The sequence below is a fragment of the Mauremys mutica genome, chromosome 15 (genome assembly GCF_020497125.1).
Source record: "Mauremys mutica isolate MM-2020 ecotype Southern chromosome 15, ASM2049712v1, whole genome shotgun sequence".
Classification (NCBI taxonomy): domain Eukaryota; kingdom Metazoa; phylum Chordata; order Testudines; family Geoemydidae; genus Mauremys; species Mauremys mutica.
This window is the reverse complement of record NC_059086.1, coordinates 27,654,630-27,715,802: the sequence shown is the minus strand read 5'-3', so window position 1 is coordinate 27,715,802 and position 61,173 is coordinate 27,654,630. Positions and strand designations below refer to the sequence as shown.

Below are 61,173 nucleotides of genomic sequence, written 5' to 3'. Positions count from 1 at the left end.
TGCTGGCCCCCTTGAAGGAAGCATGTTCTTGGTGGCAGTAGATGCCCATTCTAAATGGCCAGAAGTCTCTATAATGCAGTCCACTACTGCAGAGAGTACTATCCAAAAACTACGAGGACTCTTTAGTCGTTTTGGTCTGCCAGAACAACTTGTGAGCGACAACGGACCGCAGTTCGTCTCTCAGGAGTTTCAAAATTTTATGAAGGCAAATGGGATACACCACATCACGTCAGCACCATATCATCCGTCCACCAACGGATTAGCTGAAAGATTTGTGCAGACAATGAAAAACGCTTTGAAATCAGCAAAGGGACAACACTCCATTCAAAAGCGTCTGGATACCTTCTTACTTTCCTATAGAAACACACCTCATGCTACGACCCAGGCTTCCCCAGCCTTTCTAATGATGGGACGACAGCTGCGCACTTGCTTTGATCTGCTGAAACCTTCTGAACCCAGACAAACTGTGCAACATCAGCAGCAATATCAAGTCATCAGATGGGCACCCAGAGCAAAAGACCGAACCTTTAGCCCGGGACAGCCAGTTTTGGCTCGGAATTATACTTCCAGAGCTAAATGGGTCCCGGCCACAGTCATCACTCAAACAGGACCTGTTTCCTACACAGTCTGGACTGCAGAGAATCTTACCTGGCAGCGACATGTAGATCAGCTGTTGCCAGGTCATGCCAGTCCTCAGGACACATCTGCCGTTGAGGGGTCTGACTTCACCTCTTCTGGTGAGACACCGAATCACAAATCACCTATTTCTGACTGTTCTCCTCCATTACTGCCGGCGGCTGAGATGCCCCTTTGCCCAGCACGAGCTGATACCACCTCCTCACCTGTTCGTGCTGCGGATCCTGAGCCCATGGTACCTTCTGGTGCAACAACACCAGAAGTTCGCCGTAATCCACCTAGAGACAGAAGGCCTCCTCATCGGCTGGATCTTTAGCTAGGGCGAACCCACAGTTATGGGGCAAAATAATCCCCAGGGCTTAGCCGGGAATGGAGGCAGTCTACCCTCCTTCTCTAGTCTAGTGTGTGTTTTATTTAGGGGATGTTCTTATTGGGGGGGAGGAATATGTTGTGTATTTGGTTGTCATGGTTTTTGTTCCTATGGCAACTGAGTTAGATTATTAGGGGATAGCTCGGCCAGCTTCAGCTGGCTGAGTGAGCTCTCTGTGTCTGTAAATAAAATGGTAGTTTTGTTAGCTTTCTGCTCTCTGGCCTCAAGTGATTTCTTCCTAAACCGGCTGCCCCCAAGGATATAACAAGTTCTCCTTTTATGCTTAGTCATGCTGAGGGCGTATGCACCAAGGATACCTGTTGCGTGGAGTGAGGGTCGCTAAGCCCACCTTCTATTGCCTGGCACTCCTATGACCTGATGCCTTTGCTGATGGGGCCTGCAAGGAGCCCTCCTTGTAGGGTGGATCAAGCCTGGAAGGAGCTGGAGTGAGATGGGGGCAAAGTGGAAATGGTCCTGCAACTCATCCTACCTCCCACCAAATACAGCTAACTCCTACTGGTTTCACTGTATCCCTCTGATTGCACTGGAAAACGCTGGGGTTTGGGCTGCTGTTCCTGGGAGCACAGAACAGCCCAGCTTGGGTGAGCTTTCTCCAGCGCCTGGTGAAATGCCTGCAGGGCTGGGAGTAGTCTGAGCAGAGCATGTCAGACTGGACAGGGAGACGGGGCATATTTCCTGCCCTGCCAGCTCCCCGCACACAGGCAGCAGCTGGGGACATTTCTCCATAACTGCTCTCCCTGTTTCAGCTTCTGCTCGGGTCTAGTGAAAGAGGCAGCAGGGAACCAATCCCAGCTTATCAGAAATGGGGACTGGGCCAAGCAGCAGCTGGGGGCAGGAGCAGCTGCCCGAGGGGTGCCGTTGTGGAGGAATGGGAGGGGTGATGGTCAGTGACGTTGGGGAGAGGGCCATAGACATTCTCTCTCTTTAGCTGTGGAAAGATGCTCAGACACCAGAGTTAGTGGCTGGAGTTAGAACCTGGTGGACAATTGTCCCAGCAGAAAATCAGGTTTCTCTGAAATCAGGATTTGCCAATGGCAGCTGGGATTGATCCTGCAGATGAATTCCTGAGCGTGTGAATGGCAGAGGGACACAAAACGCTGCCACTGCTTCTTCCTGAGACAGCTAGAAACCAGTAACCAAAGTGTGGGAAAGTCTGTATGCCCCCACCCCCTGGAGTAATATGGAGGGTCCAATGGGAACATCTCACATGATAATTGTTCCTGAGAAAATTCTCCCAGGAAAATCCCCCTTTCCTGGCAGCCCTAACCGGGCTATTATACAAACCTTGTGTTACATTTATGGGACTGATTGCTACTCTGTTCCCTCTCTGGGTGACCCCTCAGGCCTTCCTCTTTCTCAGACAAGTCCTGGGTTACAGTTCCCCATGCACTGGCCATGCTGAGCCCCAGCAATTCTGACTGGATGCAATACCTGTGGCTCTACCACCAGGAGCTGTGGCCAGCCGTGACTGCAGTGACCCAAACACCTTCTTACACCAAGTCTTGTTTGATCTCCACAGCCGGAGCCAGGCACAGCCAGAGAACAGGGTTTAACACAGTAAAGGGGCTCCCTGCACATCTACCTCATCCCTAGGCAGCCTGTCGTACCCCAGACCCTCACCTCTGGAGCTGAGGCCATCTGGTCCCCACAGTCTCTGCCTCCCCATCCTTTGGGGCATCTGTCACTGCAGCCCAAGGTCTCTATTCCCTCCTGTGTCACTGAGCCTGGTTAATGGCTGGGTGGTTCAGCAGGGGGCATTATAGCAGATAGCTCTGCAGTGTCTCTCATCCCTTGCAATGTTTGGGGGAGGGGCACAGCCAATTCCCCCACTTTAATTAACCCCTTGTGGCATGGGCAGTGGTGTAATAAGCCTCACTGGTGCACCTACCGCTGGACACCTGGGCCGTGGTGGCCCCTCCTGCACTCTACCTCTTCCCATCCCTGCTCCGCCCCTTCCCTGAGGCCCCCACTGTCCGTCACTGCCTGGCTGATTCCCTCCTTCCTCCACTTCACCACTACTTCTTCAGACAGTCCCCCACCTGCCACCTCCCTCCTCTTCTCCACTCCCTTACCTTGCTCGAACCCCCCACCCGCCGCAGCCCTCCTCTCCTCCGCCCCCTTCCCTCACTCGGCCCATCCATCTGCCAAGTCCCTCCTCTCCTCCCCTCCACTCCCCACTTCTCCATACAGCACCACTGCCTGCCTGAGTCCCTCCTCTCCTCCACTCCACCCCTCCGGAGATCCCCCCCTGTCCACCACAGCCCTCCTCTCCTCCACCTCCTGAGACTGACCTGCTGGCTGTGTCCCTCCTCACACCTCCACCATTACAGGGGAAGGGGGTAGAGGAGAGGAGGGACATGGAGAGCGGGAGCCTCGCAGGGGAGGGGGGGTGGAGGAGGAGGGATGCAGTGAGGGCTGAGCAGGGAGGGGGTCTCGCAGGGGAGAGGTGGGGCCTGAGGCGGATCAGGGGCGAGTGTGGCTGGTACCACAGGCAGAAGAGCCGGGACAGGCAGTTAGCATCCCCCAGGGGCTTCACTCACTGGCCACGCCTTGTGGTCATGCAGTGACCCCCGCAGAACAGTCAGACAAACAGAGCAGACAAAATTCCGAAATTATTACAGGGCAGCTCCAAACTCATAACACCCCATGATTGTCCTTTCTTCCCCGAATATCTACCTGCCCCCCTCTGCCCCCACCCCTGGCAACCAGTGTCCTGCCTGTTCTGGGAAGCCAATTGCTGGCTGCTGCCGAGGTGGAAATGGATGGTTTGGGCACTGCCTGCAGCAGGAGAAAGATGTTTTCACACGTAACAGCTCCCTGGGGTTCACCTCCACCAGCTACAGAGAGGCAAAATGCCCATGGTACTGAGGCAGCCCAGTCTCCGCTAGGATCTGACGGCGAGAGCACTGTCTGGGCCCAGCCAGCTCATCACATTCACACCTTTCACCTACTGTAGATTTAGTTTCTGTGGGCAGGACTGCCCAGGGCTTCCTGCCCCCCATTAACTGCTAGGTCCCATCACGACCTGCTGTAAACTGACAGCCAGGTCATAGGGTTTAAATGCAGCACACCTAGCAGTAAAGCCAGACATGGCACACAGAGGCATTGGAGTCACACTTTACAGCTCCACACCACAGCCACAATCTAGAAACTTACTTTTATTTGTTTTAAACCAAAGCTGAGATTCTCCCAAAATCCCAGGACTCCAGGAGCTGGGGCTTTATCATGGGACTTGACAATGCTGCAGCTGGCAGCCTGTTCCCCTCCTGCACCCCACCCTCCTCACTACAGTTTCCAGCTGTGTTTTAATTTCCCCATGTCCTTATTCCACAAGAGGCTTCTGCAGCATTGTCCATCGTCCCTGCTCCAGTGAGACCAGCCAGCCCTGCTAGAGCCCAGGGGAGGGCTCTGGGTTTGTGGGGGGCATTCAGTCCTCGGGGTGCTGCTCAGTGTGAGGCTATCACAATCCAGTCTGATACACAGATTCTGTCACCCACTTGCACTGCCTGAGGCTGGCAGGAGCAGCGTGTGTGTGCATAGGCGCCGACTCTGTGGCTGCTCCCGGGCTGGAGTACCCATGGGGAAAAATTGGTGGGTGCTCTGCACCCACCGTCAGCTCCCTGCCCCCCCAGCTCACCTCCACCTCCTCCCCTGAGCGCACCTTCCTCACTTCTCCTCCCAGCGCCTGCCAACGCAAAACAGCTGTTTTGCAGTGTAACAAGCTGTGGGAGGGAGGTGGGAGCGGGAACATGGGGCACTCAGGGGAGGAGGCAGGGAAGAGGTGGGGACGGGGCGGGAAGGAGTCCAATAGGGACAGGGAAGGGGCAGAGTTGGGGAAGGGGTTGGAATGGGATGTGGGGCAGGGGCGAGGCAGGGGTGGAGTCAGGGTGGACCCAGGGGGGCACGAGCATCCACTGGTGCCAGGAGAAGTTGACACCTATGCGTGTGTGTGCAATGGAAGTGAGTCAGTGCCAGTGCGAGACTCTTCCCCTCTGCATCCCCCAACTGATGTGTAATGAATTTCCTACATTTAACAATCCTGTTAACGCAGTTCCCTCCAATTAGCACATTCTGATTTAACAGGGAATTGTTTTAAAGCATTATCATGAATTGCTGAGGTTCTCTTTTGAGTTTGGGGTCGGGAGGAAACATCTGACGTGTCGCCATTTCCCCACTTTCCCATCAGAGCGAGGTTCTTTCCCAAGTGTCAGCGTTTGGGTCTGATTCACACAACATATTTCCTGTCCCTGGTATGCCTGGGAGAAGAGTCAGCTCCAGAGACCTCTCTTGGTGTTTTTCTTTCATGATTCTCTTTGCCCATGTGTGACGGAGCGATTCTGGCGGGACCCAACTGAGAGTGCCAAATCAGGACCAATTGCTCAAACAGGGCAGTCACAGCCCTAGGCTGGGGTTTTTCCACCTCTAAGGCAAACCAAACCAGCCAGACAAAAAGGACTTTGGTCTCACCCCACTGGCTAACCACAAGTCACACAAGCAATTTCCTTAGACACTCCAGTCTCCCAATATCACCACCAGTGCACTCGTCCTGGGGATAAATGGTTATGAAAACCAACACCCCAATAAAAGAAAAAGGTTCTCTCGATCCCAAAGGACCAAGCCCCAGACCCAGGTCAATATACACATCAGATCTTACCCACAAATCACGCTGTTGCCAATCCTTTAGAATCTAAAATCTAAAGGTTTATTTACAAAGGGAAAAAGGTAGAGATGAGAGGTAGAATTGGTTAAATGGAATCAATTACATACAGTAATGGCAAAGTTCTTAGTTCAGGCTTGCAGCAGTGATGGAGTAAACTGCAGGTTCAAATTAAGTCTCTGGAACATCCCCCGCTGGGATGGGTCATTCAGTCCCTTGTGTAGAGCTTCAGTTTGTAGCAAAGTCCTTCCAGAGGTCAGAAGCAGGATTGAAGACAAGATGGAGATGATGCATCAGCCTTATATAGACTTTTCCAGGTGTAAGAATCCCTTTGTCCTCACGGTGGAAACTTACAGCAAAAATATGGAGTCTGGAGTCACATGGGCCAGTCCCTGCATACTTTGCTGAGTCACAAGGCGTGTCTGCCTTCTCTCCATGGGTCAATTGTGTAGCTGATGGCCCTTTAATGGGCCATCAAGCCAGCTATGCAGGGCTGACATCGGCTTGTCTGGGACACTTCCCAGAGGCAGAGCATAAAACAAAATATAGACATTACAGAGCCAATACTTATAACTTCAACTACAAAATGATACACAGACATACAGACAGCATAATCATAACCAGCAACCCAGAACCTGGTCTTAGACACCTTATATGACCCCCTTTACTTAGGATTTGGTGCCACTACAGGACCTTGGTTGCAACCCATGTTCTATATGGTCCCCATTTATATCAATAACGTCACACCATGGGAGGAGTTCGGCAGGTGGGTTTCAGACATGGGGGTTTTGGCTGTTCTTTTTCCCCTTCTGTTTGGGGGGTGTTTCCGATTGTTGATGCTCCTGCTGTGTTTTATCCCCCATCCTCCGTTTTGTGGAGAAGAGCTTTAGGAAATGTTCTCCCACAGATGGCCTTGCCCTGTTTTTTTCCACTTCCTTGTCTGCAGGAGCTGGGTGCTGTCCGGGCGATGGGGCTGTTTTTCCTATGGCAGGTCCTGTGCTGTTTTCTGCCCCTTCCCTGTCATTCGGGGCAGGGGTCTGTGCAGGGGCTCTGGAATCTCCCTGACTATCAGACCCACTAACTCCTAATTTCTGGGGGAAATCCCAGTCACTGGGGGGGCAGATGCTGAGGGGTTTCCCCTGGTCCTTCTCCGCAGCGTGACCAGTGCTGAGGAATGGGAACAATTTCTCAGAACCATCCACAGGAATCTCCAGGATAAGGGCCATTGAATTGACACTATAAAATGAGAGACTCTCCCTTTCTAGATCCAGATACACCCCAACCACTGTCAGCCTCACACCCAAGTTCTGGATCACAGTGTTGGCCTCCCCGGGGTGATACAGCCCCTCATATCTCCCCAGAGCCCAGCACCCCTCCTCAGGGAGTCTCTCCAGCCTCTCCTGTCTCACTCTCTCCCTCACAGACTCACTCAGCACTCCCAGCTCCCAGTCCAGGCTGTTCCCCACCTCCACCTCCCAGTACCCGCGGCAAGTCCCTCTCTCCTTATCATGATCTTTCCTGGCCACAAACCCCTCCCTCCCCACAGCGACCAGGGCCTCAGGAGAGGTAGCTGGCCCTAGGGAGGCAGGGTCCTGTTGAATTCCTCGGCCATCCTTAGAGATGGTGAGCTCGGGGTGTTTGCAATCTGGATCCAGGTTGACAGGAACTGGGGAGAGAAACCAGAATATCCCCATTAGGCATGGGTCAGTCGGGGACCCCACGATCCGACAGGAGAGAGATTCCAGCCAGCACATCTGGAGTGAAGGACAGGCTAAGGGTTGGGGTGGTTACTGGGACTGGCACAGCTAGCCTGGATCCAGCCTTGGGTTCCAGGGAGATCCGGGGCTGTGACTGGGCCTGACCCCTGAGCTGGTGGTGAGGTGGGGAGAGCTGGAGTCGGGGATTGGACTTCCTGTATACTCTCACTTCCCCCTGTACAGGATCTGTCCCTGAGAGGGGCTAAGGCTCCTAGGCAAAGTTCCTGCTAAGCTATGCAGCTGCGCAACAGGTGATCAAGGGCTGCACAGGTAGGGAAAGGCACCTCTCCCCTGGCCCAGCCCAGACCCAGAGCTGCCGCAGGCCAGGAGAGGCACCTCTCCCCCAGCCCAGACCCAGAGCTTCCATGGCCTGGGAGAGGCGCTTCTCCCCTTGCCGGGAGCTGCTGTGGCGAGAGAGGTCTGGGGGGAGTCCTCTCTCCCTGCTGCAGCCCCAGGGCATCCTGCACCCCAAACCCCTCATCCCCAGCCCCACCTAGAGCCCACATCCCCAGCCAGAGCCTTCACTCCCACCCCTCACCCTCCCCCTGCAACCCAACCCTCTGCCCCAGCAATAAGCCCCATCCTACACTCCAAACCCCTGGGCCCCACCTCCTCCAGACATCACCTCCATATCGGTGCACATAACAAAACTGATTCTGCACATGGATGTAAACCATCAGAGGGAACATTGCTCCTGGGGGCCCATGGATTGTGTCCAGGGGGCTGAAGACTCTGCAGGCTACAGAAGGAGGGCTGAGTGGGGCTGTAGGGGGAGCTGAAAGGTTAGGGATCATCACTGATGGGACAGATCATTACTGACAGGCCAATGGAGATGTGGGGGTGGGGATCAGGACTAAGGGTAGATTGGGAGGGAACTGCCCAGGGGTGAGACTTACAGCTCAGAGCGGCGTGTTCAGGGCCCATACGTGGCATCCAGGCCCATGGCTCTGCAGCCAGCGCCTGCCCTGCCCTGCCCTGCCCTGCCTGCCCCCCACACAACTCTGACAGCTCAGCGACATCACGGTGATACTACTAACCCCAGCACAGAATCGGCTCAGCCCCACTCACCCATGTAGCTCCGAGCCCTCCTGAAATCTGCAAGGGAAGAGGAACAAATATGGTCAGGGGCATGGCAAATGCAGGGAACTCGCTCCCATAGGAGATGCCATGGGGGCGGGGGGTCATTGGCAGATATCAAGGAAACATGCAATGTGAAATGTGACACGATAACACATTCTCTTACCTAGCTCTCTGACCGCTTTGTCTGAAATGGAAAGAGACAGTGTTATTCCCTGTCATTTAGGCAGAGGACTCAGTTCTGGGTGCTGCTCTGTGACAATGTGATCACTTTATACATTGTTTATGCTGCCTCACTGCCGAAGGAGAAATGTCCCAGTTCACCCCAGGTACCAGAGATTTCTGGTAATTGCAATGCCTGTCTCTCAGGGATGTCTTTATATTGTATCTTAGTATCAGGGACTGGAGCAAATGTTGTTCTCAGTGATGCTGCTGTAAATCCAAAATAACTGCATGTGTTTCACTGGAACGAATCTGGATTTACACCCATGTCACTCAGAGGAGAACTCAGGCCTGTAAGAAGCTGTTGTTTGGCTGTGGTGGCCCCCAGCAGACTGGGGATTTTAAAGACAGACTGACAGGATAAAATTCCTGGGTGGGATTTGCAAAGCATCCCACGTTGATGGAAGGTGTGTGTCTGGAGCACTCTATGGCTCTGAGCATGCAGAAGATTTGAGCTTAGAGCTGGGATATGGACTTGGCAACAAAGCATGGAAACGTGAGCAACGTTGTGGGAAATGGCCTAGAAGAGCCTGCACTGCAACAGTTGTCTACAGAAAGCGGCTGCCCCCTCCTACTACATGGTAACAATGTGATTGGCATTAGATGGTAAAGGCCAGGTGACACCTGTCTGTCTAACCTCGGGTGGCCATATTTCCCAAAGGGAAAACAGGACACTGTGTGGGCCTGACCCAAGGCCCCCTCCCCACAGGACAGGCCTCAGCTGCTTGCCTGAGGCATCCATCCCCCCTAAGACTGTCACTGGTCGCTCAAAACCTGTCTGGCCCCTGCTTGAGGCTGGTGCTGGTCACTTTGAACCTTACTTACCCCCCATGCACTGGAACCCTTCCCCACCTCCAGCCCAGCCTCCCTCTGCTCGGGGCTGGCATCTCTGTTCGCCCCCACACACGTTCCTCTGCACCGCACCCCACTTTTCTGACAAAAGTGGGCATTTGCCCCGTTGCTCTTCCCAACTGATCAAGTTTTCAAGAGCAAATGGGACAAATGCCCTATTTTGCCAAAAAAGTTGGGTTGGCTGGGACAGGGCTTAACAAAGGGATTGTCCCAGCCAAAATGGGATGTATGGTCACCCTAGTCTAACCAGGCACAAGGGCTGGTAACTCTGTGTCTGCTGCAGAGCTCACAGTGCTGCCGTGGTACTGGAGTGACTAATGTGACTCAGATCAGCATGGGTCGTTCCAAACAGAGTGACATGGGGTTGTTCCAAACATAGGGTACATCTACACTGCAGCTGGGAGTGGGCTTCCCAGTTTGGGCAGGCAAACACACGCTAGTTCAATTCAAGCTAATAGCATCTGTGTATCTGGGGGTAGCTCAAGTGGTACCTTGGGTTAGTACAAATCTGCCCAGATCCTCTGGGTATATACTTGGATGGTTACACTGAGCCACTGCACCTGCTAGCCGCAACCACACTGCTACTGTTAGCATTACCTCAAGCAGAACTAGCGTGTGTCTGGCTACCCAAGCTGGGAAGGTCGATCCCAGCTTCATTCAGGGCGTATTTAGGGGGCAGCAACCCAGGCGACCACTTGAGGTTTTGGGATTGGAGGAGGGGCACCAAGTCCAACATGTTGTTTTTGTTGTTAGCAACAAAAGAGAAAATAGAATGCTTGAAGTAACATGTTTCAGGTATTCCATATGAGGGTTCATTTTTCACTAACCTACTAGAATGTTCTAGATCTTTGTAGAATCTTATGGAACTTTCCAGACTTTCTGAGAACTACATTTTCCTTGAACCTTCTAGAATGTTGTCAGCCATGCCCTCACAGATATAGAAGGATGGTGTCACCAGTCAGTCAGTGAGATATAAGAACGAACTAAAGTGAAGTGGGAGCCCAGTTGTGATATTGTGAACCTTGTTTTATTATGTAATTGTGAAAGTGTACTTGAAGAGTGTAAGTATTGACAAATGAAGGACATATTTAAGGAGACACCAGAGATATCTATCGAACCCCTATGTATGCAACAATATAAAAGAAATACTGTTACTTCTTTTGCCATGCTTAACATGTAATGTTTGAAGAGTTTTTAAGCCCTGGTCTACACTATGGGGTTAGGTCAAATTTAGCCGTGTTAGGTTGATTTTAAAATGTATGCGTCCACACAATCAACCCCGTTCCATCAACTTAAAGGGCTCTTAAAATCGACTTCCGACTTCTGTACTCTCCCTAATACTGTCTGTCTTCCCCCATAGAAAATAAAAGATGCCCCCGAAGAAACCTCAGGAGCTTAGTATAGGAAGCAAAAAGCTCAGTTGCAATCTAGTTTGCAGCAAGGGACAAATTTGATTGGAAAAAATCTGAAACATAACAACATAGGTTTTAGGCAATATCAATTGTCCCACTGCAGAAGAAATTGAGGTGTGAAGTGTAAATGATAGAAATCCTATTTCTAAGGAATTATCAGATTTATCTGAAGACAAGGAATGGAAATGTGAGGAAAGCGATGGAGAATTGGCCTGTTTTCCTGGCAGCATAAAGGAGCGTGATGATAAAGAAGAATGTGGCTCAGATGAAAAGGAGAGTAATGACAAAGAAAAATCTGATTTACATGAAAAGGAGAGAAATGATAAATGTAATCCTTCTGCTAGGTGGAGCCAGCAGCAACCAGGGCCAGGTTCAGTATCTAGGAGTTCCTTTTCAACAATACAACACAGAACCAGCCGAGTCCCCACCCAGTAACCTGGGAAAATTACACATCACCCCAGGCGCTTCTGAGAGGCAATACCTCCCCACTCGGAAGCAGAGTCTGAGTCTAGAAAAGAAACTTTTAATGAAAGAAGGGAAGTCACCTGACATTAATTAGGGAAAATGCCACAAACAGGATTCATAACTATAAAACTGTGAGCAGGACACCCACACCAAAGTATGTGGGGCAATGCCTTCTGCCTCATGTTCTTGAGTTCTAAAACCAAAACTTTCTTTTCTGTGCCCCCCTCTGCTCCTTTTCCATACACCACTCACAGTGGTTGTCCTTGGTCAGTGAGGACCCAGGGTTCAGAGGTGCACCTGTGTGAGTTCACCTCCCACCTGGGGAAGAAGGCACCTTACTTTCTCCACCCTCTGAGCACTTGCTCTGGTTAGCTGCCCTTCCAGCTGTCTGCTCATCAATAACTGTCCATCAGTCATCTTCTACTACCATCTCTCTACTGTGATCGCTGCAAGTCAGTTATTTAGTGATTTTTAGCTCTTAGCAAGCAGGGCAGAAACCATCACAACTGATTTCAGCTCTGATTGAACATTTAAAATAACAAAGAGGCGCCTAATGAAGCCTATTTAACTCTTTCTTTAAATAGTGGGGAAAAATAGGTTAAATCAGACTGGAGACCCACAGGGAGAGTCAACACCTTTTGGTTGAGACATCTCTTCCCATCCCTCTCACTTTCACAGGGCTCTGGCATTGGAGCCCCTGGCTTAACAAGATCCTTTCAGCTGAGGGTGAGCCCCTCATTTGGGAGAGATTAAGCACAGTTCTGCTCCCCTTTATTCATACAATAATGACAACATTGGTAACAGCATTTCACTACGTCTGCATTCAGTACTAAAGTGATTTGTAACCCATCACCAGTCAACATTGATCACTTTGAGTAACACAGCTCTATTTGGTGGATATCTAGGCAGAGTAGGTATGTTCATGTAAATACAGGTTGCTCCTGAAGTCTCTCCCCCTCCCAGCTTGCTGTCAGGGAAGAGCTCATTCAGACCCTACTTACATGAAGAAGAATCAGCCTTGCATGGTGACAGAAACAGCAGTGAGAAAAACTGAACACTACAAATCGATATATCTGATCTTAATTTATGGCTAGTGATCCTAAACTCTGCCGATATGGATCGTACAATGTGAATAGGCTGGTCAAAATCAAGGATATGACATACCTGGTAAATGAGCAAAAGTGACATATCTCAAAGTCACACTGCAAAAGAGTGCCTGAGAATGGTGAGAAACTGGCTAGTTTACTCAAAATCAACTGATAAAGTGTTGTTTTTGTTGCAAAATATTTGACAAGAATGCCAAATTGTTGCTTGAACTTTCTGAGTACAATTACTGGCATAACGTAGTTGATGCTCTGAAGCAACGTGAAAAGTCACCTGACCATTTTACAGCCTACTCCAAATGGATGGAGGTCAAGGCCAGGCTCAAGCTGAATAAATAAACTGAACTTAACAGAAATATCCTTGTTTTGGTAGAGTTCCTTGGGAAATATGGTGATGTCATGCATAAGCACCTATGTCGAGTAGTTTGTAAAGAAGATATGGACCATTACTGCAGCAAAACGATCCAAAATGAATTCATTGATCTTATGGAAAGGAAGGTGCTTGATAACATGCAAAGTACTACACTGTAATAATAGACTGCACTTCCGACTTCAGTCACAGTGAAAAGATGTCATTTACAGTAAGATTTGTTGACAACAAGAACAGCTGTATATAAGTAAAGGAACACTGTCTGTAGACGACACTACTGGAAAACAGAACTGTTTATGAATATTTTGAATGAGAATAAAATAGAGCTTTGGGACTGCCATAGCCAAGGCTACAACAACGGTGCAAACATGAAGGGAAGAAACACCTGTGTCCAGGCAAGGATTCTTGTGCTAAATCCAAAAGCTGTCTTCGTGCCTTCTGCGTGCTATTTCCTCAACCTGGTTGTATAAGATGCAGTGTCATCTTCTTTAGATTCACTCTCTCTCTTTGGAGTACTGCAAAGGATGTAAGTCCTCTTTTCAACAACAAGTATCAGATGGAAGATCCTCACGGACAATGTTACAAATCTGACCATGAAGCTGCTAAGTGACACTCACTGGGAGAGCTGCATTCACAGTATAAGGCCAGTGAGGTACCAAGGAACTGAGATTTACAACACCCTCATGGAACTGGCATAGTTGGATAAAACTGAGGTCAGAATTCGACACGAGATGCAAAACCTGGCAAACCATATCACTGACTTCACATTTCTGGTCTCAATTGTGGTTTGACACGATATCCTGTTCCAAGTAAACATTGTAAGCAAGGCATTACAAACTCAGTTGATGGACAACACAACCGCTATTACTTTGATGAGAAGCTGCCTTGATTTCATTGTAACCTAGAGAGACAACAGATTTGAAGATGCCATCACTGCTGCCAAAGAAATGGTGGAAAACTTAGGATTTGAGACTGTCTTCAAGGAAACTCATATTCATCAGAAGAAGAGACAGTGTGGTTATGAGGGCAGAGATGAGGTTATAGAAAGATTGGAAGAAAAATTCCAGAGGGACATGTTTCGATTGCTTGAATGTCAATTGAAGAAAGATTCAAACAAATGAAGCACCACAAAAAGACCTGGGAGGTTTAGTATGTGACCTTAGTAAGCTGCTGGCAGACAGGAAAATACTCTTGAACAATTGTTCAGACTTTCACCGGACACTGACACACGGGGAATGTTCGGACGTCAATGATAAAGACCTCTATGTTGAATTGGACAATATCCATTACATTTTGCCAGATGGAAAGCACTCACCACTCCAAGCTCTCCAATTCATTCATGATGCAGAGCTGAAGGACACTCTTCCTAATTTGTGGATAGCTTTGGGGATTCTGCTCACACTGCCGGTCACAGTCGTGAGTGGTGAACGCAGCTTTTCAAAGCTCAGACTCATTAAAACATATCTTTGATTGACAATGGACAATGACAGCCTGATATCACTTGCTATTTTATTGCTTGAAAATGCCATTGGCCAGTCTTTGGATCTTTCTGACACTGTGCTTCAGTTTGCAAGGATAAAGGCGAGTAAAGTGGAAAAGTGACCTTTTGAACTAAAGAACTAGAGTTAACATTCTAAGACTGCCTCCTGCAGTAACACTATTTAATATGTTGGTGCACAGTTCAATTTCTTGACATAAGTACATTTCAATTATTGTTAAAACTAAAAAGTTTCTATAGGCTTAGAGGAAACAATTTATTTGTTTGTTTCTATATTTCATGATTTATAATTCCTAGCATGCAAATGTATCATCTTATATGACAGGGATAAATCATGCATGAAAATCATCCATCAAAGTTGTGAAATGAGCTACAAGTGCAATAAAAATAAGGCATTCAAAAGTTTAACAAATGGAGGGGGGCACCGAAGACACTCTTTCCCTGGGCACCATTTGGTCTCGGACTGGCACTGACTGCAGTGTAGATGCACCCAATGAGCCAAGAGTCTCAGAACTGACAGGACATGGCAGACAAATCTGTTGTTAATGAACAACAGATGAGGTCCCAGATCAGCCCCTAAACAGAGCCCACAAATTGCCCCTGGGGCAGCACCCAAAGCTGCTGGCACTGCCAGGAATGAGGGCAGGGAGCGTCACACCCGAACATGTATCACATAGACAGAAGCCTGCACTGCTGCAGCCTGTCACCCAGCCTCACACCTCCTATTTTTGGGTCGTACAATCCCTTTGTGGTGAAGATTTGCAAAAGTGTGTAACTCTAGGGTTAGTGGTTGGCAGCAGGAGCTTAGCTGGGGAAGGGCTCGGTGGGGATGTGTAGCACTGGATTTAGAGTCGACCCCTGGAGACTTTCGGTCAGGTGCTGTCTCGGCTCCTAGTGGAACAATGTGTTTGGTGGGGCTCATCAGTGTGCATCTCACAAAGCCCATATACAGCACAGCAGGGTTTGGAGTTTCTGTTCATTCGAGGCCCAGGCCTAGACTATGAGCGGGGGAAACAGGACAGGACTGAGGAGCTGAGGACTGGGATAGCTGGGGAAGCTGTGGGTGGGGACTGAGGGATGCCATTAGAGCTGAGGCTGAGGAAAGAAGCCAGGACTGGGATAGCAGGAGACTGCAGGCAGTGGCAGTGTTTGTGCTGTGGGGACCCCCTGCACAGCTCAGTTCCAGGTCCCTACCAGTGACCTGGCATGCGTGGTGTGTGCGAGGTCATGCTGTGCGGAGGACACCATTCAGAGCCCTGGGCAGCACTGAGCAAGACCGAGCAGCTGACGCCTGGTGGGCCAGATCTGGCTTTCAGAGGGCCCCTTGCAGCCTTGGGGTTCCCTGCACTTGTACAGCTTACAGGTGCCTAACGCCACAATTAGCTGCAGGTCAGGATTGAGAGCACTGGCAAAGCTATGTGGGAGGGAGACCATGGCTGAGATAGCAGGGGACTGCTGGTGGTGTGACTGAGGGGCACCGTCAGAGCTGTAGGTGTGGGAGGCCAGGATTGTATAGCAGTGGGCTGCAGGTAGTGATGGAGGAGAACTGACAGAGCTGTGTGTATGCAGGGATTTTGCAGGTCAGAACTGAGATGTATCCATAGAATTGCATGATGTTTGCCCAGACCCTAAGTCCCACCATTCCATATACAGTAAATTCACTGTCTGTTGCTAAGGATAATACTCAAATTTCAGCTGCAACCTCTGCAGTGTTTGTTTATTTCCAGGGCAGGGGGAGATGATCATGGAGGTGATTGAAGTCCAGACATTGTGTGTGTAGGTCATGGGCAGTGGATGGAGTCCCTCTTTGGGGAGGCTAGCCCCTGGCTCCGCCCCTTCTGCTTGCACCCCCTGGTGGCCGGAGCCCCCAGCCCCCCAGTCCCCCCCCGGTGGCCAGAGCCCTCAGCCTCCCTGCGCCCCCCCCCCCTCAACTGGAGGAGCTCCGGGCAAGCCTCAGTCGAGTCCAGGGAGATTACTGAGGAACCCAGGAAGCTGAATAGCACATATTGCTTCCTGAGCCACCCCTGCATGGGACATAATAAAGGAAAAACTTCACTCCAAACCCCACAATGTGCAGAGCCTCCCCTGGCCTATTATACCTGCTGCCCATGATACAGGTAGTGATTTTTTCTATCTTGTCATGGTGTGAAAGCACAAACACACGTTTACTGGGGATTATCCAAGTACCTGATTCCAAGGCATTCCTCACATTACCTGAAACAGGGAAGAGAAAAGGGTTAGAAACAGAGACGTGCTGTGTGACCCATAACGACTGGGGTTAGTTACAGACACCCCACAGTCACACTCCCAGCCCCAGTGCAGGAGCCAGCAGCTTTGATAGAAGCAGGGCTGGCGGTTAGGTTAGGAGCCCTGGGATTTGCAAAGCATCTAACCTTGATGGAAAACGTGGGTCTGGATCCCGATACAGCTCTGACATTCTCAACCCTTCCGTGTAAGGGGAATTCCTTTTCTGTGTTACTAACAGTCCTTTGGAGCACCAAAGCTGCGCACTCCAGGTATGAGTAGGGCAGAGGTTCTCAAACTGTGGGTAAGGACCCCAAAGTGGATTGTGACCCTGTTTTCATGGGGTCACCAGAGCTGGCATTAGACTTGCTGGGGCTGAGGCTGAAGCCAAAGCCTGAGCCCCACTGCCCAGGGCTGAAGCCTAAGCACACGGACTTCAGTCCTTGGTGTGGCAGATGGTTACAGGTCCCTTGCCTTGGGCTTTGACCCTCCCTTCTCTGCCCTGAACAGTGGGGTCTGGGCTTTGGCTCTGATCCCCCGAGCCAGGGTGGTGGGGCTCGTGAGGACTCAGGCTTCAATCCATCCCACCCCCCTCCCTCCACCACCTGGGGTCATGTAGTAAATTTTATTGTCAGAAGGAGGTCATGGCACAATGAAGCTTGAGAACCCCTGAACTAGGTGACAGCCGGACCTGGAGAAGATTGGAGCTCAGAGCTGGGATCTGGCCTTGAAGACAAAACATAAAAACATGAGCCTGAGTCTGATCTCTTGCTCATCTCCACGTTCTGAGAAATGGCCTAGAACAACCTGCACTGCTGCAGTTATCTATACAAAATGGCTGGGCCCCTCTTACTGTATCAGAACACGTGTTTGGCATTAGCTTGTCACAGGCAAGGTGACACCTGTCTGTCTATCCAGGCATGAGGGCAGGTAACCCTGTGTCTGCTGCAGAGAGCTCACTGTGCTGCCGTGGGACTGGGGTGACTCTAATGTGATTCTGATTTTGCCCGAACTGTTCACTCAGCCCTACCCTGTGGCATTGGTGCCTCTGGATCTACTCAGCACCATGTGTGGCTGGGAGCCTCTGCCGGGGCTCCAATGGGAAGGTGGATGAACTTACCAATTGTCTTAAGCAGGTCATCTCGCTCTGGGAAGAGAAGAAAAGAAAAGGAGACCATCATGGGTTTAGCAAGGGTTCCTCCAAGAACAGTGACTTGGGGTTGTCTTTGGGTGCATCTACACTGCAGCTGGGACTGAGTTCCCAGTCTGGGCAGGTAGACAAGTGCTAGGTCTGCTTGACCCAGTGCGCTAAAAGCAGCTGGGTAGGCAGGAGGAGCCTGTGCAGCCACTTGGGGTAGCAGCTGAAATGCAAACCCACTCAGACCCCCTGGGTATGTACTCAAGTGGCTACCCTGAGCCGCTTCCCCTGGTACCCCAGCCACGCTGCTACTGTTAGCGCACTAGCTCAAACAGAGCTAGCATGTGTCTGGCTACCCAAGCTGGGAATCTCGCTCCCAGCTGCAGCATAGACATACCCAATAAGCCAAGGGTCTCAGAACTGACAGGACTTGGCAGACAAAACTGTTGTTAATGAACAACAGACAAGGTCCAAGATCAGCCCCTAAACAGACTGCCCTAGGGGGCAGCATCCACAGTGATGGCACTGCCAGCAATGAGGGGAGGAAGCGTCACTCCAGAACATGTATCATGTAGAGAGAGGCCTGCACTGCTGCAGCCTGTCACCCACCTCGGACCTCCTATTTCTGTACCAGGCAATCCCTTTGTGGTGCTGATCTGCACAAGTGTGTAATTCTAAGGTCAGTGGTTGGCAGGAGCTTAGCTGGGGAAGGACTCTATGAGGATGTGTGGCACTGGATTTACTGCCCACCTCCCTAGAGCCATGGGGTCAGGTCCTGTCTTTGTTCCTAATGGAATAATGTGGTTGGTAGGTCCCATCAGAGAGCACCTCACACAGCAGCTACAGAGTGTGGTAAGGGTTGGAGTCTCTGTTTATTCGTGGCCCAGGCCTAGACTAGCAGAGAAGGGGGCAGAGGACAGTACTGAGGAACTCGGCTGGGACAGCATGAGAGATTGTGGGTGGGGATTCAGAGACACCGGCGGTTCGGTCAGGAGCTCAGAACTGGAATAACAGGGGGCTGCAGATGGGCACTGGCAGAGCTGTGTGCATGCAGGGATTTTTCAAGTCAGAATTGAGATGTAGCCACAGACCGTCATAGAGAAAGTTTGCCCAGACTCTCACTAAGGGCTTGTCTACACAGCCTCTAGTTTGGCCTACATGACTGTAATTTGCAGCACACACCAAAGTGCTGCGCTGTAATAGCCCCATGCGGATGCTGGTGGTGCACACTAAACAGTACTTAGTTTGCACTAACATAGTCTTCTTCAAATTTGGCTATCTTAATATGAACTAGGAACCTTTTAGTTCACAACCCAGAGCATCCACATGGGGTTGTTACAGTGCAGCTCTTTGGTGTGTGTTGCTATTCACATCGCTGTAATCTGAACCTTTGGACAGTGATGTAGACATAGCCTGAGTCCAGCCATTCCAGATGCATTAAATTCATTCTCTATAGTTAAGAATGTGATTTCTGAAGTCTGCAGTGTTTGTTTTCTTCCAGCGTAGGGGGAGATAGAGTCATAGAATATTAAGGTTGGAAGGGACCTCAGGAGGTCATCTAGTTCAACCCCCTGCTCAAAGCAGGACCAATCCCCAGACAGATTTTGCCCAAGATCCCTAAATGTCCCTCTCAAGGATTGAACTTACAACCGTGGGTTTAGAAGGCCAATGCTCAAACCACTGAGCTATCTCTCCCCCGATGAGCATAAAGGTGACTGAATTGTGTACATTGTATGTGGTCATAGGCGCCGACTCCGTGGGTGCTCTGGGGCAGGGGCTTGGGGGGAAGGGGCGGGGCGGGGCAGGGGCTTCGAGGAAGGGTTGGAATGGGGGTGGGGTGGGGGGCAGAGCAGGGGTGGGAAGAGGCAGGGTGGGGGTTTGGGGGAAGGAGCAGAATGAGGGTGGGGTGGAGGGAGGGGTTGAGAACCCCACGGCTAGAGGGGAAGTCGGCACCTATATATGTGGTGATATTTCTATTTAATTATAGTATGAAAGCACAGAAACACATTTACTAGGGTTTAGCTGAGTACCTGCTTTCCAGGTCTTCTTCTCAGCCTCTGAAATGGGGAAGAGAAAAGCGTTAGACCCAGAGACAGACACCGTGTGGTGCTGTACACTCCCTAATGATTGGGGTTAGTCACAGACATCCCAACACCACACTCCCAGCCCCAGAGCCAGAACTGGCAGGTTTAACGGGAGCAGGGCTGGCGGTCAGTGATATGCACCAACATGCAGGAGACCTGGGGAGTCTCTCACTCCTTAGCCCTTGTCTACACACCCACTTGCATCAATTTAACTAATTAAGTTTCAAAATGTTGGTGTCACTAGGCCTAAGTAAACCAAAGTTGTGACTGCAGGCCTGAGTGAACCAAAGGTCTTCCATGCTGTGAACTTTAACCAGCCTAAGATGCTAAGAGACAGCAAGCAAAATGTGTAACTGTCAGCTGTCTCAGCTTGCAGATGCAGGAGTTTGAAACAGCAAAAGCGGCGGGGAGGAGGGGGAGGAAAATCTGCATGAGTCTGTGCTGTGAAGGCCATAGATAAATATGCGAATGGGAACTTTTCTAACATGCTGAAATGTAATGTTTAAAGTAACTGCTGTTGGGAAGGGAGGGGTGAGGGGGAAAACCTAACAAAAGGCTTACACAAACAAGGGGGGTATAAATGCTGGGACCCCGCCTGCGCGCGGGTGTGCAGGATTTGAGAATGCTTTTTCTCCCTGGCACCTTATTTGGGCTCAAATAAATGTGGTTTGCTTCTCCACCCTGGTGTGTTAATTAGTGCGACGCACACCGGGCAACGAACCCCCACTGTCTCTCCGCCTTGGGCCCTTTGAGCCGGCAACAGTTTGGGCGTCCCTGGGTGGGCTCGAGGCAAAATTGTGCCTTGCCCGGACTCCTCCAATGGCCAGTGGACGATGGTCACAGCCGACGCCCAGCGCGCACCGGTGCCTTTACCGGGGGCCTCGGCAGAGACGCGTCAGGCTGACCTTGAAGGACACAACGGTGCAACGCACTCAGATAGTGGAGAAGCAGTTGCGGGCGACGGTGAGGAACCGGTCCTGTGGATAAGGTAGGAACAGTCCAGTGCTGTGAACCTTTTTTTTTCCTGTTAAGACCTGGGGACGCCCAGTGTCTCCCTAGAGTATGGGGCAGGGACAGAGTATAGGCAGGGCATGGTGTACACCCTTAGAATGCATTCTGACGAATTGGAAAGTGTTTGAATCAGATCCATTGGCTAAAAGTAAACTGAAAAGATTTAGGACCAGACTTCAAAGAGAAACTGCTAAGCTCCAATTCATCTGCAAATTTAACACCATCAGCTTAGGACTAAACAAAGACTGTGAATGGCTTGCCAATTACAGAACCAGTTTCTCCTCCCTTGGCTTTCACACCTCAGCTGCTGGAACAGGGCCCCATCCTCCCTGATTGATCTAACCTCGTTATCTCTAGCTTGCTTCTTGCTTGCTTATATATACACACCTGTCCCTGGAAATTTCCACTGCTTGCATCCGAAGAAGTGGATATTCACCCACGAAAGCTCATGCTGCAAAACTTCTGTTAGTCTATAAGGTGCCACAGGATTCTTTGCTGCTTCTACAGAACCAGACTAACACGGCTACCCCTCTGATACTTGACACCATGCAAGGCACTGCATTTAGCCGTATGGAGTGGAAATCCATCAACCTCATGAAGAAACTTGCACAAATACAGACGGATATCATCTTCCTTTCCAAATGTAAACGGATGGACATCATACCTAATGGACTAAAGGTAAAAAATCCACTGCTATCTACATACTACACAGACCACAGTGAGAGTTTATGCCGTACTCTATCTAAGAAACTGAGGAACCACCTGATCAGCATCCTATACAGCAAACAGGAAAACATCAAAAAAGAGCTCTCCAACCTAGAGACTCTCATCAATAACCAAACTTCCATACAAACGGACTTCACTAAAATAAGACAGGAGATCTACATTACCCACTTCACCTCTCTAAAACGGAAAAAGGACTGTAAGCTGTCTAAACTCCTATCTGCCACATGGGGCCACAACCGTGATACCCCTAACCCACCCAGCAATATCGTCAATCTATCCAGCCACACACTCAGCCCAGAAGAACAGTCTGTCCTATCTCGGGGACTTTCCTTCTGCCCTGCCACCCCCACCAACATGATACAGTTCTGCGGCGATCTGGAAGCCTACTTTCGCCGTCTCCGACTCAAACAATACTTCCAGGACAACACTGAACAGCGCACTGATACACAGTTACCCTCCCACCAACAGCACAAGAAGAAAAACTCCACATGGACTCCTCCTGAGGGTCGAAATGACAGTCTGGACCTATACATTGAATGCTTCCGCCGACGTGCACAGGCAGAAATTGTGGAAAAACAACATCGCTTGCCTCACAACTTAAGTCGTGCAGAACGGAATGCCATCCACAGCCTCAGAAACCATCCTGACATTATAATCAAAGAGGCTGATAAAGGAGGTGCTGTTGTCATCATGAACAGGTCTGACTACCAAAAGGAGGCCGCCAGACAACTCTCCAATACCAAATTTTACAGGCTACTTCCCTCAGATCCCACTGAGGAATACACTAAGAAACTGCACCATCTACTCAGGACACTTCCTACACTAGCACCAGAACAAATCAACGTACCCTTAGAACCCCGACCAGGGTTATTCTATCTACTACCCAAGATCCACAAACCCGGAAATCCTGGACGCCCCATCATCTCTGGCATTGGAACTCTCACTGAATGACTGTCTGGATATGTAGACTCTCTACTCAGACCCTATGTTACCAGCACTCCCAGCTATCTCCGTGACACCACTGATTTCCTGAGGAAACTACAATGCATTGGTGACCTTCCAGAAAACACCATCCTAGCCACCATGGATGTAGAGGCTCTCTACACAAACATCCCACACACTGATGGAATACAAGCTATCAGGAACAGTATCCCTGATGATGCCACAGCACAACTGGTTGCTGAGCTCTGTGCCTTTATCCTCACACACAACTATTTCAAATTTAATGACAATATATATCTCCAGATCAGTGGCACTGCTATGGGCACCCGCATGGCCCCACAATATGCCAATATTTTTATGGCCGACCTGGAACAACGCTTCCTCAGCTCCCGTCCACTCACGCCCCTTCTCTACCTACGCTACATTGATGACATCTTCATCATCTGGACCCATGGGAAGGAGACTCTGGAAAAATTCCACCATGATTTCAACAGCTTCCACCCCTCCATCAACCTCAGCCTGGACCTATCTACACGGGAGGTCCACTTCCTAGACACCACGGTGCAAATAAGTGGTGGTCACATTAACACCACCCTATACCGAAAACCTACCGACCGCTATGCCTACCTTCATGCCTCCAGCTTCCATCCCGGGCACACCACAAGATCCATTGTCTACAGCCAAGCACTGAGGTACAACCGTATCTGCTCTAACCCCTCAGACAGAGACCAACACCTAGAAAATCTCCACCAAGCATTCTCAAGACTACAGTACCCACACGAGGAAATAAGGAAACAGATCAACAGAGCCAGATGTGTACCCAGAAACCTCCTTCTGCAAGACAAACCCAAGAAAGAAACCAACAGGACTCCACTGGCCATCACATACAGTCCCCAGCTCAAACCCCTCCAACGCATCATCAGGGATCTACAACCCATCCTGGACAATGATCCCACACTTTCACAGGCCTTGGGTGGCAGGCCAGTCCTCGCCCACAGACAACCTGCCAACCTGAAGCATATTCTCACCAACAACTGCACACCACACCATAGTAACTCTAGCTCAGGAACCAACCCATGCAACAAACCTCGATGCCAACTCTGCCCACATATCTACACCAGCAACACCATCACAGGACCTAACCAGATCAGCCACACCATCACCGGTTCATTCACCTGCACGTCCACCAATGTAATATATGCCATCATATGCCAGCAATGCCCCTCTGCTATGTACATCGGCCAAACTGGACAGTCTCTAAGGAAAAGGATAAATGGACACAAATCAGACATTAGGAATGGCAATATACAAAAACCTGTAGGAGAACACTTCAACCTCCCTGGCCACACAATAGCAGATGTTAAGGTGGCCATCTTACAACAAAAAAACTTTAGGACCAGACTTCAAAGAGAAACTGCTGAGCTCCAATTCATCTGCAAATTTAACACCATCAGCTTAGGACTAAACAAAGACTGTGAATGGCTTGCCAATTACAGAACCAGTTTCTCCTCCCTTGGCTTTCACACCTCAGCTGCTGGAACAGGGCCCCATCCTCCCTGATTGATCTAACCTCGTTATCTCTAGCTTGCTTCTTGCTTGCTTATATATACACACCTGTCCCTGGAAATTTCCACTGCTTGCATCCGAAGAAGTGGATATTCACCCACGAAAGCTCATGCTGCAAAACTTCTGTTAGTCTATAAGGTGCCACAGGATTCTTTGCTGCTTCTTGAAAAGATTCTGTACAATAGACTGGCCTCAGTATCAGTTAGAGAGCCAGGAAAGGTGGCTACCAGAAGGATCACTTAATTACAACACGATCCTTCAATTACTTCTGTTTTGTTAGCGAATGGGTAGCTTCTGAAGCTATTTGTATGGAGAGCTCTTGTAAAAAAATCCCCCATCATATGCCCCAGAGCTGCACTGGGAGGAGGACTGTCCATGGGAATGTCTGTCTCTGTTGGGCTCATGCCATCTGAACTTATTGACTGTGCGGCAAGATAAGCTGCATCGTGGTAATAGGAAATAATGGTCTTGGTGTGTGTGTGTGTGTGTGTGTGTGTATACCAGTGTGAGTGGCTGTTACCGGAAGACGCCCAGAATACCCTGTGAAGCGAATGCTCATGATCAGGACTATTCTAATGCAAGCCCGGTAACTAGTGGATCTTTAGGAGATCCGACCCACAGTGGGCTGACTCGGCCTGGCATCGTCCGGCGAGGAAGCTACCTGGGTCTAGGAATGTGTGAACCCATCTTCCCTCCCCCCCATTCCTTTCCGTGTGGGCTACTGACAGTCTGATCATCTCACTGGACGCAGACAGAGTAAGCGGCGCCGTCTCCCAGAGACTAGCCGATGCTCTTTGCTGAAAGGAGGTGTAGGAGAGTCATGGTCATCCCTGTTAGTCTCTCCTGTGTGAGTGTCCTGTAGGGAGAGATCCTTAGTTTATGAGCTGCTAGTGCGGACAGGGCACCCTCTCTGTGTGTGTAAGTGGAAAATGGGGGAGGGACAGTCTAAACATTCTACCTCACCCCCTAAGGGTACCCCAGCATAGTACATGTACGTACATTGTGGTCCTAAAACCTGCAGGTATTTAGAGAATTGGAATCTTCACACGCGTGAAAATCCATCTAAACAATGCCCATTAGAAGGTATCTTCAATCTAGATAAGATCATATATCTCAGAGGAGCTTTTTAATCACCAAAGAAGAGCCTCTGACATAGTGCGAGCAATTTGTCTAGGAACGGGTTAATTTGAAATTCAGCTTGTCCCAGAGATGAAGGGAAAAGTTGCTTTGTGTTCAATGTCAAGAATCACTGCAGACTATGCTGATTGTGGAAAATAGAGACAGGCAAACCAAAGCCAATACAAGTTACAGAATTGAAATTACATTTGCAAAGCTTAACTTTCCAGTGAGACATGTGTGAGTATTAAAGTGGCTTAAGGCTTGGGACATTCATATTTTTCCTGAGTGATGTGGGAGCGTTCCCAACACTCTCCATTGTTTTTTTTATTATTTTTAATGAAGCTTTAAAATTTGGCTATATGGTGTGTTTTCTTCCCCCAACCTCCTGCAATGTCAGCCTGATCACCTGACATGAGGGATAAATTGGTAACAGAAATTTGTCACAGTTTGGTGAGCAATTAAGAATGGGGGAGCCCTGCAGAATTTACACCATCTATCTGTTTTACCCTTGTTATTTTATGTTTGCTTTGTTTGGTATTGTTGATGTTATATGATAAGGATTGCATGATTAAAGGTGAGCCCTAATAGAATAAGGAAACACTATCTGGTTTTGGTACACTATCTGGTTCTGGTTCTGGTTCTGTTCTGTTTAACCGGTTACTGTTGTTTTTCTGCTCTGTTCATTTGGGCGTTAGGTGTGTGGGCGGAACTGAACTTCTCGTTCATAATTCCTCAGGGTGGAAGCCATGTGTGAGATGAAGCTCTGAGGTTGTATTGAGATCCTTCTGTCCCGCCCCCTGTAATGGACAATGTAATAGAAGTGGAAAAATCTGGCTTAGACTGTAATTTTCTCTGCTCTCTGTGTAATTTTCTTTTCTGTTTAAGTGTCAGCAGACAAATGGGTGGGTCTCTGGGTAGACCCCCTAAAGGGGTTTGGATTGTGTGTTAAGTAAATGGCCTTTACCCAATGGCCATGTATTTTTGCCCAGGTGGCAAGCCTCACAAGGGAGGACTTGGGTAGTCTTGTAAGTAAAAATCTTTTAGGGAAAAAACCAGAAGGGTGGAGGCTAGTTGAGAAGCCCACCCTCCTAGCTAAACTGGTAGTGGAACAAGTTTGTGCCCATGAAAGGGACGGTTCAGTGAGAAAATCAGGATCGGGCCCAGGCAGGCAGGCAGGCAACAGACAGAGAGATTGGAGAACAGGTTGGAAACTTTTGAGGGTGTAGTGGAAAGAAAGAGTAAGTGAGTATAAGCATGGGAATTTCAAATACTCAGAAGGATATTTGGAATGGTGATTTGAATCGGTAAGTGGCTGTTGGAAGGCAAGCAAGTGATTTAAGGGAAAAGCAAGTGATTTAAAGGAAAGTGAAATGTTAACTCTGTAGTTGCTGGAGGGAATAGGAGTTGAACTTTGTAAAAATGCTAAAGGAAAAAGTTTTTGGTGTCTTTGAAATGTTTGTAAATAAATTCAGGCAAAGAAATTATTAGATTGCAATCATTTGGCTATGAACAATTTTGTTAAATTAGTTAAAGAATGTATACAGTGCTATGTAATTGAAATTGTATTAGGCTCTAAGGGCGCTGTAAGTGGTGATGTTTTCTTTCAGTGTTTAAAAGCAGAAGTTAAAAGTAAAAAGCAAGCCAGAAAGCATCTGTGTTAATGCAAATTATCTAACTAGCCACTGAAACCTGGGCTGCCTATAGAACACATACAAGAAAATATGGGGTAATTCCCCTGTTTTGCCTAAAATTAACAAGGGTATTTGTATATTTTAAGTAATGATTGACTGCCCAGGAGGGGTAGACTTCTGTTTTTGTCTTTCAGATAATCAAAGAAAATTAATGCCAGCTGAACAGCATTCAACATACCATGCATTTGCTGACAGAGTAAAAATTATGTTTTGTGTTCTATGTTCTGTCTTGTGGTGTTTGTCTTGTGGCCAGAATTGATGTGTTTAATATTTTTATGGGATGGTCTGATTTAAAATCAAGTGGAAGGGTTGGATTGAAATGCAGATACTGGTTCTGTTCAACTTAGAATACAAAGTGTTTGGATACATCAAAAAAAATGTGATATACTAAAGTCTTATACATTTTTTTAAGTAAGAGAAAAACTACATTGGCCAAATCTTTTAACTGAAAATTGTTATTAAAATTTGCATACTAACAGTCTTTAAAAGCAAGGGCTGGGGATTGTGGGAAACTATTGGACTAGAGGTTATATTAAGTAAACTTCTCAAAGTGGGTGTGCTTGTCCTGGTTTGTTTTAAACCTCTGTAATAAGGTTATTTTAGTGAAAGGGTATATGTGGCATACATTAAATAATAAGACTAATGTACTGTATAACAGCAATGTTTATGTGTTCATGGTATGGAAGAAGGTGTATGAGTGAAGAGTGAAAGTTTCCTTTGTAGGTTAAAAAAAAAAAAAAGAATAGCTAACATGCTTATTCTAAGGATAAGGTGCTGGCCCCAGTCAAGGACACCGCTGACAGCTAAGACTTGGCTGACTACCAAGGAAAGGTGGGGATGGTTGCTGCAGTTAAACGAGATTGGTGTGCAGCCCACCCCCTCCTTGGGGACCTTTTGTAAATATTCAGATTGATTTTATTCAAATGTCTAAATGTTGTGGTTATGAATATGTATTAGTTTTAGTTGATGTATTTACCAATTGGGTTGAAGCTTTTCCCTGCAGGAAAGCAGATGCCAGGACTGTTGTGAAATTTTGCTTAAAGATTTTGTACCACGTTTTGGCATCCCTGTGAGTATCAACAGTGATTGTGGAACTGATTTTACTGGACAGATTGTAAAGGAGTTATGTGCAGCTTTGCAGATCCAACACAACCTTCACTGCCCTCACCCCCCATAGTCTGCTGGGACAGTGGAACGCCAGAACAGGATTTAAAAAAAAAAACTGGCCAAGATTTGTGCTGAGACAAACTTAAAGTGGCCAGATGCCTTTCCTTTGGCACTGATGAGTATGAGAGCCATTCTCAATCGAAAGACTGGACTCAGCCCTCATGAAATTTTGACAGGATGCCCAATGCGACTACCAGCTGCACCCCCACTAACCCTAGTTCAGATGGACATTCATTTGATGGATAACATAATGCTTAAGTATTGTCAGGCACTAATGAAATGTGTTAAGTCTTTTTATACCACAGGTGAAGGAAGCATTACCAGAGGATCCTGTGCAACCTTGCCACTCATTGGAACCAGGAGACTGGGTTTACATAAAGATCCATCAACGAAAGACTGCCTTGGCTCCACGCTGGAAAGGCCCTTTCCAAGTCCTGCTGACTACCAACACCGCTGTGAAGTGCCAAAGACTGACTGCTTGGACCCAGGATTCTCACTGCAAAAAGACCCCTCCACATCAGAAGAATTTTCCTACTGATGATTAGCCTATTCTTTCTTCTAGTTCTACTGTGCTTCTGGACAGCAGGGAAAAAGGACAAGGTGACGTGCTAGCAACCTCTCCCTTGTCCACTGACAAACTACTGTGCCTTTAAACTTTTCTAGAAGAAGCAAAATCATTACAGGATGATGTCCTGGTAATCTCCCCTGTAGGATGCTGAACCACGACTGCTTCGGGAAAGAAGAAGAAACACTCACTCCACTGACATTGCCAAAGTCCAGGAATTCCTGACTAAAAAGGACATTGAGAACTGACCCTGGTGAAGAAACAAAGAATTACACACTGGCAGGAAGAAATTTGTGGGAGTCATGCTTGGGAATGTGGTATTAATTGGATTTTGGGGTTTATTCTACAGGCTGCGCCCTGTGTTCTGGATAAATCCTTCAGTATGTATTGCCCTCCCTAATTGGACTTTAAATGACATTGCCCTTATCCAGTTTTCAGATTACTTCTACATACCCAGATTGCTCACAAGGGGCTGCCATTAGATTAGCACAACAGAGGGCCTGTTATTTCCTCTGGAAAGAAAGAGAATTGACCAAATCCCTGTGGGCTAGGGGCCACTAGTACAACAGCCATTTGGAATATTCTTAAAAGCCAAGAATGTGATAAGAAATTGGGCCAACTAGAAAAGGCCACTAGCCTTATTCTTGAAGCTCAGCTATCTTAAGTACAGGCTGGAGCTGGTGAGTTACATGTCATTTCCACCCTATGACTCAGAAGTTACTGACAGAGATGGTATTGAATATCACTGAGGCTGGGAAGGCATTTCAGTGGGATCTAGTATGTTTAGAAATTCAGGATTTCGAGTGAACTTGAGCACGAAACTTGGCCCACTGCCCTTACAGACGCATCAGGAGTACCATCTGATCTGTGGTCATGGAGACATACTTGGACACTTTCTGGATGGAAGTGTGGACATTCACAGTACTCCTTCCAAGCATATGGACCGGTTAGGCTGGGTGTAGCTCCCACATACCGAATCCTGCTGGGTCCATGGGGAGGATGCATGTGGGACTAAATTATTCACCAAGACATCTGGGAAATTAAACCAACCGGGGCAGGGCTGTGTGTAGCGCAGGCCGTGGCCTGGTGCAGCAGGGCCAGCAGAACCATTATGATGGGGTCAGTTACTCCACAGCACCCCCTCTGGCTAGTTACAGAACAGCACTGATTGCTAGGGGAGTCCCATCCGGCCCTCCCCAGCTGGAGGAATGGTGACTACAAGGAGGCCTGGCAGAGGGCAAAGGAAAGGAAAGGTGGGGGATCCATGCTGTATTTGCCCTAGGAATCCCGATCACCTTGCTGGCATGTTCTCTGCATCTTTCATGTGTATTTCCGTGTGTGTGTGCACTGCTCAGCAGAATGGGTCAGCACCACTCAGCACCATCAAAGTGCAAATCAATATCATTATTTAAATATAGAAAAGTTCACAGATGAATAAATTAGACATGTGGACTTTTTTAAAAAAGGTGCTGCTGTGTATATTAGCACAGTTCAACAGAGTGAATGTCATAGATTTATAGATTCATAGAGTTTCAGGCCAGAAGAGACCATTAGGTCATCTGCTCTAACCATCTGCAGAGCACAGCCCAGAGAATCTCACCCAGTTCCCCCTGCACTGAGTCCAGCAACTTGGGTTTGGCTACAGCAGCTTCCAGAAAGGTACCCAATCTGGATATGATGACATCAAAAGATGGAGAATTCACCACTGCTCTGGGGAGCTTGTGCCAGTGGATGAACACCCTCCCTGTGTCGTGGGCATTCGGCAGTCACAGGGATGGAATCATCTCACAGAGCGTCATTGACCTTGCAGTGTCATTTCCTTTAAGTAGAATAGAACCACGGAGCAATTTTCCGGGGTTAGTAGGACAGAATCTGACCCAGATTTGTTACTGCAGGCCTGTGTCTCTGCCCCACCCACATGCAGGGAATCTCACAAGCACAGACTCTTGGGTATCTGCTGTAAAATACACATTTGCCAACCTGTTATCATCAGGGTGTATGAGAATGTTGGCGGGATGAGGAAGCACTAGGCAGAAACCTCCCGGTTCCATCCTTTTCATTGCACTGAGCCACAGATAACACCAAGCATCACAGAGCTCAGACATCTCAACAGAAAGAGCAAGAGATACTGCAGGAGACCTACCATGAAAGAACAGAGCCTCTTCTTTAGAGCGTTTCTTCTGAGAGGCCTTTCGCTTCGCTGTGAGACAGAGAATCAGACATTGCAGTGAGACAGGGAAGGAAGGGGAAACACTGAGCAATACGCTAATACAGGTGGAGGTGGGGACCCCAGTGTGTTTGTTAGTTTGGTTTATTTCCTAAAACCAACACAGGGTAAATATCTGAACAATAAGATGCTCTCATGTCCCAGCCCAGTGCCCTCTAGGGCCGGGCTCTAAACATGCAAATAACACATTCCAATTACCTGTGTATCCAAGACATGCACAAGCTCCAGCAGCAATGAGAACCAGAGTGAACAATACCCAGAATGCAGCCAGCCAGGGAGACACACGGGGGAAGATGTCACCTGGCAAACAGAGAGCACAGAGTGTGAGAAACATGGTCCCATCCTAGAGCTGAAAATTGGGTTTGCCACTTGAGTTGACAGCTGAGTCCTGGCTCAGGGAGCCCAGAAATCCATGGAAATGAAGGAAACATCCCTTCCACACAGCCACATATGGAGCTACTGAAACCGGCGAAGCCAGCGCAGCATCAGTTCCAAGACCCAGGACTCTGCTCTGCCCAAATCTCTCCTACTGCTACAAGCCAACAGCCAGCAGATCCGTGCCCAGCCTTCCCAGCCCTGCCTGCACCAGCTGGCTGCTTGGATGGTCAGTGTCATACAACTGCCAGTTCTTGGTCACCATGTCCAGTCCAGATAAGTTCAGTAGAGAACAATTTTTTTCCTAGTTGGCCCCAATGTGTTTTGAGTTGATGGATTCATAGATGTTAAGGCCAGAAGGGGCCATTATGATAATCTAATCTGAACTTCTGTATAACCCAGGCCAGAGACCGTCCCACAGTGATCCCTGCATCCAGTCCAGAACTTCTGGTCCAGCCACAGTGGATCTTATAGAAAGAGATGACTAGTTTGGATTTAAAGATTCCAAGTGATGGACAATCCACCACATGCCTAGGGCAGTTCTTCCAATGGTTAATTTCCCTCACTTTAAAAAATTTGAAACTTATTTTTAGTCTGAATTTGTCTAGCTTCAACTTCCAGCTATAAGATCTATTGACTGTCAGAAATCTCCTCCCTGTGTAGGTACTTACAGACTGCAATCAAGTCACCTTTTAACCTTCCCTTGAATAAGCTCTATAACTTGAGCTCCTACGATTCCGACTGTAAGGCAGGTTTCCAGACTTCTCTGCAGGGCCGGCTCTAGGCACCAGCCCACCAAGCATGTGCTTGGGGTGGCACTTTCAAAGAGGCGGGTCTCTGCGACCCCTCCCACCGCCCGCTTTTTTTTTTTTTTTGGTTGTGGCAGCAAAAAGCCGGAGCCAGCGCTGGCCAGAGCCACTGGCCCTGTCAGCGCGCAAGCCAGGATCCGCACTCCCTGCCCAGCCCGGCAGCGCCCTGCACAGCTCACTTCAGCGGGGAAACACGGTGCCTCCCTGGGCAGACTCGGAGCAGCAGTGGCAGCAGGACCCCTCCTCCCTTCCTGCAGCCTGGGCCCCACTTCCCTCCCGCCCCGGGTCCTCACACACTCAGGGAGCCCCTCTCGCCGCTGCCGCGCAGGCTCGGCTCCAGCGGCTGCCTGGGAGAATCAGAGCCAGCGGGCCGCCTGAGAGATGCAGAGACCCAGCCACACATGCCCAGGGGGCCACTCGGGAGGTGCAGAGACCCAGCCGCTCATGCCCAGGGGGCCGCTAGCGACAAGCCCAGAGAAGCTTTCGAACCAGGCGGCGAGCTGGAGTCTCGATTGATTCTGCACTCCAGTTCCCAGGCTGCCTCAGCTCCAGCACAGGGTCGGTCAATAAAACAAAACACAAAGTGTGTTGCGGAGCAAACCCGGACCGGTTCAGAGCCTGGCCTACGAGGCTGCCTTGTGCAGGTCTTTCTAGCATGTGGCTGGCTGCGGGCTGCAGCTACCACCCCCAAGCTCGGGAGATCAGATGATGACTTTGGGAGTACCTCCTATTCCTTGTACGGAAAGTGGCTCCCCATAGGGCTCCCTGAGACTCATCTAACACCCTCCCCCACTGTGACTTTCCCCAGCTCCCTTTTCTTCTTGCTCATAGCAGATAAACAAAGGAGAAATCTCCCAGACTCTGCTGCTTCCCACAACTCACCCTCCTCCAACACCCCTCCGCCTCCTCCTTCTCCCCTCCCCTCCTCTGCACTCAGGAATAAATCCAGGAAGGACTGAGCCAGAGCAAGCGGAGAGCTGTTCCCAAGGTAGCCTTGATGGCAGCGGATCGGATGGAGCCAGAGCTGCCGCCGGAGTAGCGGCGAGTCAGAGTATTTCCCTGGATCCCCTGCTCCACCCACAGATCTCAATCTCAGCCCTGGTCTACACTAGGACTTTAAGTCGAATTTATCAGCGTTAATTCGAACTAACCGCTCAACCGTCCACACCAGGAAGCCATTTAATTCGAACTAGAGGGCTCTTTAGTTCGAATTTGGTACTCCACCCCGGCAGGTGGAGTAACGCTAAATTCGCACTTGCTAGCTCGAATTAGGCTTGGTGTGGATGCTAATCGAACTTAGCAGCTCCGGGAGCTATCCCACAGTGCACCACTCTGTTGACGCTCTGGACAGCAGTCCGAGCTCGGATTCTCTGGCCAGCCACACAGGAAATGACCCGCGAAAATTTGAATTCATTTTCCTGTCTGGGCACTTTGAATCTGACGTTGTGGTTGCACATCGGGGCGAGCTCCGCAGCACCTGCAACGATGCAGAGCTCTCCAGCAGAGGAGTCCGGGCAATCCCAGAATAGAAAGAGGTCCCCAGCATGGACTGACCGGGAAGTCCAGGATCTGATCGCTGTGTGGGGCGAGGAGTCTGTGCTCTCGGAGCTGCGCTCCAACAAGCGGAACGCGAAGACCTTCGAGAAGGTCTCCCAAGCCATGAAACAGAAAGGATACAGCCGGGATGCGATGCAGTGCCGCGTGAAAGTGAAGGACCTAAGACAAGGGTATCAAAAAGTCAGAGCGGCAAACGGACGCTCCGGAGCCCAGCCCCAGACATGCCGCTTCTACGAGGCACTGCATGCTATTCTAGGTGGGTCTGCCACCAGTGCCCCACCAGTGACGGTGGACTCCGAGGACGGAATAGTGTCCCGGGACAGTTTCTCCTCCCTGTTCGCCGATGGGGAAGATGAGGAAGGGTCTTTTGAGGACGGCGCAGGCGACATCCAACCCACTCCCGCTTTCCCTGACAGCCAGGATCTCTTCATCACCCTCACAGAGATCCCCTACCAACCGTCCCCGCCCGTTAACCCGGACTCGGAATCAGGGGAAGGATCAGGTGGTAAGTGCTACAAACAGGGAAACATTTATTTTTGTAAGAAACAGGGATATATATAAAAAATAGAAATACTATATAAAAATTTTTAAATACGAAACTATACAAACAGCAGGTCTACAATAGTCCTCTGGGGACAGTTCAAAAAAGCTCTCTGAGAGCAGCTGGAAAAGCCTCAGCAGGAGGTTCCGTGGCAGAGGTGCCTTGTTCGGTGCTCCATTGAAGCACACTCTTCCGCGCCACGCCATCCTCAGGTAAAGGGGGACCATCGCCTCGACGAACATGGCAGCGTATGGTCCTGGTCTGTGCAGGGCTTCTGTTAGCATACGCTCTCTCTGAGTCCTGCTGACACGCCTCAAGGTGATGTCGGTGTGGAAGTGCTGCATCTAATTAGTGGAATTAGTGTACTGTTACTATTGTGAATGGTAGACTTTTACTTTGCATAAGAATGACCCTCGCTTAACAGAGTTTTACTTTGCCTAACAATGACCCTCGCTTAACAGAGTTTTACTTTGCATAAGAATGACCCTCGCTTAACAGCCACGTGTTGCAGGCCACAGAGAAAAAGCATACAGGGATCTTTCCCGTTCACTGGCGGGAGGTGCCGCAAAACGGTCATCTTTTCTGCTTTGCACATTGCCTCCAGCAGGAGAGCAGAGCCAAGCACTAAGTGACAAGCACTCTGTACTGTAAGGCTTACCAGGACTTTGTGCAAGAGGGATGCAGCTGTCTCTCCTCGCTTGTGCGCTAGCCAGTGCAATCGCGCCGCCAATGAGAGCGTATTCCGAAATCTCGGACTAGTTCCGAGATCTCCTGAGACTTGGTTCCCTGTTTGGTCTTCTTAACTGAAACTGACTACACTGTGTTTACTGTTGGCAAACATGTATTTCTTGAAGGAAATCACCTACTTTTTCGCATCACACAGCTTCGGCTCCTTCCCGGACTGCCCCGGCATCCCCCTCGCAGAGGCTGGCTCAGATTAGACGCCGAAAGAAAAAGACTAGGGACGACATGTTCCAGGAACTGATGGCCAGCTCCAGAGCGGAGGCGGCAGAGCAGAGACAGTCGAGGGAGAGCCTGTGTCAGCAGCATCGCACACACCTGGAACGGGAGGATAGGTGGCGGCAGGAAGACCAGCAGGCGACTCAAACGCTGCTTGGTCTAATGAGAGAGCAAACGGACACGCTCCGGCGCCTTGTAGATGTTCTGCAAGACCGCAGTCAGGAGGAGACAGCCCCCCTGCAGTGCATCTGCAACCGCCCTCCAACGCCAAGAAGTCCTGTCCCCCCCTCACCCAAAGTGACAAGACGGAGGGGCGGTAGGGGCCGTGAGAACTGTCCCTGCACCGCAGCACACCGATAATGTTCGAGAGAACTCTCCCGCTGTAAATTTGTACAAGCTCTTTCCTTACAGCATCAACCAGTCCCAACTCCAAGTTCAAACCCCCCACTGTGTACTCCATTATTAAAAGCGGTTTGGTGTTACTGACTGTTTCCGTCACGTTTCTGGTGTCAGAAGACTTTCTGTTGTTCTGGGGGGGGGTGGGGATTGTAATTTCAGTGCATAGCCCACAGTGCCATGCTACAGACTTGGCTGCAGGCTCAACTGCAGGGCACACACAGACTGCAGTCACTAGGCACCAGGGACAGTCTGTGTGGTGTATGCTGCCCCGGGTCTTTCGTTCATGTGTATGCTATTGCAGGGTCCTGGTGCCTGCCATCCCCGAATGTAAAGGCAGGCTTCCCTTCACATGCACTTGGACCGTAGTCACGATCCTCCCCGGTGCCCTGAGCCCCAAAAAGAGACCTCATGCAGGGGCAGATACTCTCCCTTCCCCCACACCCCTCACCCCTTCCAACGCCCAAACCCACAGCCGTCATGTTAACCCCTATCGAAAGACGGCACCCCTCGCCCCTTCCTGCAAACCCACCCATTCCTGCAACCCTCCCCCTACATGCACAACCCCCGTAAAGCGTCCCCCACCCCGCAGACCTATGTAGGAGCAGGAGGCTGTCCATCCTCTTTTGGACAAGCGGTCTGTACATCAGTGCACACCTTACCCACCACAGAATGCTTCCATGTTTCAACCAAGAAACAGAAATGCAAAGTCAAGGAATGATTTATTATTAATTACTGTTACATTTCATTACTTTTAAAACGTGCTTTGGAAGTGGGGGAAACTTGGAGAACCGAGTTTGTGAGCTCAGATCTAACTCCACACATACAGACACAGGCCCATGATCAGGCTCTCTTAAAATCAAGTGGACAGTCACAGGTTACCCTGCTCTGCGAGGAAACTCGCTTTCAAAGCCTCCCTGATGCATATCGCTTCCCGCTGGGATATTCTCTCGGCACGGGTGTCTGGCTGATCGTAAACAGCAGCCAGGCGATTTGCCTCAACCTCCCAAGCGGCCAAAAAGGTCTCGCCCTTGCTCTCACAGAGATTGTGGAGCACACAGCAAGCAGCAATAACTACGGGGATATTCTTTTCGCTGATGTCCGAGCGAGTCAGTAAGGTCCACCATCTCCCCTTGAGACGTCCGAAAGCACACTCCACCACCATTCTGCACTTGCTCAGCCGGTAGTTGAAGAGTTCCTTCTCACTGTCCAAGGCGCCTGTATAGGGCTTCATGAGCCAGGGCATTAGCGGGTAGGCCGGGTCCCCGAGGATCACTGTAGGCATCTGCACATCCCCAACCGTTATTTTGTGGTCCGGGAAGAAAGTGCCTGCCTGGAGGCGTCTAAACAGACCAGAGTTCCTGAACACACGCGTGTCATGAACCTTGCCCGCCCACCCGACGTTGATGTTGGTAAAACGTCCCCTATGGTCCACCACAGCTTGCAGCACCATTGAAAAGTAGCCCTTTCGGTTAATGTACTCGCTGGCCTGGTGGGCTGGTGCCAGGATAGGGATGTGAGTCCCATCTATAGCCCCACCGCAGTTTGGGAATCCCATCGCGGCGAAGCCATCTATGATGACCTGGACATTTCCCAGAGTCACTACCTTTGAGAGCAGTTGCTCAACGATTGCGTGGGCTACTTGAATGACAGCAATCCCCACGGTAGATTTGCCCACGCCAAAGTGGTTCGCTACTGACCGGTAGCTGTCTGGCGTGGCAAGTTTCCAGAGGGCTATGGCCACTCGCTTCTGCACACTCAGGGCTGCTCGCATCCTTGTGTCCTGGCGCTTCAGGGCAGGGGACAGCAAGTCACACAGTTCAAGGAAAGTGCCCTTACGCATCCTGAAGTTTCGCAGCCACTCTGTGTCATCCCAGACCTGCAGCACTATGCGGTCCCACCAGTCTGTGCTTGTTTCCCGGGCCCAGAATCGCCGTTCCACACCATGAACTTGACCCATTGCCACCATGATCTCCACCGCCCGGCGTACCCTGCTTTGTGACAGGTCTGCGCCACTGTCCTCACCGTGCTGCCGGAGCCTCCTCGCCCGGTTTGTCAGCATCCGACTGTAGAAGAGGTGTACGATAACGTGCGAGGAGTTGACAACGGCCATAAGTGCAGCGATGATCGCAGCGGGCTCCATGCTCGCAGTGCTGTGGCGTCCGCGCTGTAACCGACCAGACAAGGGCGCGAACAGATCTCCCGCCGGCGCTTTCAAGGAAGACAGGGAGGGCGTGATTGACGGTTCAATGACGACACATTTTTCCCCCCAGCATGCATTGGGGGGAAATCCCACAATTCCAATGGGCAGCGGGGAGTGCGGGAACTGTGGGATAGCTTCCCACAGTGCACCGCTTCCAAAGTCGAAGCTGGCCCCGTGAATGTGGACTCAGAAGTTCGAATTTGTGTATTTAGTATGGATACACAAATTCGACTTCTTAAGGTCGAATCCACAAATTCGACTTAGGTAGATTCGAAATAGTCCTGTAGTGTAGACAAGCCCTCAGTCAAACTGCCTGCCCTGGGTGGGGAGAGGCAGAGCCTATTTCCAAGCGGGGCAGCGGGGGATACTGCCCTGCCCGGGGACTCCTGCGGCTCGGGCGCTGGGGGTCAGTGTCCCTCCTCTCGGCTTTGCGTGCAAGGGGCTGGGGAAGCAGCTGTCAGCGCCTGCCTCTCTCAGCCCTTGGACCCCCCATCCCGCTCGCAGCCTCTCCACTTGTACCTCCCCCATCACTCTTTCGCCGAACCCCTTCCCCTTGTAGCCTCCCTTCACCTGCACCTCTCCCCTGGTACCATCCCCCAGCCGTCTCCTCCCCACCTCCCCCTTCCCCTGCACCTCTTCTCCTGCAACCCTCCTGAAACCCCCTCTCCTCCTCCACCCTCCTCCACGAGTACATCACACCTTGCTTCTCTGCCACCCCCCACACCCACTCCTCTGCCTGAACCCTCTTTACTAGATCCCCATCCCTTTCTGGGTACAAGGTTTGAGAGTTAGTCCCTATGCCTTCCATGTGCATTTGGAGCACTAAAGATGGGTGAGATTTATATGAAAGTGAAATAAAAATAGGAGAAACAGTTTGATCCCCACTGCAAGTGTAAACGGAGATTGCTGTGGTGAATGAGGAGGTCACTGGGGGGGGGCAGTGCTGGGGCAGCAGGGGGTGCAGGTGAGGGGGATGTGAAGAGAGAGCCCACTGCTGGGTCAGCAGGCTCATGTTCAAGTCCTTTTCAGAGTCACTGCTTTCCAGGATACAGTCTCCCATCCCGTAAGTGTGACCTATATTCTTTGTTCATAGATATGTGACCTTGCATTTGGCCATGTTTGACAAAATGGGAATTTTTGCTCAGGCCATTGCACTGGTCCTGTGGATCCATGACAGCATGTTATTAGTGTGAACCCACCTTAACAAGCAATCCAGGTCAGTCTGTAGTACTGACCTGTCCCCATCATTATGTACCACTCCACCAATTTTGTGAACTAAAATTTCATCTGCAAATTTTACCAGCAGTGATTTTATATTTCCTTCCAGCTCATTGATGAAGCTATTGAATAGCATTGGCCCAGAACAGATCCCTGTGGAACCTCACTAGAAACATCCCCATCGGAGGATGATTCGCCGTACAAATTACTTTGAGATCTATCAGTTAGTCACTTTTTAATCCATTTAATATGGGCGACCTTGATTTTGTACAGTGTTAATTTTTGTTAGAGTTTCATGTAGAACTAAGCTATGCCCCTTACACTACAAAGTTAGATTGGATTAATTACATTGTTAAGGGCTGTGAAAAATTTCTCTCTCTGTACAATGTATTTCAACCAAACTAATCTGTGTAGACACAACTAGGAAGATGGAAGAGTTCTTCTATCAGCCAAGCTACCGCCTATCAGAGAGGTGGATTTATTACAGCCACAGAAGGACCCCTTCTATCACTGTAGTAAGTGTTTACACTAACACATTGCTTCTGTAGTGTTTCTAGTGTAGACACACCCTGAGTCTATACCAGCACAGTTACCTTTATCAACCAAACGCACCATCTCTTCCAAGAACGATATCAAGTTCATTTCATAGGACTCAGCCCAGCTCTTGACAGGCAGTTTGTCCAGATCACAGAAATCTTCATCACTAATGGCCCCACAAATCAGGTTAGAAGGACATTTCCTGCCTCAGTATTAGAAATAGACCCTAGCTGAGTGCAATTCTCAAGTGACTCAGGCCCCACACTCCCGTGGTGACTCCTGTAAGCCTTGCTGGAGCCCTAGCTATAACGAAAAGTGTGAACCAAAGGCTGTGAACCAGCGTAGACTGGGCCTTGGAAGAAGAACAACACATTAGGTATTGGCTAACACCCAGTAAGCACATTCCTGACTGGAGAGGATGGTTCAAAAACACGACAGGTCTCCCAAGTAACTATGTAAACGCTTTCCTAAGAGATGGTACAGGAAAACGCTGACCCCTTGTAGGATAACGATGGGATGACAGGATAATGGATAAGGGTTGGTCATCAACCACGTCTGGAGTGAAATAAGTAACGGGTTTGTATCAATGTATAAAAGAAGAAGTCATAGAAGGGGCATCTTTGTACTAGTCCAGGGGGCAGCATCCTGGTGCACTGACTGAGCAGGTACCATGTCTAAGTACACACATGTTAGTGTAACTGTAACTCTGATGAGCCACTAGTGCCATGTTTTGTTGACCATAAACCTGGCTGAGCACCTTCAACACCAAACGGAGCCTGTGCGCTATCGGATGAATAACATGGAAATCTGCTGAAATAACATGCTGCTCCAAGAGCATCCGTGGAACTCACAGAACAGGAACACTGACAGACAAAACAATTAGCAACCTTAACAATGCTAGTCCGTACTAAGGTGACCAGATGTCCCAATTTTATAGGGACAGTCCTGACTTTTGGATTGTTTTCTTATATAGGCTTCTATTATCCGCCACCCCCTGTCCTGATTTTTCACACTTGCTGTCTGGTCACCCTAGGCAGTATTAACAACAACCCCTTCTGCATGGGGCACAGGGAGGAAACTCACCTGAGAAGTGAATGGCCAATTGTCGCTCGGGCTCCAGCAGGCCATTCCGCACTATGCAGCTAATGTCTCCATTGTCTTCCCCTTGTGTGACAGTGACGTGACTCACAACACTATACAGGTTCTCCCTGTCCTGAGTCACGTTGGTCACAATCTTCAATGCCAGGTTCTGCCCGTTCTTTCCAACCCACTGGAGATCAGGTTTGGGGAACCAGCCTGTGGATCTACAGGCCAGGCCAATCCCCTGACCTCTGGGACCCAGCAAATCAATGAACACTGGAGCCACAGCTGCAGAGAGAGACAGAGAGTGTGTGTATCAGGAAATCGTGTCTTTGGTGACACCTTGAGATCCCTCATCCTGATGATGGGAAATTAAATAATACCGTCTTGCATTTCCATAGAGCACTGTGCCCTGAAATCTCACTGACGAATGTGCAGGGTGAAAGGGCTATACAGAGATCACTGGGATGGAGTCCAGCAGCTGTCAGGATCACTGCACTTCAGTACAGAGCAGGAAGTAAGGGATGGTGACATTGCCGACATCACTGCTACGACTCCTCCTGTGCCACCCTCCTAATATTGTCCCCTCTGGTGTCCTTCTCCCGCACTGGTAACAATGCCCCAGGCCAAGAAAACCCTTGTTCTTGGATTTCTCTCTCCCTGTGCTGCACACAACCACCCTCCCCTCATTTAAATTTCTCCCTAAAAGCAGACGTGTCCTGTGGAGTCTTTGGACTAGGAGCCACCAAAGATGGGAGATGATTTAAAACAACCTCTATGCTCTGCATTATCACAGGAGGGTCCCTCACCTGGGGCTTGATGTTTCTGAACTGTATTGTCTGGCACTACATTACTTAGTGAGCTCAATGGGCAGAGACCGTCTCTTCCACTGCCCTTGTGCATCAGCACTGAATGCAGGGTTAGTACTCAGGGAATAAAAAACAATATCCCAGCCCTTGGAAACTGCAGGGGGAGTTTCAGGGAGGCCAAATATAACGGTCACCTGAGCTGGGATTTGGGCAGAACATGGGGGTAAAGGTCCCACTCTCTCGAACAGCACCACCATGAGCATGAGAGCTGAGGGCCGTAGCTTTACATCTCATTGAAAAGAGGTTGTTTAATGCAGCACTGACCCTGGTAGTACCACAGTCAGATCAGCGCTGAGTGCAAGGGGAAAATGCCCCTTACTGAGTCTTGCACACCACTCCCTGCAGCACACGAGCCTAATGCCATGCTGGGCTCAGTGTTGGAGTGCCCCGGGGTACAGGATGCTCTGGCTGCCCAGGCAGAGCATCCCCCAGTGCTGCATCTCACCTGCAACCCGTAGCTCAGTGGTGGCTTCGCGACTCCATTCTGGGTTCTTCACAAAGCACTGGTATTTCCCATCATCCACCACTTGGAGCTGTTTCAACTTCAATGAGACGTTCCCACTGCTGAACTCCTGCAGGAACAGCTCTGTCCGGTTCTGGTAACTCTCCCCTGGCAGTTCCTGGGAACCCTCATCCGAGTACTCGTGAACTTGGATAAATCCTGATCCAATTTTCCTGCACCGTACATCCATGCTGGGCAGCCGGGTCGGGGGTGAGAGCTGGCAGGGTAACACCACATCCTGGCCAACTACCCCCACCATGGGGTGCGGGGAGCCAAGCAGGGAGAATGTCACTGGAACAGAAAACCCCAGGAGCAGAGTGAGTGAGAGGAAAGAGAAAAGGGTGTCGCTGAGCCAGGGCCCAGCTGTACAGACATGCAGTGAGTGAGAGGAGATGGCGTCACTGAGCTACACAGAATTCCCTCAGTCGTGTATTGCTCGTAGCAGAAGGTTCCCAAGATTGAGTCGTGTGTAGCTTAACTGAGAGTTACTCTCAGTGTGGACACAAGGCAGTGCAGCCAGACCACAGCTGGCACAAACTAGTCCTCCAATGTTGTCCCACAATCCTCAGAAACTCCTCCAAAGGTGCCTATCTTGCAACCTACCCATTCTATTGGCAAGAGATGGCCCCAGCTGGAAGCCACCTGCCAGTTCATAATGCCCTACACATGCCCATGGCACCCAGTGAAAGCAACTTCTTTGATGGACCAGTTTCAGATCCACATAGCCCCACAATGGCTGCTGAGAGGCCACCTCAGAGAACTTCTGCCTGGCCTGAGGGTGTTGGGTCTTTGATGGGCCTTTGGATCGATGCACATCCTTTCCATGGATTCAATAACCCAAACAGAAACTGGCTCAGATGGGGAGTTACCATTCTGAAGATCGGTGTCTGGGGGGAATTAAGCTTCTGACCATGATTTATGTCTGAATTTCTGTGTCTGAAGTAGTGTTGCCCAAACTTTTCCTGTCATGCCCCACCTACCAGTAATGGAAACTCTTCACACAGCTCCATTACTGCACGGCCAAGACCTTCTCAGCTTGGGCTGACGGGGCAGCTGGGACAGAACTGGGGGTGGGGATGGAGCTGGGGCTAGGGGTGAAGCTGGCCTGAGGGTGGAGAGGGAATGACGGCAGAGCTGGGTTGGGGGCAGGGCAGGGGGCAAAGTGGATCTGCAGTTGGGGCTGCAGATAAAGCTGGCTTGAGAGTGGAGAGGGAATGATGGCAGAGCCGGGCTGGGGGCAGCACAGGGGGCAGAGTGGATCTGCAGCTGGGGCCAGAGCTGGAATAAGGCTGGGGCCTGGAGCTGTGGCTGGGGTCAGAGCTGGGCTTGGGCTAGGGCCCAGAGCTGTGGCTGGTATCGGAGCTGGGCTGGGAGTAGAGCAGGACTGGGTGGAGCTAGTGATGAGCTCCCCAAATCCTAATAACCAGTTCTCTACAGGGTCCTCAGTGGCACTTCGGTGGCCGGGGTGGGGGGGTCTTCACTTGCCCCAGGTATTCGGTGGCATTTCGGTGTCAGGTCCTTCACCTGGAGCGAGTGAAGGACCCACCACCGAAGTGCCACCGAAGACCTGGTAGGGAACCGCGTGGTGAGAACAAGCCCCACGTGCCTGTCTCCCCCCCACACCAATCCTACCCCAACCCATGTCCTGCCCCTGACTGCCCCCCTCAGAACCTGCAACCCATCAAACTCCCTGCTCCTTGTCCCCTGACCACCCCCAGGACCCCACCCCCTACCCAACTCACCCCGCTCCCTGTCCCCTGACAGCCCCCAACCCCATCCACCACCACCCCTCCAACCACTCCCTACACCTTATCTGACCCCTCCTCCCCGCCCTGGCCTGGCCCCCTTACCATGCTGCTCAGGGCAGCGTATATAGGACCATGTCCTATGTTTGGGAACCACTGGTCTGAAGGGTCTCCAGGCTCGTCTGTCCCACTATGGGTCATGTAGAGCAGCTGTGGACAAGCTGCAGTACCTGACACTCATTGTGTGGCTACAGGGAGAATGATAAGAATGAGATTTTGAAAGCCAGCAAGGAGATTTAGATAACAAATGTTGCCAATATTTGGGCTACCATGTGATTTTCATAAAGCCCCAGCTCCTGGAAGGACGTGATTCTGAGAGAATCTCAGCTTTCATTTGAAAAAAAAGTCAGTTTCTAGCTCTAGTGGTTGCAGAGAAAATTTTGAAAACCTGACCTGAGTGTGACCGAAAACTCACAACACAAGAGAAACAAGACCCCGAAAGGGGTTTTGTTTTGTTTTGTTTTTAATCTGATGATATTTTAGCCAATCTCCTCATTTCTGAGGTCTGACTCATGGTGTTGGAAGGTTCCGGGCTATCGATGCTGCAGCTCCGATTCATCCCAATGAGAACTTGACACCCCCATCTTTCAGGCAGCTGGGAAGATCTCAGCCTTGCAGGCCATGAGAATCCAATTCCCAGTGGGACAGGCCTAGCAGCACGGTGACTTCGGGTCCCATGGCGGTACAGGAAGGAACAGTGTCGGGGGCTCTGAGAACCTCTCTCAGGGGCAGCAGGAGCTAGGCAACTGCAAGATCTCACAATCCTGCCACCCAGAGCTAGGACACACCTTGGTCACCTCAACATCATCCCCTCTCCATAGCCTCCTGGGCCCAGCTCTTTAACTCTACAGAACTGAGGAGATCGGAGGGGCAGGCCTGGGCCTCAAATGCCCCGACCCAGCCCTGCAAGGGGCAGCATACATGGGGGACAGGGAGGGCAATACTTGGGATTCAAACATTGTTACCAGAGAGAAAACACGGTGCCAGGAGGAGGATCCCCAGGCTGCACACACAGAGCCGCCACTGCATCGCCATGGGGACACCCCGGAAAGGGACCTGTAAGGAGAGAGCAGGGATTGTTAACACCGCCCCAGACTGCGTGAGGGGCCGGCAGTGCAGGGAACATGTGCCATCCACGGTCAGATCTGATCCACTCTGCTCCCAGACAGAGCAGCTCCCCAGGGACAGGAGAGGATTTCACCCCACCCAGGCTGCCCTGCCGCCTCTCCCAGGCCTGGCACTAGGAATTTCCACCCCCTGGCAGTGCCGTATATCCACCCCTATTTCCTCCCCTTGTCGGTTCTCTGACTCTCCATTGGTGCAGGTGCCCTCCAATTCCAGTGCAGGATGAGCCTGCAGCAGAGCAGGGCCACTTCTCAGGTAACCCAGGCAGCTCAGTGGAAGGTTTACTGCCAGCCTTGCTGCTCTGCGGGCCCTGCCAACCCCACCCAGCAGGGACTGTGTGGGTGTGACAGGAGGGAAGAGCTCTGAGGACCCAACCCCCCTGCCAAGCTCCACAGTAATGATTTTGGGTTCATTAAACAACAAACCAGTGAATGAGAAAGAAATAAAATTTGATTATAAACAAACTAGAGGGTGTCTGTGGTGACCTGTTGTGCACTGTTCTGCATCCTGCTTCCAGACACGGCTCAAAATTACTATGTTTATAATACTGACCCTTTTGAGGGAGTTGCTCTAAATTATAGTCTTGTACAAATATATCTCTACGTCTTCCCTCCTAAAAAATTCCCTATTAGCTGTCGTACACACGTATATATAGCTAACGACTATCTAATAATACATACATTACATTCTCCACCCATCTAGTTCATATCCATAAACCCTAAGGTGTCAGCTACCTAGAGTTAAGTTACCAGCATATCACGCTGGAGTGAGTCTTTACCACTCACTTTCCTCAATTACCCCTTCTCCAGGCAGGTTAGCAAGTCTTTCAGGACCTTTAATCTCCTTCTCTGATCTTCTCACTATCAGCCTTTCATTACAGTCTGAGTTGTTCCCTTGTTGATTGTCCATTATTCCTTTGTCCATTAATGATAAACAAAAAGTTGTGAAATGTCAAGAGTCCACATCTACTGTCAGTGTTTTGGAACTTTCTGGGATTACTCTTACATCCTTCGATTTCACGGAAATGTGTCCGCTTGGTCTGTCTGACCTACATTAGACCCTAGATGAAGTTGCTCTTTAATGGTACCCCTTTGTCCCCAAGTATAAGAGATGTGATTCTTCAGGCACACTCTATCACCTGGGTGAAGAGATAGGAGATTACTGGACCTTTTCTCAAAATAATATTTCTGCTTCCACCTCTCATTTTCTTTAATCTTCCATATGATTTCATTGCCATGAGATTTCAGAAAGTTTTCAGTGACTGGCAAATTAGATCTGATCCTTCTTTCCATTAATAGCTGAGTTGGAGAAGAGCCATTCTCCAGAGTTGTAGTTTGTAAACCAATAAAGCTTTATGAAAATCGCTCCCACAATCAAATATCTTTTTCATAAGATTCTTTACTGTCTTTATAGATCTGTTTCAATCCACAAGTTGATTCAATTGGGGGTAATTTGGATTTGATGTTTTGTGATTAAAATCCCAGTCTAAAGAAAATTGACTAAAATATGCACTGGAAAATTGCAGCTGATCATCATTTCATCTGGAATTCCATATCCGGAAAAGATTCCCTTCATGCCGACTATTAATATTATGCAGTGTGCAAATTTTTGGATTGTATTTTAATAATGAAAAGCAGTTTCCTATTGCATTAGTAATGTTGTGTTTACACCTGGCATTGGCCACTGTTGGAAGACAGGATACAGGGCTAGATGGACCTTTGGTCTGACCCAGTATGTTATTGATCCGCGACCAAATTTCCACCTCTCGTTCTTGTTGTTTGCACTTCTCAATTCCTCAGTGACCCACCTGGATCTTCTATAGCATTTCTTTCCGGACGCACGTTGGCATTAAAACCTTGCTGCCTGTGGTGGGGCGTCTGCCCCACCCCCATGCTAGAGGAGGCTCTGCAGCAGGCCAGTGTGCCTGCGCAAACCAGCAGCCAATAAGAAAAGGGCTTACTGGGGGCCAATCAGAGCCAAGATTGGAGACAACCAATCCGGGCTCAGCTTGGCCCTATATAAAGGCTGCCCAGGAAAGGACCAGGCTGTCTGTCCCAGGCCTTTGACATGGGAAGATCAGTCTCCAGAGCTGGGAGACCAGCACCGTGGACAGCACAGTGCTGGCCAGGCTCAGGGAGCAGAAGGGAGCTCTAGCCCATAGCCTGCCAGGGTGCAGGCCCTGAAGGGAAGGGCTTAGTGGATGCAAGGGGCCATAGGGAAAGCAGCCCAGGGAAGTGGACAGCTGAGGGGAGAGGAGGAGGACAGTGAGGCCGCTGCCAGAGGGTCCCTGGGCAGGGACCCAGAGTAGAGGGCAGGCCTGGGTCCCCTCCTTCCCCTCCCCTTGCAGTACATTCAGCCATCGGCTGTGGGGAGCGGCCATCACAGACTATGCCAGAGCCGTGACAGGAGAGATTAGACTTTGGGGATCAGGTTGGACATGGTGGCTGGGGTATAGAAAGACTGCTGATCAACCTCCCTCCTGGTGTGGATGGACTAAGGGGCACTGCTGGAGGGCAGTGGTCCTGAAGAGGACCCTGCGAGCTGGAGAGCAACGTGGGCTCAGATGCCAACCAAGGGCAAGACAGCGGGCAGGACACCACCGGGAGAGGGTGTTCCACTGGACTGAGCTAATTCCTGGAGGCAACCAGTGGGAGGTGCTGCGGTGTTGAGATCCAACCCTGTCACATCGCCCTTGAAAATTACCCTATCACAGTCAGTTCATGTCTGAAGTTCCAATAGTCTCTTATACTTTGAACAGCAACTGCTTATTTCTTCAGGCCACACTTTGATTACCAATTTAAGGATCCACAACAATTCATCTTTCTCCATTCCTCTCTTATTTGTTGCAGTTTCCTGTTAATTACTGTGGGATTTGACTTTACGGTCAAATCTACGTAGGTTTGCATCTCTATCTCTAAGGTCTTCTCTGATTTCATAGTGGGAGTCACCATTCTGGAAAGTGCATCTGCAGTGAACATGAATTTACTGGGCATGTAGGTCACAACCAAACCATACTGCTGCTGCTTTATCATCATTAAGGTACAGTCATTTAGCGGTTTGCTAAATAACAATATCAGGGATATGTGGTCTGTTTCAAGTTCCACAGTCTGGCTATAAATATATTGACTGAATCTCTCACAGACAAATAATATTCCTAAAAGCTCTCTCTGCGTGAATCTGGTTTCTGCCTCAGCCAGTGATTTGGAAGCCATGGGTTGCCAAAAATCCTCATGTTTCTATAGAATCACTGCACCCAACCCAGACTGTGAAAAATCTGCCGAAGTTTGAATAGGCCTGCCTGGTGCATACTGGCTCTTGTATCAGTTGTTGTTTCAAACTATCCCATGATACCTCCTATTCTGCATCCCAGCGCCATTCACTTTTATTCTCTAGCAGTTGCCTGAAAGCCGCTGCTTTTGTAGGTAGATCAGGTGTGAATTTTCCAAGATAATTAACCATTTCCAGGAACCCTTGGACATCTTTCTTTGACTGGTGACGTGGCATCATTTCAATGGCCAAAACCTTCCTCTCATCAGGTCTTACACCTTCCTTCAAAAGAATATATCCAAGAAAAGTCAATTCTGCAACCCCTAAAACACATTTCTCCCTATTTAGTGTCAAGTTTGCAGCGCTAGTTGCATCCAAGCCTTCCCAAAGTTTACCCCAGATGGTGATATCATCCACTGATGTGTCGACACCATTAATATGCTCATAGATTATATGTATGGCTCTGTGGTACACTTCTGGTTCTGAAGCTATGCCAAAGGGTAAATGTACAAATCTGTATTTTCCAAATGGGGTATTAAATGAGTTTTGAGGTTTCTTCAATAATTGCAGCTGACAAAATCCTGGGGATGCATCCAATATACTGAAATATGGTGCATTCACAAATTGAGCCATAATCTCTTCTCTGGTTGGCAGTCTGAAATGTTCTTTTTATAGCCTTGTTGAGGTCTCTTGCATCTAAGCATATGCATAGCTCAGGGGTCAGCAAGCTGTGGCTCCAGTGCCGCATGTGGCTCTTTGGCTACCCCCTTGTGGGCAGCCATTTTTTAAGGAGGTGCGAGGTGCATGCTCTGGCCAGGAGGCTGTGGTGATGCGGTTCTGGCGAGACCCAACTGAGAGTGCCAATACAGGACAAATCGCTTCAAACAGGGCAGTTACAGCCCAAGGCTGGGTTTTTTCCACCTCTAAGGCAAACCAAATCAGCCAGACAAAGAGGACTTTGGTCTCACCCCACTGGCTAACCACAAGTCACACAAGAAATTCCCTTAGACACTCCAGTTTCCCAGTATCACAACCAGTGTCACTTGTCCTGGGGATGAATATTTATGAAAACCACCACCCCAATAAAGGATCCCAAAGAATCAAGCCCCAGACCCAGGTCAATATACAAAGGAGATCTTACCCACAAATCACGCTGTTGCCAATCCTTTAAAATCTAAAATCTAAAGGTTTAATCATAAAAGGAAGAAGATATAGATGAGAGCTAGAATTGGTTAAATGGAATCAATTACATATAGTAATGGCAAAGGTCTTGGTTCAGGCTTGTAGCAGTAATGGAGAAACTGCAGGTTCGAATCAAGTCTCTGGTGTACATCCCCTGCTGAGATGTGTCATTCAGTTCTTTGTTCAGAGCTTCAGTTTGTAGCAAATTCCCTCCAGGGATAAGAAGCAAGATTGAAGACAACATGGAGATGAGGCATCAGCGTTTTATAGTCTTTTCCAGGTGTAAGAACACTTCTTTGTTCTTACTGTGGAAAATTACGGCAAAATGGTGTCTGGAGTTACATGGACAAGTTCCTGCATACTTTGCTGAGTTACAAGGTGTCTCTGCCTTCTCTCAATGGGTCATTTGTATAGCTGATGGTCCTTAATGGACCATCAAGCAGGCTAGGCAGAGCTAACACCTACTTGTCTGGGATGCCACCCAGAAGCACAGCACAAATTTGAAGTACAGACAGTATAGAGCCAATACTCATAACTTCAACTACAAAATGATACATACATACAGACAGCATAACCAGCAACCCTGGTCTTAGACATCTTATATGACCCCCTTTACATAAGATTTGGTGCCACTACAGGACCTTGGTTGCAACCATGTTCTATATGGTCCCAGATTATATCAATAACATCACAGAGGTGCTTACTACAGGCAGCTCCCAGCTGGTAGCGCAGCAGGGCTCTGGCCCCATGACACTCGCGGAAGCGGCTGCTGCTGCTATGTCTCTGCACGTCCCTTGGGGGAGAGGAGCAGTGGGTCTCTGTGCGCTGCCTGCAGGCACTGCACCTGCAGCTCCCATTGGCCAGTTCCTGGCCAATAAGAGCTGTGAGGACACTGCTGGAGGCAGGAGCAGCGCACAGAGCCACCTCACCCGCACCAGGGACACGCAGAGACATGCTTGCAGCCAGCCACTTCTGGGAGTGGCATGGGACCAGGGCAGGCAGGCAGCTTGCCTGAGTCTTGCTGTGCCACCGTCTGGGAGCCGCCTGTGGTAAGGGCCTCCCAGCCAGAGCCTGCACCTCACACCCACACCCCAACCCTCTGCCCCTGGTCAGAGCCTCCTCATGCACCCAAACTCCCTCCCAGACCCCTCACATCCTCCTGTACGCCAATCTCCTGCCCCAACCCAGACCCCGCTCCTGTTTATATTCAAATTCAAATGGCAGAAGTCTCATTTAAAGTATTGGTGAGTAGTAATAACTTTATGTTCAATTATTAGTAGCAGATAAATTCTAACTCTACAAGTAGCTTTGCGTGTGATGTGGCTCCCGAAATATTTTGGTCAAAGACAGACAGAAAAATGGCTCTTCTTCTTTGAAAGGTTGCCAGCCCCTGGCATAGCTGGTCATTATTTTTCTCCACAATAACTAGGAGTTCACCCATTCTGTTGGCTCCTCAGTTTTTTGTTTTTCCATTCTTGTGAGCTCAGCCTTGATTTTTGATGGAGTGCAAATGGCACCTTTCTGCATGGATGGACATGTGGAGGGACATGTTTCTTTATCTCAATTGTATGGTCACCCTGCAAGCAACCCAACCCTTGAAACAGATCATAATATTCCCAAATGATTGCCTCGTATCCAGCACCCATTTTACCAGATTGAGTTTTTCACAGGTAGACAGGCATAAAATTGGTGTCACCTCCTTTGGCACCACAGTGAATAGGAACCTGTACACAGCATGTTTATAGCTGATGCTAGCAATGCTCCTCTGCTTTACTGGTATATTTCCTCCAAAAAAAAAGTTATTCTTTTTGTTGGTCCCACTTTTGGTCTCTCATAATCTTGTTCAAACAGAATAGTAACCTGAGATCCCTCCTCTAGCCTGAATAGAATAATTTTTTCATTCATTTTTATAGGCAGTATCCAATCACTCTCATTGGGTTTGCTTGATCCCAGAATGTCCATGTAAAACTCCTCCACCAGGTTGTCTTCAGCTGAGGACACCTGACTTTTCTGCATTTGGGATTGCAAGCATTTTGCAAAATGATTATTTTCACACATTTGTCAGAGTTTTCCCAAAGCAAAACACTTTTTGGGGCCATGCTGTGATCCACACCTTCCACATAAATGTCTGTATTCCGTGTCCCCGCTATCAGAGGTTTTCATAGCGAGTGGTTCCACTTTTTGATTTGACCCTTTCTGTCGATATTCTTTTGTACTTAGTACGTGGAAACCCTTTCTGGTGAATCCAGCTCTTTAGCTCGTGTTTGCAGTTTCTGCTGCCCTGCAGATCTGGAGAGATTTTTTTCTAAAGTCAAATCTCCTTCATGGAGCAGACTCTCTCTTTTTTAACACATAGAATCATTTGTGGTATAAAGACTAACTATCTCTGACCAGAGATTTTGTCAACTCTCCAAAGTCATAGGTTTTACTGAGTCTCTTTAATCCTATGAGATGTTGTTCCATGGTGTCATAAGTTTTTTGGCATGCATGTTATAAATGTTTGTCTCCTTAAAGGTCTCATTCCTTTTTTGGTATGCAATGTTCCTCAAATTTAGTCAGAATTTTACTTAGCTTCATGTTTCACCTTCTTCAAACTTAAAGTTGTTATAAATGTCCATTGCTTCCTTCCCAAAAACATGCAAAAACATCTATTTCAGGGTTTTTTTTCTCCCTTGTCCTCATAGCTGCTAAATGCAATTCAAATCTCTGATGGAATTTCTTCAAATTCTGTGCAACATTGCATGAAGATGGCAGACTAGATGGAGCTCGCAACACATCCATATTTGGCTTTCTTCCCTTCTTAAACTAGTCAAGCTATTATTGTGTTCATAATACACACAAAAGTTTTTGTTTGTTCTCTGTTTCCTGCTCTGCTTTCCTCTGCTTTCAGTTTCAAACACAGAAGTTAATCTCAAAATGATTTGAGTCTCCTTCTCATTCAACACTTCTGACACCACTGTAATGATCTTGGGGTTCATTAAACAACAAAGGGCCGCCCAGAGGGGGGGCAAGAGGGGCAATTTGCCCCAGGCCCCGAGCCCCACAGGGGCCCCCACCAGAGTTTTTCGGGGCCCCTGGAGCGGGGTCCCTCACTCGCTCTGGGGGGCCCGGAAAACTCTCGCGGGGCCGGGCGCAGGAGCTTCTTCTACTGCCAGTCTTCGCCGGCGGGGGGGTCCTTCTGCTCCGGGGTGGAAGGACCCCCCGCTGGCGAATTACCGCCGAAGATGGAGCGGGACCCGCCGCGAAGTGCAGCCTGGTCTTCGGCGGTAATTCGGCGGCGGGGGCCCTTCCCTTCCGGGACCCGCCGGCGAAGTGCCCCGAAGACCCGCGGCGGGGGCCTCCCTCCACCAAATTACCACCGAAGACCGGGCTGCACTTCGCGGCGGGTCCCGCTCCATCTTCGGTGGTAATTCGGCGGCGGCAGCGGGGGGGGGGGCTGCCGCGGGTCTTCGGGGCACTTCGGCGGCGGGTCCCGGAACGGAAGGGCCCCCCGCTGCCGAAGACCCCGGGCCCCCGGAATCCTCTGGGCGGCCCTGAAACAACAAACCAGTGAATGAGAAAGGAATAAAACTTTTAATAACATGAACTAGAGAGCATCTGTGGTGAACTCCTGTGCACAGCTAACCTGTGTTCTCCCTGCCTGCTTCCAGGGTATAGCTCAAAATTCCTATATTCATAATACTGTCCCTTATTAGGGAGCCTCTCTAAATTATAAAAAGAGCAGGAGTATTTGTGGCACCTTAGAGACTAACAAGGTGCCATAAGTACTCCTGTTCTTTTTGCGGATACAGACTAACACGGCTGCTACTCTGAAACCTCTCTAAATTATAAACTTGCACAAACATATCTCTATAACCAACACCCCGCTGCTGAAGGAAGCAGTTGAGACTAGTGGAAAATCATTTGATGTCCCAAATCTTCTGGGGGAAAGAGGTGACCTGTGATGGCATCCCTGGGGGACAACCTGGAACTTGGGTATCCATGTGCCCCTTTAAGCTCCAGCCTGGGCTGTCTCTCACAGTGCTTTGCTAGTGACAAGCAGCAAACCACTCCAGGCGCTGTTATCACTCAGCACAATAGCAAGTGGGGCTCTGAGAGCCACAAAGCTGGGGCATGGCAGACGCTGGGGATTCTGGGAGGCTGGTGGTTATGGGGATTTTTTTTTTTTGAGAAACATTTTCTTTTCATTCAAAAGTTTTCCTGAAATCTTCCAATATTCTGACAAAATGACACAAAATCATACCAAAATGGTTTAAAGTAGTTTGGAAATTCAATTAAAATCAAATGAAATCAAAATTAATTATATTTTGAAGTTCAGTTCTTAGTTTTTTCCTCCTTAGAAGCCAAACATTTTTCATTTTGATTCCCTTAGACTCACATTGAAATGAACATTTTTGTTGTGAATATTTCATTGAAGAATTTTGAATCAAATGCATTTTGGTGAAAATATTCTTATCTTTTGAAAGTGAAACATTCTTGACCAGCTTATTTACAGGGCTCTTGTTCAAACTAATAACACAAGATAAATTACTGAAAAAGTACCTAAGTCCCATTGACTTTCAGTACGACTTAAGGGTCAGATCCACAATGGGCCCTTTAACTCCTAACTGCTCTGAGAGTGCCTATGGGTTCAGATCCTGCACTCAAGACATCTGGGGGTGGGTGAGAGCGACAGAGACTGGGGGCATGTGGCCAGAATGCCCAAGAATCCCCTGCCTGATTTGAGGCAGGGACTTGAACCCAGGTTTTTCCCCTTCCAGGTGAGTCCCTTAGTAATGGGCTGTGGGATGAGTCTCTCCTGCTGGAACTGATCCACTCTGGATATATAATTAAATAGTTATTGGAGCAGGGATTTGACTCTGGGCCTCTCACATCCCAGCTGAGTGCCCCGACCCCTGGGCTACTGACTGTAATGCAGGTGAGGGGAGTTTCTCTGGCTCTGTGCAAGGCAGGGCTGACCTGGTTTCATTGCCTAATTTCAGGTGAGGGTTTACAGCTGAGAATGCCAGTGAGAGGGAGGTGCCTCCCTTCAGCCCATCAATCAGGCACCTAAGGTCCAGATCAATGGGAGTGAGGTACCTAAATCCCTGTGTGAATCTGTGCCCTGAGCCCTGCCCCTTTCCTCTACATTTCACTGGTTAGCTTAGGTAGTCGCCTGCTCAGTGAGCTGGCTTCCGAGGAGCCCTTTGTTAAGTGCTTCACTCTGACCAGACATTGTGTGGGGAGCCTGGGTGCCTCCAGCCCTAAGCTCTTAAATCACTTGAGTGATTTTGAAGATGTTACCCACCAGCCAGCACAGTTGGAGACCCCCAGTCTTAGTGCAGATGAACAGTCTGTGAGCTCCAGACCCATAATAGAAAGCAACACCCAGGTCTGTGCGTTCAGTGTCCTGTGCTGGGTTAACACATGTTCTAACACAACGTAATGTCCCATGGAGACAAGACTTGAAGCGTCTGAGGCCAGCTAGGCTCAGCTACACCTGATTGCCAGACTGAGAGCTCACTGGGGTAGGGACGGTCTCTCACAGTCTGTACGTGCAGCACCTGGCACAATGGGGCCCTGATTTCAGTCAGGGTCTGTGCAGAGCCTGGCACAGGAGGGCCCAGATCTCAGTTAGGGTCTGTGCAATGCCTTGCACATTGGGGCTCTGACCTCACTTGTGATCTGTGCAGCACCCAGCACAATGGGGACACCGATCTCAGCTGAGGCCTCTAGGTGCTACTGTAATACACATAATAATAACAACCAGGGAAGCACCTTCCATTTAGATCTCTGAGCGAAATGACAGCCCCCCACCACTTCTGGCCTGGCAGCCCCTCCTCTGAGAGGCATCGGCAGAGCAGGGCTGTGTGGCTTTTTTGAATAGGAACCAAATCACCCATGCACCCATCACACACTCCAGGGAAAAACCCCAAGGAACCCCAGATGGCCATACCCTGCAGTGAGGGGATAACGGGTAAAGCAGTGAATCACACCCACCGTCGGGGTTTGCCCAGCACTGGGAGGTGGGAACAGCCCATGGCAGGGGGGACATGCTCCAGGGGGCAGGAGTGTAAGTACCCCAAGAGCGAAGGATCAGGGGTAATAATGGGGAGGGACCTACCTTAAGGATTCAGCATGACCCAGGAGATGCCATGGAGTGAGCCAGGGGTGCCAGCCCCACACGAAATGCCCAAGGAACTGAACTGATGTGTTGGGGCAGAGGGGGAAATGGATCCCGGAGCCGTGTGTGAACTCTGAGCGGGAGAAAGTGAAAGCACCAGGGCACCTGTCACACATTAACCAGGGCGAGGCCATATCTTTTATTGGACCAAAGTCTGTTGATGAAAGAGACGAGTTTCTGAGCATTCAAACACTGCAACCAACACATTGGCCTGGCAGAGGTATGATCTGGCCAGGACCCAGGGCAGGTGATGGTTACCTGCGGAGACGGGGGGAGCAGTGAGTTTATATACTGATGGGTTCCTGTTCTTCCTCCCATCCCATGGGAGGCCCATTGCAGGTCTGCACTGAGTGATGTTACACCCTTGCCTTCGATCCACTGCTCATTCCCATCCTCTCATCTCTCCCGAAACCTCCCTCTACTGCCCCAGCCTGGGCAACACTGTGGGGACGTTACCAGGGAGATCGAAAGGGCTGGGCTAGGCCCCAGCCTGTAACCGGTCTCTTGGGAGGGATCCCTATAGTGTGTCGGGCCTAAAGGACTCTGCGGGGGCAGACCTGGGGCCTCCATGGCTCTGTGATCCCTGCCTCTCTCTGTGGCTCCTTGCAGCGAATGCTGCCCAGACAGACCCCTGCAGGAGGCTTGTTCTAACTGTGCCCCTTCAGGGCGCACTGCTCTCAGAGGGGGTGTGCAGTGAACTCGGACTCTGAAGCTCACCCCCCTTGCTGGGTTTCAGAGCTCAAGTTCCAGCCCAAGCAGAAATGCTATTTTTAGCGCTGTAGCATAAGCCCTATGAACCCAAGTCAGCTGACCCAGGTTCTGAGACTCACTGCCGCAGGATTTTTTGCAGTCTGCATGTACCCTGTCTCCATTTTTTGATCTAAGTCCCAGGTGAGCCAGTATCTCTGTAGTGTTTAGAAATGGGAGCCGGCTTGGAGTCGTTAAACTGAGAGGGGACGTCTCTTTCTACCAGACAGGCTCTAACTCAGCCAGAATTTAGCAGCTCAATGCAGGTATCCCTGCGGGAGGCTCTCTGGCCTGGGCTGTGCAGACGCTCTGACTAGATGGTCCCATTGGTCCCTTTAAATGTACGACTATGAAAGTAAACTGTCCTGGAAACCTCAGAGAACAGACTAACAGGAGAGAGAGAGAATAAGGCAGGTTACCACGCGAGGACAAAAATAACATTGTGAGAGCGGGTTCTACAATCTCATATAACAGCGTGTGATACACAGGGCCGGTGCAAGGATGTTTTGCGCCCTAGGTGAGCCCCCACCGTGAGGTGCCCCCCCTGTGGCAACTCCTCCTCTCCGCCCTGAGGCACTCTCCCACCCCTGCTCACCCCTGCTCCACGCACGAACATCCCAAGCACGCCGTCGCTGCTTCACTTCTCCCACCTCCCAGGCTTGCGGCGCCAATCAGCTTAGGTACCGTAAGCCTGGGAGGCGTGAGAAGTGAAGCAGCTCACCCCTGCCCTGTCTCCTCCCTGAGCACGCTGTGGCTGCTTCACTTCTCCTGCCTCCCAGGCTTCTGGCGCCAATCAGCTTAGGTGCCACAAGCCTGGGAGGCGGCAGAAGTGAAGTAGCCACGGCGTACTTGGGGAGGAGGTGGGGCAGCGGTGAGCTGAGGCGGGGAATTCTCCTGCATGTCGCCCCCCCCCCCCTTACTTGCTGCAGGCGTCCCTCCCCGTGCTTCCCTGCCCCAGCTCCCTCCACCTAAATGCCGACAGCCGCCGCGGTTGCTGCCAAAGAAAATGGCGCCCCCCAAATCCTAGTGCCCTAGGTGATCGCCTAGGTCACCTAAATGGTTGCACCGGCCCTGGTGATACACCCCGCCCTGCTGGGCCGCTAGTTCAGGGTCAGGCCTGGGGAAAGCTCACTGCTGGGCGAGGGAAGAGGCGTCTGCACAGGGGACTCTGCAGATGCTCAGGGTGCTGTTGGCTCAGCCTGTGATTCCCACCCTGCACAACTGCACAGAGCAGCTGGACTGGGTGTGCAGAGAGTCGCTGAGCAGCAGCCGCTGCTCACACTGACTCTCCTCTCCCTTCCCTCTTCTGAGCAGCAGCTGGTCACTTTCTAGTCCCGCAGCATCTGGCTCCATCAATATCGCCTGCGGGGTGAGAGAGATGGGTCTAATTCTGTCTTGAGTGCCCTGGGGTTTTGGCCAGAGGAAGGGAGGCAGGATCTATCCCAGTAGGAATAGTGGGTGGAACTGTCTGTGAGATAAATTAAATCCCCTGCAGTGGATTTCTCAGCTTGGGTCTATGAGGTTTTCCTGTTTTCCAGTCCTGTCCCATCCAGACTCTTCCCTTCTTTGGCTGAAATAGCCCAGGGTCACTGGGCTTCCAGGAAGGCACAGGCTGGTCATTGTCACCCAGGCTTTGTGAGGGCTTGGGGCTGTCAGGAAGAAGGACAATCTAGTCACTAGAGCAGTAGTTTGGGGGTCACAAGTCATCAATTCATCCCCTGACTCAGCTGTGGACTCCTGTGTGCCCTGAGCTCAGTCACTTAGTCTTGCTTTCTTTCTGCCTCAGTTTCCCCACCTGTGAAATGAGGATGAACTTCCCTACCTCTCGTGAGTGTGTGAGAACAAACCCCATTAATGACTGTGAGATGCTCAGATACTACAATGACACGGAGTATACAAGGACAGGCAGAGCATTGATTGGAAGAGCTGGGTTTCTCAGGGTTTCTCTATATACAGGGAAATTTGGCATTATAATTAAACTACTATCACTTTGCTGGTGTAACTCCCACAGGGAGACTCTTATTGTGGAATCAGAGCTTTTGTCAGGTTTATTCATAGATTCTAAGGCCAGAAATAACCACTGTGATCTCTAGTCTGACCCGATGTATAACACAGGCCAGAAATCACCCCCAAAATAATTCCTGTTTGAACTAGAGCATCTCGTCGAGAAAAAAATCCACAATTGATTTAAACAATGACTAATAGAGAATCCACCACAGCCTGTGGTAATTTTCCCTAAGGTTAATTATCCTCCTCACTGTTAAAAATGTATGCCTTATAGTTTATATTGCTTCCAAAACAAGATATTTTAAACCAGAAAAAGGTTCTCTTATACCAGACCCCGGGTATGCACAGGGACTTATACTGGTAAAACTGGAGCAGTATAAATTCACTCCTTAGCTAATACCAGATAACTTGCCGTGAAGTATGATAGTGGCAGTAGCTGTGTGGTTTATGGGGGGAGGTATTGGGTCTAGTCCATATTCTTTGGGTACATCTCAGGGTGTCCAAAGCTTTCACACAGCTGCCTCCGTTGCCTCAGCAGGAAATGACAAAAGTTCGCCCTGCAGGAAATGCTGGGGCAGCTGAGAACTGTACTGGCTGCTCAGCATCTGCGCAGTGTGGTTGTGCCAGAGGAGATTTATCACAAAATCCCCATCACAGCAGGCATTGATTGCCCTTGTCTGCAGTCTCACCTGAGGGCCAAGGATTTGGTCCTGCTTTGAGCAGGGGTTGGACTAGATGACCTCCTGAGGTCCCTTCCAACCCTAATATTCTATGATTCTATGATAGAATTGGCTGTGGGGATGCAGCCCCTCGCACCCCTACAGCTGGTCTCACACACAGATTCGGCACATGCAAAATTGGCACAAGCACTTCTGGCCAAACCTTCCAAAATGACCAGTGATTTTGGGAGCCCAACTTGGGGCACCTTGAGGGGTGACAGACAGACTGAACTGAGCTCCCACCTGCTGGCAGGGGCGGCTCTAAGAATCCCACCACCTCAAGCAGGGCGGCCCGCCGCGGAGCGCGCTCTGGCGGTCGCCGGTCCCGCGGCTCCGCGGGACCTCCTGCAGACGTGCCTGCGGAGGTTCCGCTGGTCCCGCGGCTCTGGTGGACCTCCCGCAGGCATGACTGCGGGAGGTCCGCCGGAGCTGCCTGCCGCCCTGCCGGCAAAATGCCGCCCCACGCATGCGCTTGGCGCGCTGGGGTCTGGAGCCGGCCCTGCCTGCTGGAAATCAGCCCTTTAAGGTGGCTTAAATTGGACACTCAAAATCATTAATAATGTTAAAAGTCTCTGTTAAAGCGCTAGCATAGAGTGGAGCCCTGATAATTTCTTCCCTGCGTGGAGCCCTCTCTCTGCTCTGCTCCTTTTCGGATCTATGTGAGTGAGGCAGCTGCAGGATCTGTGCAGCAGGGGAAACTCACTCTGCAGATGCTCTTGCTTCACATACCTGTGTTTGCAGCTCTGGCTGGGCATGAGTGGCCCTTCTTCACATCCCGCTATGCACAGGTCATGATCCTGTCATCAACCTCCTCTTTGCCCTCTCATGGTGGGCACTTTCCCTGTGCTTCTTCATTGTCTGAGCTGCAAGCAGTGCATGGCTGCAATCCAAGGGTGCCAGCAGCTCAGACTGAATCACAGCACCCACTGATCACTAGGGATTACTGCCAGGGCTGGCTCTACCATTTTTGCTGCCACAAGCAAAAACAAAAATAAAAATAAAAAATAAAAAACCACCTCAGTCTGTGCTGCCCGAAGGATGGATGGAATGCCGCCCCTTAGCATGTGCCACCCCAGGCACGTGCTTCCTCCACTGGTGCCTGTAGCTGGTCCTGATTACAGCCATCAATATTTTGTGATCTAAAAATGATCTTTTTAAAAAATAGAGGTTTTGTCCAACTTTTTCATTTTTTCCAAAGTTTCCATGTTTTCAAATAAATAATTTAAAATGTTTTTGGCTTTTTTTAAAATAACAATTGGAATTGTTTTCAAAAAATGAACATTTTCATTTTTTCACAGTTGTTTTTTTTTAAAGATTTCACATTTTGGATTCCCTCGCCCTCCCTTTTTCCCACCACGAAAAGGGAAAAATGGGGCAAAATATGAAAACAAATACTTTTGCAGCAAAGGATTTGAAATGGTTTAAAAACATTTACCCTTTTTCACACTGCTGTCTTCTGGGCACTGCTTCTAGCAGGAAATCTCAAACTGTGCTCCACTGACCACCCACTATACATCTTAATTCCCACAGCCATCCCCAAGAATCTGAGCTCCTCCGAAACCTCACTTGTCCAGCTGCTCTGTTCTGCAAAGCAGACTCCATCCCAGTGGTGAAATATGCCCAGCCACAATCCCAAGACTCAGATGAGTAGCTGTGTTAGTCTGTATCCACAAAAACAACAAGGAGTCCGGTGGCACCTTAAAGACTAACAGATTTATTTGGGCATAAGCTTTCTTGGGTAAAAAACCCACTTCTTCAGATGCATGGAATGAAAACTACAGATACAAGCATAAATATACTGGCACAGAGAACATCTACCACAGGACTACACTGGCTTCCCCACCCTGCTTAGTCACCACTGGCCCGTCCTCCACACCAGAATAGGAATATGCATCCTATCTATCGCTCCTCCGCAGTTAGGGAAACCCATTTGTGCAAAGCCTGCCACAATGTCATGCATGTTACCCAGAGTCACGGTTCTTCTGAGCAGGATATGATTAATGGCCCTGCAAACTTACACCAACATGATTCCAACAGTCGACTTTCCCACTACAAACTGGTTAGTGACCGATCGGTAGCTGTCTGGAGTTGCCAGCTTCCAGATTGCAATAGTCACCCACTTCTCCACCATCAGGGCAGCTCTCAATCTCGTGTCCTTCCGCCGCAGGGTGGGGGCGAGCTCCTCACACAG

At 49.7% G+C, this 61,173-nt stretch overlaps 1 protein-coding gene across 1 annotated transcript; it reads right to left on the bottom strand.

Moving 5' to 3' along the window:
* Positions 1 to 4,854: 4,854 nt before the first annotated feature.
* LOC123350635 (butyrophilin subfamily 3 member A1-like) lies at positions 4,855 to 44,807 on the bottom strand. The gene is made up of 12 exons (XM_044989293.1): positions 44,738 to 44,807; positions 41,911 to 42,258; positions 40,600 to 40,884; positions 31,119 to 31,220; positions 30,837 to 30,893; positions 19,853 to 19,879; positions 17,805 to 17,831; positions 16,628 to 16,654; positions 8,685 to 8,705; positions 8,510 to 8,536; positions 6,435 to 7,350; positions 4,855 to 5,348 (listed from the first exon to the last, which is right to left on the bottom strand). The coding sequence occupies exons 1-11, from the start codon at positions 44,805 to 44,807 to the stop codon at positions 6,458 to 6,460; spliced, it is 1,884 nt and encodes a 627-aa protein (XP_044845228.1). The 3' UTR covers positions 4,855 to 5,348; positions 6,435 to 6,457.
* Between the last annotated feature and the right edge of the window lie 16,366 nt (positions 44,808 to 61,173).

Bases quoted from the DNA above. Each gene is read 5' to 3' on its own strand.
- LOC123350635 (XM_044989293.1), bottom strand. From the start codon at position 44,807: ATGGCGATGCAGTGGCGGCTCTGTGTGTGCAGCCTGGGGATCCTCCTC. The intron at 42,259-44,737 runs GTAACAATGTTT...TTTCTGTTCCAG, and splicing joins GGCACCGTGTTTTCTCTCTG to TGACATTCTCCCTGCTTGGC. The intron at 30,894-31,118 runs GTAATTGGAATG...TCTGTCTCACAG, and splicing joins TGCATGTCTTGGATACACAG to CGAAGCGAAAGGCCTCTCAG.